The following is a 63,986-nucleotide window of genomic DNA, read 5'->3' as shown; positions in this document are numbered from 1 at the left end:
GTTGTGCAACCTTCACCATTAACTCCAGAACATTTTTATCACCCTCAAAAGAAAACTGTACCTGTTAGCAATCACTCCCCATTCCTGCGTCCCTCCAGCCCCTTGCAATCACTAATATACTTTCTGTCTCAATGGATTTGCCTATTCTGGACATTTCATATAAGTAGAATATGTGTCCTTTTGTATCTGGCTTCTGTCACTTAGCATAATGTTTTCAAGGCTCATCCATGTTGTACCATGTATCAGTACTTCATTATTTTTTACGGCTGATAATATTCTATTGTAGGTATATACCACATTTTGTTTATCCCTTCATCTGGTGATGGACATTTGGGTTGTTTCCGTGTTTTGACTATTATGACTAATGCTGCTATGAACTTTGTGCACAACTTTTTGTGTGAACATACGTTTTCAATCCTCTTGGGTATATACCTAGGAATGGAATTGGCTGGTCATGGTGACTGTATGTTTAATAGTTTGAGGAACTGCTAGACTGTTTTCCAAAGCAGCTGCATTACTTTACATTCCTATCAGCAATGTATGAGAGTTCCAATTTTTCCACATTCTCGACAACGCTTGTTATTGTCCCTTCTTTTTGATTCTAGTCATCCTAGTGGGTGTGAAGTGGTATCTCATTGTAGTTTTGATTTGCATTTCCCTGATGACCAGTGATGTTGAGCACATTTTCATGTGCTTATTGGCCATTTATGTATCTTCTCTGGAGAAATATCTATTGAGATTCTTTGCCCATTTTTTAATTGGGTTGTCTTTTTTATTGTTGAGTTGTAAGAATTCTTTATATTTTCTGGATACTAGACCCTTATCAGGGTTGCAGAGTGACTGTGGCAGGAGGTCTACCTTCTGAGGTAAATTTGTGCCCAACATATATACATTTAAAACATTTTGGAGAAATGGAAAAATATGGCTTGCTACTTTACATTGCAACAGAATGCTTTTCTTTCTTTCTTTCTTTTTTTTTTTTAACAAATAGAACTTTAGATACCCTCACAAAACCTTAGGGTTAAGGAAACAGATGTTGAAACCTCTTTTCTGATCTTACCTAAGAGTGTATTAGTACACTAGTTGCGAAATGACTAAAAACTCAAATTGGTCATGCAAGAAAGGAATTTATTGACTGAGTATGAGAAAAGTCAAATAATGGAGTGAATTCAGGGGCTCCAGAGGTGCTATCGGAACCTCTTTATTCTCTTTCAGCTACATTCCTGGATGCTGGCTCCATTTCCCAGCCAGGCTGTTTCCCTAATGGTGGTAAAAGGGTTGCTTAGCTTCAGGCTTTCCTCAGAGCACTAAGTTCAACAGAAAACAAAGCAAGCTCTCTTTCCTTGCAGTTTACAAAGGTTCCAGGGTTCACTCTGATTTGACCAATTTGGGATTGACCTTGTTCCTGAATGAGTCCCTGTGGCCAGGAGGATTCAATGCCCTGATTGGCCTGGTCTAGGGTCCCTTGTCTCCCCCTGATGCTGGGAATAGAATCACGTGGATGAGAGAAAGGAGAGGTTCCATGAAAAGGAAATCAAAGTATTTTTACTGAAAGAAGGAGGAATGGAGGCTGAGAAGCTGAAATACAAATGTCTCCCAGAAATGGAGAGGACACTGGGCTTGTGAAGCTGCCACACATGCTAAGCTTTCCCCTCTCCTGCAGAGTTGGGCTCCCCTCTTTGGTGCTCCTAACAGAGCCTTGTCTGTAACCCCCATTAGCATGCTCATCACATGGCGTTGTCATTATTTGTCTCCACGTCTGTCTCCTCAGGTTATTCTCTTCATTCATCTTTGTCTACTCAGCTGATCTCTCGAGTGTCTTCTCTTAACTTAGATCTTCGCAGATAGTAAGGGAAGGAAATAAGGTACTTACCCAAATAATGAAACATCATACTAAAGATACACTAAAAAACACAATGGGAATTCAAAGAAGGGCAAGACTGAAGGGGTCAGGAAAGCTCTTCTAGGGTCTTTTTGAGGGGCCTGAGAAATAAAGAAGTGGCAGCCAGAGGCCAAAATATTTCCTTTATTATTGATAGAGAGGCTGGGTTGGAGGATGTAGTTTTAGGTCTGTTAGCTAAGTAGGCTGCTACTACAAATCCTATAATGAGGCTGACTAACCCACCCAGTCATGCTGTCACCCAGACAGCACTAGACCAGAGAAAGCCTCCCCTCACCCTTGACCCCTGTAGAGGTAGAGCCCACCTCAGCAAGAGCAGTGGGATTCTGTACCCTGCAGGCAGCTCACACTTCCAAGAGGAAGAAGGGGTGGAGTTAGCCTATGCATGACTAGTCCTGCCACCCCACCAGAGTAGTCATCTTTTACTTTCCTGGAGGCAAAGTAAATGAAGGGGTAGAGAGAGGACCGGAATATTACCCCTAGTGGAGCTCCTTGTACATGGAAGGAAACAGGTAAAGTTTCCAAAGGTTTATGGAAGGTGGCATTTAAGATGGGTCTACCTAGGTCCTAAACAGGAGGGACTGAAGAGGCTTCAAGCCAACACTGTTCGATGCAGCTTCTTGTCACCTCCACTGTGGCCCTACCCTTGTCTCATGACTCTAATGGCTGCTCTTGCTTGCCTCCTGGACTGGGTTGCTATAATGTAGCACCTCTAGGCCCTGGTACTCGGGTCTTGACTTGCTCGTACATGGTTGTGCGTCTCTGTACCCTAAGATCCTCTCCCATCTACAGTTGGGTTGGTTCCTATGCATCTGCTACACTGCATTGAGCCAGTCCATTTCCAGGTGCAGCAGCCCCTGCCGTTGGGCTTCTTCCCATTGTGAATGGGGCCAGGCTGAAGATATGATAGTAACCTAAGCTGAGCCAGAAAAGCACTTACCGCAGGGAAAGAAAGAAGCACTAGAAGTCCTGTGCACCACTTTACTTCCTGGGCTCCAGGCCCTCCACTGTTCAGTTGGGAAAATGGGGGCAATTCTTGCCTACATGAGGAGGGAAGTCTTGCTCTGGAGGCGGGGTGTTGGTGGAGTCTGCCCGAATCTGATTTTCACCACAGATTTTGATCTGGTTCTGGGAAGAGTTGACCTGAGGTGTCTGGCCTGGCAGTTTCATGTACAGCCCCATCCTTGATGACATAACAGATGCTTTCATGACTTGTTTTTAGGTTATGAATTAGGGGGAAACTGCCTGCTATGAAGAGATTTCACACACTGATGAATAAATGGATGAATATTGTAAACGCTTTCCATTCCGCATAATAGATGAATAGAGCTTTCGGTTACATACCATTTTGAAGGGAAGAGAAGACAATTACTGCTGCCTTTTGGCCTGACAGTTGGAGCCCAGTGGTTTCATCAGACTCAAACAACTTACTTTCCAAGTACTTGGGGTAAAGGGATCAAGGCATAGGCATCAAAGCTAACCCTGATTAACTTAGAGTGGGTCCATTTAACCCTCTGGGGAATGCCTATCCGCAGGTGTAACGCCTGAGAAATGATTTCTACACATGTCGCTGCTAAGCCAATAATTCTGTGCTTCCTGACTTTCTGCCAGATCCCTAAACTGGGAGAGATGATGTCCAGTCTACGACCTGGAACCTGCAGGTCATGAGAGGGGCAGGACAGAGGGCAAGTGCATCTGCTAAGGGACATCAGAGAAGGATGGCTGGAGAGGGGAGTGTGCAGTGCCCCTAACACTTTCCCATGACCTCACTCCCAATACCAGTTCTCTGGACAGGCATACTCTACTGAGCTCAGTGACAGAGTCTGTTTCAGGTTGGGTTCCCTGGGCAGCAGACTTTGAGATGATTAGCATGTGGTATTGGGGGTACTCTCAGGTTCAACACCTACAGAGGAAGGGAAGGAAGCAGACTCGGTCAGAGGGAGAAGGTAGGGTGCAAAGTAGTCTCGACAAAGGCCTCAGCTGACCCCACCAAGAGTTCTGAAGCAGGGATGGCCTTTCGAGTTGTCTTGAGTTGGGGTGAGGGAACCAGGCCATTATACCCCAGCTTCAGATAGTCATTGGATGCATGCTGTCCCCAGAGAGGAGGATGTAACCTTGCATGAGGAAGCTCTCTTCAGTGGGGAGCAATTCCTGAAGAGGGTTGATAACTAAGGGCTGTTAGCCAGCAATACTCCCAGCAGATAGGGGCCGAAGTCCTTCAGTCATGAAGGTGGACGTGGGTGGCGTATCATGGTGTCTGCTACTCCTTATGCCACTCAGATCCACTTCTTTGTATAAGTCCTGGGAGCAGCTCTACTTTTTCTAGGGGAAACTGATGGTTACTGGGATAAACCATAGTCCTTACTACTGCAGCTGGTCTTGAGGCCCCAACTGATACTCATCATCTCCCTCCTCTGCTATCCATTTTACATTCTTAATATCCTTAGGAAGCACCTCTGCTGAGCCCCCGGTCACCATGCCCTTTTCAGGCCATGGCTGCTGCACCTATCTATTTACCATCCAAATTGAGCAAGGGTGTAACAAAGAGACACCTAGTTGGATCGTCTGGGTGCCAAACATCTTCCTTTTTGCTCCCATTGTGTAACTGTAGCCCTGGCTCTTCCTGATGATCAGGGTCAATTACTGCGCCAGGATGGTGACTTCTGCTTCTAACCTGCTGGTCCCTGGGCATGAGGAGCTCAAAGTGCCTGGTGGAAACTGTAAATTAAAGTTTAGTAGGACTTTTGCTATATCGCCTGATGGAAATGTTCCCTTTTTGGGAATCAGGATCTCAAAACCCTCAAAGCTCAGAGTTGCGGTGACTGGGATTAATGGTAAGCGGAGCCACTCCTAAGTCAACCCCTTGGTTCCATAGCACCATAATGACTGTTGACAGAGTGTATATTGTGTCCTGGAAGACGGTGCCCCATCCTTAGTTGATAGCATCTCTGTGCTGGCACCTTAGCTGTGCCCTCATAGGCCATTCCTTCTCTTTGTTCACGCTGGCATCTTATGGATGGCACAGAATGTGATAAGGCCAGTGGATCCCATGGTCATGTGCCACTGTCACACCTCCTTTGCTCTGCAGTGGGTCCTTAGGTCTGATGCGACGTTATGTGGGATCCTGTGCCAGTGGGTCACTCAGTAAACAGTGAAGACGGTGGTGCTGGCTGAAGCCCTGCAGGCAGAAAAGGCAAACTATACCCAGGATGTAGCAATTCCAGTCAAAATAAATTGCTGCCATTTCCAGGATGGAAGGTATCCAATGTAGTCAACTGGTCATCAAGTGGCTGGTTCCTCTCCTTGAAGAATACTGCCATTTTGGGGGCTCAGCATTGAAATCATTGCTGGCATTGGACATTCAGCAGTGGCAGTAGCTACAGGAGCCTTTGTGAGTGGGAGCCCATGCTGTTGGGTCCCATTCCTGCAACCATGGCTACCCCATTCACGTGCCCATTGTGCCAGTACTGAGGTGGCTGATAGCATCTGGCTGACATCAATTGGTGAGTCATTCTCTCTACTTGGTTGTTTAGTGCCTCTTTCATGGTAGATGCTCTCCAGTGGGCATCTGCACACTTCTTGCCCACTCACATAATCATTCCACATGCCTCTATCCCAGACCTCCTTGTCCTTGATCTTCTAATGTTTCTCCTCCCAGGCCCCTCATCAACTAGCCAAGCCAACTGCTAGTGCCATGAGTCCATATATATTGTAAACTTGGTTACATTTCTGTCCACACAGAGTGAATGACCAGGTGTACCACTGAGAAGATTTATCCTTTGGGAGAATTTCCCTTGCCACTGTCTTTCAAGATCACCCCAGGGTGGGGCTATAGTGCAGCCACACTTCATTTTTGGCTTGCACCCACATACCATTCTGACCTATCTGTGCATCTAATTTTGCTTTTTTTCCTCCTTTGTTAGCTGGTCATAAAGGACCCCATCTCCTATGCAGCCATAGGTGTGAGCTGAGGGAGAGCCAGTGGTGCACAAATGGTAGGTGACACGGACGTCTGTGCCACCTGCTTGTGTAGCTTACTTGTGCCCCTGGCCCTGCTCATGCCCCATTCTGGACGTACCATTTCCATCTTACTATGGATTATTGCTGGGCCTACTCAACTTTATGTTATGTTGGGTGTGGTAGAGAAGAATGGTGTAGAAGAAATTGATTTTTAAAATACATAAAGAGGAAGAATTGGTAGGCGGGTACAGACATGGAGACGGCAAGCATATTGCCATCCCTTTAAAAACAGAATCATCGTGTGAAATGAAGGAGAAAGGGATGGTATCTGGAAAGAGGAAGAGTTCAAGCCTCTTTTTTTTCAAAGCTTTTTTGAAGATGGACTTGATCGTGTTTATGTACTGAGGAGAAAGAGGCAGTGGAGATGGAAAAAAATGGCCCCATTAGAGGGGCTCAGCTGGAGTTTCTGAGAACTCATTTTGATACCCAAAACAAAACAAAAACAGAAAACAAAACAAAAAAAAAACCAAGCAGAAGTTTGGTTAAAAGTTCCCTTTTAGTCAAGGGAAGCAGCACAGGAGGAAAGTTCAATCTCCCCACCAGTTCCTCCTCCTGACCATCCTACCATCACTGAGAAAAACCTGGCTCAACAAAGTGTCAAATACTATTTTTTGTTATATACCCGTTTCTCCTTACCTGCTTTTGAAGGAAAATAAACATCAAAACCAATCCGCAGAGAAAAATCAGGCAGTCTGGATTAGATAGATCTAAATTTCAGCTCCCAGTAAAGCATAATTTTCTCTCTCTTTGGAGAAACATCTTTTATCAAGAACATCGAAAATTGCTCAGATAGCTACAGTAAGAGTAAAATTTCTAAATGCACTGCCTTGGAATGAGCACAGCTCGTTTCACATCAAGACGTCCTTCTACAATATTATTTTCTTGTTTGTCCATAAGGTACTTAAATATAAGCGTAAAAAAAGGAAACAATTTAGTGTCAAGTTTCCCTGTCGGACATCAGCAGTTTCGTTTTAACGAGGTTGGGTACACAACAGTAACTGAATGCCCTTGGAGATCATTTAGCCAGGTTGTGCATGGGTGGTGCAAAGTGGGTTTTCGGAAACCTGTTTACCTTCTCACGCTGTCACCTTGTGGTCAAAAGGAGAGGGACAGCTACTACTCGACCTAGGGCATCTGCCCCAAGTAACTCCACTCTGCTGCCTTTTACCGACAGGCCACCTGCTCACGGAGCTCTCTAGAAAGTTTCCTGGGCTTAAGGCTGTCACACTGGTCCACTCTCGGGTCGCGGGTTCGCAGAGAGAAGCCGAGGTGCCCAGACTCCGACCCTCGGGGACCCTGTAGGCGCCCGGGTTATTACAGGGCGTCTCCCGGAGAGCCAGCCGGGGAGGCCGAAGGAGGTTTTATGGCCGTTGCAGCCAAGGCCTCAGTACGGTCTCCATTCACCACAGGCGTCTACCTGTCCCGCCCCCTGCCCCAACCTGGACGCCCCCAACGCCCCGCAGAGGCAAAGCCGAGACCCCATCCCACCCCAGTCTCAAATTAGTGAACGAGGCGACGGTCCCCGCCTCTCAGAACAAGCGAGCACTGCGCCGGATTCTTAACAGGCAGCTGGCCGCGCCCCTTCGCGGGGCGGGGTCGGGCGGCCCGAAGATGGCGGCGGCGGCGGGGTCCTGCGGTCACTTTCCGCGGCGCCCTTGACTGGCTCTCGCCGCCGCTCTACCTACCCTGCTAGCGAAAGGCCCCGGAGCGCGGCGCGGAGGGGCGGTGACGAGCACTTGGCGGCGCCAATAAGCACCGAGGAGTCCGGGCCGCGCCCAATCAGGCGGCGGAGACGGGGGGCGGAGACGGGGGCAAGTTGCAGGCGGGCTGTGCATGTGGCGGACGCCGAACGCTGGGACCTCGCCTGCTGCTCGCACTGAGCCGCCCGCCTCGCTGATTCCCGCGCGCTGCACCACGGCCCCTGGCGCTGGCGTGAGGACGCCGAGGAGGCAGGGGGCCGACAGGGCCGCCCGCCCGCGGCCCGAGCCCAGGAGCGCCTCCTGCAGCGCCCGCGGCTGGTGTCACGACCGACTCTCTGCGCAAAGGGGACGCTTCCTCGGCGGTTGCTGCAAAGAGAGATGAAGGGCCTGTTGGACAGTGAGACGAGTTCGGGGCCGGCCCATTAGGCGGACCCAGAGGCCGCCCGCGCCCTCCCGGGCTCGTTCCTTTGGTGGCGTGAGGGAGGCCTCGCTCGCCTGGGGCGCGCGGCGGGCGCAGGGGGCCACGCGGGGGCGGGGCGGGGCGCGCGGCCGGCATGTTCCCGCGGAGGCCGCCGGCCGCCCTGGCCGCCTGGCTGGCGGGCGCGGGGGCGCGGGGCGGGGGCCTGCTCGCCCTGCTGGCCAATCAGTGCCGCTTCGTGACGGGCCTGCGCGTGCGGCGCGCGCAGCAGATCGCGCAGCTCTACGGCCGCCTCTACTCGGAGAGCTCCCGCCGCGTCCTCCTCGGCCGCCTCTGGCGCCGGCTGCGCGGCCGCCCGGGCCATGCTTCTGCCTTGATGGCGGCGCTCGCCGGCGTCTTCGTGTGGGACGAGGAGAGGATCCAGGAGGAGGAGTTGCAGAGGTGGGCGTGGGGCGAGCGCCTTCCTGTTCCCCGGGGTGGGGGCCGATCGGCTGGGGAGGCTGGGATGTTGGACCCTGGGGCCTGCCTTTGCGGCGGGGTCTCCCGCTTACCCGGTGGGCCTGGAAGTGGCGATGCGCTAGTTGATCCTGTTCAGCAGACCAGGTTTTTTATTGCCTCTATGTGTTATTTTGATTTGTCGGGTTAGACATAACTGGAAGTGTAGGTTAGTGTAAGAGGGAGACTTTGAATGGGGAGCATGACACTACAGAAATAACATTGTGAAAAATGAATAAGATGTTGAAGGCACGTAGGCCATTATTCAGGTAATCTGTACCACAGCCAGAAAGGTGCAAATTCAAAACGGGTTTTAAACGTGACCTACGGGTGTAGTTATGCAATTTAAAAAATTACTTCATTCCAAATGGGACTTGGTGAGAAATACCAGGGGAGCTCTCGTCATTGTGACTCCTGTGGCAGAATTGTGAGGCTGCAAGGGATTATGACCTTCTCCTTCAAACCAGTAGCCCAGACAGTTTAACCTGTAAGAATTAGGTCAGTTTTTTGCTACTTTAATTAGAACTTTGGGGGTACTTTTTCATTAGGCTCTGAAATCACGCTGTCATCATCAAAACTTATGTGTGAAAAGTGCAGTACCGTTGATTGAATTTGTTTATCTGTGGTTCTAAATCTGAGCCCTTACCAAGTAATCTCATGGGGAAACCTTGCTTTACTCCTTCTTTATATTGACCCTGTATTTTCTTTTTAACAGATATTCTTAAACTGTGCTCGCTCTCCACACAAACACGCCCTGCCCCCTAAACTCCTGAAACTGTGATTTCAGGAACCTAAGACAGTCCCCTCTCCCTGAGAAATCCCATGCAAATCTGTTTATTCTAGATATTTCTTCTGTTATTCCATATTTTTGGTTAGGTTAAAAGTAGAAATACTTCAGTGAAGTTAACACTGTGACTTATTTGGCAGTGTAGCACCCGGATGCCAGGCAGCTATTTGTGCAACACTGTGAATTGTGGGTAAATGCAAGTTTATCTTAAGAACTGGAAATAACTATTCCTAGCAGAAAAGAGGACTGTTTTATAAATGCAATTTAAAATCTTAATCACAAACAACCTTACTCACAAAAACGTGAAAATATCAAAGCATAATACGTAGTTTGCCTAGTTTCTGTTAGCATTATTTTGCTACTTGTTCATTTGTTCTAGTAAAACAATCTCAGGTGTGAGAAATAAAAGAATTTTTGGGAGGAAAACTTTTAAATCGAGAAATTATCAAGTACTAACTGTTTGAATTTTCACTCTGTTTTGGACGATGAAATACCCAGTTTCCACAGTGGGGAAGTTTGAGGGGAAAATTCCCGGCTGGATCTGTTTGGGGAAGAGGAGAAAGACCAGAAAAGGGCTTCTGGGTGCAAAAGAGAGGGAAGACATTTTGGGGGTGGGAGTAGTGTTGAATAGTGTTGAGGCCTAAGTGGTGGATGACATTTTCTGGCTTACTTCATATGTTTTTATGGACAGTATGACCTGGAGCCTGTGTTTAGTAGGTCTCCCATTTGCAGGAGCTAGAGGGGAAAACAAGATAGGAAATGAACGTGGCAAATATTTGAGTCAGTAGTCACTACCCACTGCTGGCAGAAAGAGATCAGACCAGTTGATGAACTGGCCCAATATCCATTCTGTTTCCCTCTCTTTGGGCTGTCTCTGAACCCTGGGGGCAGTTGAAACACTCTTGGTTCTAATCCAAGTCCTAGAGAGGTGTTGCTCTGGGTTAATCTGCTTGGGAATTTCAGAAGCTTAGATGAAGTCCAGTCAGAAACCCTAAGGTGCCTTTTTTGACCCTCCCCAGGGTTGTTACAGTGAAGGCCCTCATTTAACACTTCATTGTCCAGTTCATGCTTGAAATCAGTCATATGCATGAAATTTCATCAAGTTGTCCGTTTTGAGGATTTTTAAGAAAATATTTGTTATCTTGATAGGGAGACAAATAATGTGCTGTTCAACTGTATCTTGGTTGTACAGTGGTTCCATAGGTCTTTGTTCTGTTAGTTTGTCATGTATATATTTTATTGAATAAAATATTCTGAGTACAGGTTAAGTTTTTTTGCTTGGTGTTTAAGTATTTGCTTTAAAGGAGGCACTGCTGAAGTGTCATAGCTAGCTTATTAGAACATCTTAGAGTTTGTTTATTCCAGTGAGATGATTTTGGGTGCCTTCCATAGTGGAGCACAGTTGAGTGTGCCTCGGGACAAGTGCATTTCTTGTTCATGAAAGAAGAGCATGATTGTCCCATGGCCCCTAAATCACAGCCTTTGGCTCTTCTGTGCTATTTCTGTACCAACTTGTGCTGGTACAAGCGAATTCTGATTTTGCTGTCTTGGTTAAACAGTGATGGGGTGTGCGGGATATCTCTTTGAATGTATGCTTTAAAGTGGCATGTATTTTTTATGTTATTTCAGTTTCTATTCAGAATGAAAAAGAATAACCTTGCTTTATGTTCTCTTGTGCTTAAGAACATCTTAACAAATAGGATCTCATTCATCTAGCCACAGCAAGAAAATTTGAGAAAAGAAATAACTTTTGCACAAAGTGACTTTGACTCACTGATGGGACCAGGTGTAGAAATCAGGTCTTTTAATGCTTGGTCTAGTATTCTTAACCAATTGACTTCAATTAAACAATCAGACAAAATGACTTTCAGTCACTATTCTTGGTGCTAGCTGGCATTCTGTGAGCCCGGGGCAAATCTTATGGAAAAATATAGTAGTAATTTTTGATTGCTTTGGAACATTAAAAAAAAAATTACAGGAACAAAAAGAGGAAGGAAGTTAAGAAATATTAAAGGCTAGGGGAAAATGTTCTATTAACCTCCCCTCTTTTTTATAAAGTCACAGTTCATTGCTCTAGAAATTTGCGTAAATAAAGTGCCAGTCAAGTTTCATAAAGAAAATTGGCCATTTTCCCATTTCTGTCGTCCAGGGCATTCAGAATACTTGTAACTTTCATTACGCTATTAACTAGATAAATGATCAACAAAAAGTCCTTTTGGCATAAAGGAACTTTTTTTTTTCCCCACTGTCACTTGACGGTATTTTACTGATATACCCTTCTTAGATCATCGGAACTGCATCAAAGCTGACTTGAGTTTTTTGATATTGTCTTCGTTATTTTACCATTAACCAGTTGGCCAAGAATTGCAATGAGCTAGTTTGATGTCTTTTATTTCTAGCTGTGTCCCATAACAGTTGTACTTGAAAGTCTCTAACTTTGACAATAATTTGGAATTTGAGGAGAGGACTATGTGAAATGAGGCAGTTGTCTTACTGAAATTACTAAGTACAGGGATGGCTTCATTTGAATCATTTTGGAGCCTTATATCAGGCTCTACACTGAGGGCAGGACCCATAGATGAGCCAAACGTGGTTATACGTCTTATTCTGTTCTCATGGTTTTATGGCTTCAGCTTCCGTAGATCCTCAGTCCAGCCTTTCTCAGATATTGAAATAACTTTAATTTTGGAGAAAGGGATGCATTGACTGTCTTTCCTTGATCCTCTTACTAATCTGCTGGTTCTGTTACTATTTTAGGAATAATCTCCTTTGTCCTCTCCTCTCTTCTTATTACTAGTTTAAGACTTAGATAACAAGATAACAAGGTTTAGACACCCATCCCATCCAAACAAGATTTGGCACAGCAATCTAAAGAGATATATGGTGAGGTGTTTTTCCTTCCTCCACACATATGCTAGTGAGTGACTTTGGGTACCTGTGTGGTGATTATGTCTGACATGTCAGCTTTTAGAAGTTGAGACCGTTCAGAGATTCTTGAACCTGGGGACATAGCAGTCATTACATTTTCATGATGCAGTCTTGCTCCAGCATTCATATTGTGCTGTTCAAAGAATGAATGTCATCACTTCATAAGACATTTCTCTCCCCTTCTAGGGACTTAGTTTCATAATTTTAACAAGGCCACCTAGTGACTTTTAATTATATAGGAGAGGCTGATTAAGCAATGAGTCAGGAGCTCTGTACCACCTTGAGTCTTAGAAGGCCATAAAAAATATTGCCTACTAGGTAATTTTATGAGCCTCTGATGTACTTTTAATAAGACATTCCTGCCCCTCTTCATTATATGATAAGAATGACATTCAAGGGCCCGCCTGGTGGTGTAGTGGTTAACTGTGCGCACTCCGCTGAGGCTGTTTGGGGTTTGGATCTCAGGCGTGTACGGACGCACTGCTTGTCAAGCCATGCTGTGGTGGTGTCCTATATAAAGTAGAGGAAATCTTGGGCCGGCCCCGTGGCGTAGCGGTTAAGTGCGCACGCTCCACTACTGGCTTCGGATCCCGGGTGTGCACCGACGTGCCGCTTCTCCGGCCATGCTGAGGCCGCGTCCCACATACAGCAACTAGAAGGATGTGCAGCTATGACAGACAACTGTCTACTGGAGCTTTGGGGGAAAAATAAAATAAAGTAGAGGAAGATGGGTGTGGATGTTAGCCCAGGGCCAATCTTCCTCAGCAAAAAGAGGAGGATTGGCGACAGATGTTAGCTCAGGGCTAGTCTTCCTCACACACACACACACAAAAAAGTGACATTCAAGAGTGGTGCTTAATTTTTATTGAAGGATGTTTACTAGTCCTGAAAAGTGCCGTAATTGGTGCGTTGTGATGCCGGAATTGTTCTCTGAGCAAGTCTAGCTGTGGTTTTGGTTTTACTTTTTTTTTTTCAATTATTTTATTGAGGTCATATTGGCTTATAACATTGTGTAAATTTTGGGTTTACTTATTATATTTCAGTTTCTGTGTAGATTGCATTGTGTTCAGCACCAATAGTCTAATTTTTATTTATTTATTTTTCCCCAAAGCCCCAGTAGATAGTTGTATGTCACAGTTGCACATCCTTCTAGTTGCTGTATGTGGGACGCGGCCTCAGCATGGCCAGAGAAGCGGTGTGTCGGTGCGCGCCCAGGATCTGAACCCAGGCCGCCAGCAGCGGAGCGCGTGCACTTAACCGCTAAGCCAGGGACCGGCCCTCAGCACCAATAGTCTAGTTTTTATCCGTCGCCATACATGTGTGCCCCTTTACCCCTTTTGCCCTCCCCTACTCCTTCTCCTCTGGTAACCACTAATCTGTTCTCCTTTTCTGTGTGTTTGTTTATCTTCCACATATGAGTGAAATCATACGGTATTTGTCTTTGTCTGTCTGACTTATTTCGCTTAGCATAACACCCTCAAGGTCATCTATGTTGTCGAAAATGGTGTGATTTCGACTTGTTTATGGCTGAGTAGTATTCCCTTGTATATATATACCACATCTTCTTTATCCATTCATCTGTTAATGGGCACTTGGGTTGCTTCCACATCTTGGTTATTGTGAGTAATGCTGCAGTGAACATAGGGGTGCATAAATCTTTTTCAATTGCTGATTTCCTGTTCTTTGGATAAATACCCAGTAGTGGGATAGCTGGGTCATATGGTATTTCTATTTTTAATTTTTTGAGAATTCTCCATACTGTTTTGCGTAATGGCTGCACAAGTTTGCATTCCCACCAGCAGTGTATGAGAGTTCCCTTTTCTCCACGTCCTCTCCAACACTTGTTATTTCTTGTCTTATTAATTATAGCCATTCTGACGGGTGTGAGGTGATATCTCATGGTAGTTTTGATTTGCATTTCCCTAATATTTAGTGGTGTTGAATATCTTTTCGTGTGCCTGTTGGCCATCTGTATGTCTTCTTTGGAAAAATGTCTGTTCATATCCTCTGTCCATTTTTTGATTGGGTTGTTCATTTTTTTGTTGTTGAGTTGTATGAGTTCTTTATATATTTTGGAAATTAACGTCTTGTCAGATATATGATTTGCAAATATTTTCTCCCAGTTGGTGGTTTGTCTTTTCATTTTGTTCATGGTTTCTTTTGCTTTGCAGAAGCTTTTTAGTCTGATGTAGTCCCATTTGTTTGTTTTTTATTTTGTTTCCCTTGCCTGAGTAGATATGGTATTTGAAAAGATGCTGCTAAGACTGATGTCAAAGAGTGTACTGCCTATATTTTCTTCTAGGAGTTTTATGGTTTCAGGTCTTACCTTCAAGTCTTTAATCTATTTTGAGTTAATTCTTGTGTATGGTGTAAGATAATAATCAACTTTCATTCTTTTGCACGTGGCTGTCCAGTTTTCCCAACACCATTTATTGAAGAGATTTTCCTTTCTCTGTTCTATGTTCTTGGCTCCTTTATCAAAGATTAGCTGTCCATAGATGTGTGGGTTTATTTCTGGGCTTTCAGTTCTATTCCATTGATCTGTGTGTCTGTTTTTGTATCAGTAGCATGCTGTTTTGATTACTGTAACTTTGTAGTATATTTTGAAGTCAGTGAGTGTGATGCCTCCAGCTTTGTTCTTTTTCCTCAGGATTACTTTGGCTGGTTTTGCTTTTGCTTTCTCCTCTGTAAGATCTTATTGCCTATTCTGAAGTTCCTTCCCTATTTCTATACTGTTTGCAAGGCTAGCAGTCTCCTGTTTTCTAACTTTTAATTCAAATTAAAACTTTTAAAAAATGGTTAAACCTTTTTCATCAGCACAGCAGTATAAATTGTACTGGCTAGGATTCTTGGTTGCAAATAAAGAAACTGATATTGGTTAACTTAAGCCAAAAAGGAATTAATCAGAAAGGTGTTAGGTCACTCAGAGCATTAAGAAGGCCAGAGTATAGGTTGGCCAAGAGAACAGCCAAGACCTGCTACAGGAGTAATCTGCTTTGGGCAGTGTTGCTGGTTTTGTTTCCCCTAGATCAGTTGCCCTGCTGGATTCTCCACTCCCTCAAGATCACTGAGAATATAATCTCCAAAAGATCCTATGCCTTGCGTTATTTCCTCAAGATTCAGAACCTCTATCAGAAGTCTCTAACTAACCTCATTTAAATTAGGAGCTGTGCTCTAACTGCTAGGGATTGCAAGGGGGGCTGCATCCTACCTATTTTGGGATTCTCCCCAAATAGGAAAAGATTTCAGGCAGTCAGAACAACAAATGTCCCCCTATATAAATATTTTTATCTAAGCCCAAAGTTTAAAATTCAGAAAATTGGGATTTTAAAGCTAATTGAAGCCTGCAAGAAATAATGTCCTCACTTTACAGGTAAAATGACTTGCAAAGATCACACAGCTAGCTGGCAGAGCCAGACGAGAACACAGATCTCTACACTCATCATCACTTTGGATTGCTCTAAACTTTTAATCTTGTGTTCCTGGTATAACTTTGAATTTTTGGCTTTTATTCTTTTTTTATTTTTTTTTGTGAGGAAGATCTGCTCTGAGCTGACATCCATGCCAGTCCTCCTCTTTTTGCTGAGAAAGACTGGCCCTGGGCTAACATCCGTGCCCATCTTCCTCTCCTTTATATGGGACGCCGCCACAGCATGGTCTGACAAGTGGTGCATCTGTGCGCACCCGGGATCCGAACCCCGGGCCACCAGCAGCGGAGTGCACGCACTTAACTGCTATACTACGGGGCCAGCCCCTGAATTTTTGGCTTTTAATTAAGCAATGTATTAATATAATCTTTTAGTAAGAATTTGAACTATTGAGGCCTACTTCCATATTTATTTATTTACTCAGTTTATTCAATAAACATTTGTTGAGCATCTAATGTTTACCAGGCACTTGCTAGGAGCTGGAAACAAATATGAAAAAGACTGATTCTGGGCCATTAGGGAATTCACAGTTTAGTAAGGGAGGCAGATATAAAGATAGATTAGTTATAATGTAATGTGACATGTTTCTGTAGAGGAATTAAAGTAAATGTACATGGTTAACTCTGCCTAGAAGGTAACCTTGAACCCTGTGTGTTTTTTGAAGGTTGGAGAGGAGTGGAAGGGCATTTCAGACAGAGTGTATCAGTAGTTGGTGTCTTCTTCAGTCTTGAATCACAGGTGACTTGTATATGACATAGACAGCTAGCAATCTTTCTTGTCTGCTATTTGAAGGGGAAGGGGAAAATACAAGCCATGTTTAAAAAAATTATAAGAAGGTTTAAAGAATAGCATCAATGTTACAAATGCAATTATTTTTAAGGAATAAAATATAATAAATACAATTAAAAACCTCCTTTGTACCCTTTTCTAATTGAAATCACCTCTGTCCCCCAGTTTATCTCAATTGGTTATATTTCATTCCCATTTCTGTCTTGATACATATGTATACATCCCTAAATGATATATAATGACACATGGTATGATATATGGTATTGTTTTGACTATTTTAAAGCTTTATGCGGTCCTGAACAAAGTACTGACAAAGTTAGTTCATCTATAAAATCAATTTAATACACCACATTAATAAAATAAAGGTCAAAAACCACATGGTCATCTCAATAGATGCAGAAAAAGCGTTTGACAAAATCTGGCCTCCTTTCATGATAAAAAAGCATTCAGCAAACGAGGACTAGAAGGAAACTTCCTCAGCCTGATAAAGGGCACCTACAAAAAACACAGCTAACAGCATAGTTAATGGTGAAGGACTGAAAGCGTTTCCCCTAAGATCAGGAACACGACAAAGATGTCTGCTCTCACCACTTCCAATCAACAGTGTGCTGCGTGTTCTCGCCAGGGAAATTAGGCAAGACAAAGAAATGAAAGGCATCCAGATTGGAAAAGAAGTAAAACTATCTCTATTTGCAGCTGCCGTGATCTTGTATATAGAATGTTCTAAGGAATTCACAGGAACCTCTTAGAACTAATAAATGAGTTCAGCAAGGTTGCAGGATACAAGATCAAGATGCAAAAATCATATCTCTGTACAGTAGCAATGAACACTCTGAAAATAAAATTAAGAAAACAGTTCCATTTACGTAGCATCAAAAAGAACAAAATACTAAGGAATAAATTTAATAGTGCAAGACACTGAAAACTATGAAAGATAATTGAAAGAAGTTTTAAAAGACATAAATGGAAAGATTTACTGTGTTCATGGATTGGAAGACTTAACATCTTTAAGATGGCAATACACAATCCCTATCAAAATCAGAGCCCGTTATTTTCTGGAAATTGACAAGCTAATCCTGATACTTATGTGGAAACGAAAGAGACCGAGAATAGTCGAAACCATCTTGAAAAAGAAGGACAAAGTTGGAGGACTCACCCTTTCTGATTTCAAAATTTACTGCAAAGCTATAGTAATTAAGATGATAATGTATTGGCATAAGGATAGATATATAAATTGTTGGAATAAAATTGAGAGTTTAGAAATAAACCCTTATATTTATGGTCGATTGTCAACAAAGGTGCCAAGATAATTCAGTGGGGAGAGGATAGTCTTACAGAGATGACATTGGGACCACTGGAGATGCATGTGCATAATAATAAGTTTAGACTCCCTACTTCACACCGTACACAACAATTAACTCAAAATGGTCAAAGACTTAAAGGCAAGCTAAAATTAAAACTCTCAGAAGAAAGTATAGGCATAAGTCCTTATGACCTGGGATTAGGCATTGATTTCTTAGATATAACACCAAAAACATATGCAATCAAAGAAAAAATGGATTAATTGGATTTCATCAAAATTAAAAATTTTTGTGCATCAAAGGTCACTATCAAGAAAGTGGAAGGGCGAGACCGGTGGCGTAGTGGTTAAATGTGCACGCTCTGCTGCAGCAGCCCCGCGTTCGCAGGTTGGGATCCCGGGCACGCACCAACGCACTGCTTGTCAAGCCATGCTGTGGCGTGTCCCATATAAAGTAGAGGAAGATGGGCATGGATGTTAGCCCAGGGCTAGTCTTCCTCAGCAAAAAGAGGAGGATTGGCATCAGATGTTAGCTCAGGCCTAATCTTCCTCACAAAAACAAAAAAAATAGATAGTGGAGAGACAACCCACGTAATGTGAGAAAAGAGTTTTAAATTGTTTAAATAGTTTTTAATTGATAAGGGACTAGTCTCCAGAATATATAAAGACTCTTACAATTCTACAAGAAAGAGACAGCCCAATTTAAAAATAGGCCAAGATTTCAATAGCTGTTTCTCCAAAAAAGACGCACAAATGGCCAATAAGCACATGAAAATATGCTCAACGTCATGAGTCATTAGGGAAATAAACATCAAAGACCACAAGGAGATACCGCTTCACACCCACCAGGACTGCTAGAATCAGAAGGATGGACAGTAGCAAGTGTTGGCCAGGATGGGAAGCAGTTGGAACCCTCATACGTCGTCGGTGTGAATACAGAATGGTGCAGCTGCTTTGGAAAATAACTTGGCACTTCCTCAAGAAGTTGAACAGAGTTGCCATGACCTAGCTAATGCACTCCAAGGAGTCTGCCCAAGAGAACTGAAAACGTATGTCTACACAAAAACTTGTACACAAATGTTCCTAGCAACATTATTCATAATAGCCAAAAAGTAGAAGCAATCTAGATGTCCATCACCTGATGAATGGATAAACAAAATGTGATATATTTATACAGTGGAATATCATTTAGCCAGAAAAGGAATAAAGCGTGAACGAACCTTGAAAATATGCTAAGTGAAAAAAGCCAGACAGAAAAGACCATATATTGTATGATTCCATTTATATGAAATCTCCAGAATAGGCAGGTCTGCAGAGACAGAAAGTAGATTAGTGGTTGTCAGGGGCTATGAGGAGTGATAGCTGATGGGTATAGGTTTCTTTTGAGGACGGTAAAAATGTTCTGGAATTAGTGGTGATGGTTACACAACCTTGTGACTATGCTAATCAGCATTGAATTGTATACTGTAAAAGGATGCTTCTTATGGTATGTGAATTATATCTCTTTAAAAGAGAGGAGGAAAAATACATGAATACTCTTATAATGTAATAGGAAGACAATCCAATAAAAAATGGGGAAATGGGGGCCGGCCCGGTGGCTTAGCGGTTAAGTGCGCGTGTTCCGCTGCTGGCGGCTCTGGTTCGGATCCTGGGCGCGCACCAACGCACCGCTTCTCCGGCCATGCTGAGGCCGCGTCCCACATACAGCAACTAGAAGGATGTGCAACTATGACATACAACTATCCAATGGGGCTTTGGGGTAAAAAAAAAAAAAAAAAAGGGAGGATTGGCAATAGATGTTAGCTCAGAGCCGGCCTTCCTCAGCAAAAAGAGGAGGATTAGCACGGATGTTAGCCCAAGGCTGATCTCCCTCACACACACACACACAAAATGGGCAAAAGATATCAAATGACATTTCACAGTCATAAAGCTGAATAGTTAACATTTGAGGGCTAATTATGTGCCAGTTACTAAGCACTTTACATACAAATTTATTTAATTTTTACAATAAACTTTTGAGGTAGGTACTATTATTATTTCCATTTCACAGACTAAGAAATAGGCACTGATTAAGTAATTTGGTACTCTAGTTAATGAACATTGGACTGGGATTCAGACTCGGGAACTCATGTTTTTGTTCATTACACTCTGTGCTGTTTTAAACCCACACCATTCTTATATAAATGTCTTTGTGTGGACGTTTCACGTCACAGGGCTAGCTCCAACCACCTGTGCCGTGCTTGTTTTTCTCCTTTCCAGATCCATTGATGAGATGAAACGGTTGGAGGAAATGTCAAGTATGTTTCAGAGCTCTGGAGTTGAACGCCACCCTCCAGAACCGAAATCCCAAACAGAAGGGAGTGAAGATTCAGGGGGCAAAGAGCAACCTTGGGAAATGGTGATGGATAAGAAACACTTCAAACTGTGGCGGCGTCCTATTACAGGCACCCACCTTTATCAGTACAGAGGTGAGCCTGGCTTGGCTGCCTTGTTAGTGTGTCCCATGGTTGCCCAAGCTGTTCCTCATACTGTCTGAAGTGTTCTATTCTGGTTGTTTCTCAGAAAATTTGCCACGGGTTTACTATTTGTTGTTTGTCCTCTCCCAGGTGACAAGAGTCTCAGTGTCTTCTTTGCTGTACTTTGCTATAGGTTGTCTTTGTCTTACTATGCTGCCCCAATATGACTTCCAGTTTCTGAGTCTGCCTTTAAGGTCTATCAGGACTTTATAACTGAAATGCAGTTAAGAGATAGGATTAAGGGGAATGATGAGAGTGTGGCAAACATCCCTTATTCTTTCTTGTCATTCTAGTTTTCGGAACCTACACAGATGTGACACCCCGGCAGTTCTTCAACGTTCAGGTGAGTAAATTTTTCTTCCCAAATTTGTAGTCTCTAAGCCTAGAAATCCACTTACCACCATCCACATGAATAATTTCTCTGACTCAGAAGACACTGGCTTCAATACATCCATCTGTCTCTGTAGCCCTCATCTCACCTTGAATAGATCTGGGTAAATATTTAACTTGTAATTTCTTTGTTTGTCCAGTGGGGGTGAAACCATTTCTACCCTATCACAGGCTGTTGGGAAGATCAAATGGAGGAATGGATTTGAGTGCTTTAGTATATTTTATAAGGCTTTATAGTTTTTTTATCCTAAACAATTTGAGGGTAAATTATATACATGGCGCTTTATTTCAAAACCCTTCAGTGTATATTTCCTAAAACTAGACATATTCTCTTAACTAACCATGGTACCATTATCAAAGTCAGTAAATTTAACATTGCTGCAGCGCTTATATCATGTTCTGTTTGTATTCCAGTTTTATCTGTTGACCCTAAAATGCTTTATAGCATTTTCCCCTTCAGTACAGATCCAATTAGGATTTAGTAATCTGAAACATTTCCATAGTGAAGGTATTTATTTAATAAACATGAAGAGTGGCTGTCCAAAGACTGCCTTCCTCCTTTGGGGGAAATGTATGAAAAGGGGAGGTGGGATCACCCAGAGGTATACAAAAAATTTTTTTCCTTCCTGGATTTTTCATTTGTTTTGCTGGACTTTTAGTAACGAGTTTGATGATTATAACACTACCACTAGTAATATGCAAGTGCACACTTTCTCCTAAGCACTGAATTTTGTCAATTTATATTGAATTTTTGTTGATTTGGGTGTGTATAATATGTGTCTTACTCTGAAATTCCTTAGTTACCTGTGATGCTAGAAGTTAAAATATGCTACTTGCATTTCTTTGTGTAAGGTGTCTGCTCATACTTTTGGACTTTTTGTCTGTTTAAAACTTTATCTAGAGGGCCAGCCCTGGTGGCCTAGTGTTATCTAGAGGGCCAGCCCTGGTGGCCTAGTGTTAAGTTCAGCGCGCTCTGCTTCAGCAGCCCAGATTCACTTCCTGGGCGGGGACCTACACCACTCATCTGTCAGTGGCCATGCTGTGGTGGGGACTCACATACAAAAAGAGGAAGATTGGCGACAGATGTTAGCTCAGGGCGAATCTTCCTCAGCAAAAAAGAACCAAAAAAACATCTTTTTAGAATTGTTTCACTGTTACACATTTATATTACTATCTATTATATTTTCCCCAGACATGTCTGTTATGGTATTTTTTCTCACACTTTTCTTTGGTTTGTCTTTTTCTTGTTAAGATTCACTTTCAAGGTAATGGTATTGGCCTAAAGAAGGGATTTTAAAAGACTCATCTGTAGTAAACAGCCATGTCTTTCATACTTTGGCACTTTTGTTTTTGGTGAGGAAGATTGGCCCTGAGCTAACATCTGTTGCCAATCTTTCTCTTTTTGCTTGAGGAAGATTGGCCCTGGGCTAACATCTGTGCCAGTCTTCCTCTTATTTTGTATGTGGGACACAGCCACAGCATGGCTTGATAAGCGGTGTGTAGGTCTGTGCCCCCAGATACAAACCAGAGAACCCCGGACCACCAAAGCAGAGCACGTGACCTTAACCACTATGCCACTAGGCCGGCCCCTGACACTGTCTTTTAGGTCAGATCACTGTTTCAGAATAAAGTCCTCGGGGGCTGGCCCCGTGGCTTAGCGGTTAAGTGCACGAGCTCCGCTGCTGGTGGCCCGGGTTCGGATCCCGGGCGCGCACCGACGCACCGCTTCTCCGGCCATGCTGAGGCCGCGTCCCACGTACAGCAACTAGAAGGATGTGCAGCTATGACAGACAACTATCTACTGGGGCTTTGGGGGAAAAAATAAATAAATAAATAAAATTATTGAAGAATAAAGTCCTCAGGTCGGAGGCCCAAGCATCTGGAGAGGCCTCTGCAGCTTTGTTTTGCATCTCCTGGGTCTTCATGGTCTTTTCTCTTTCTGCAGCTGGATACAGAGTATAGAAAAAAGTGGGATGCCCTGGTAATCAAGCTGGAAGTGATTGAGAGGGATGTGGTTAGTGGTTCTGAGGTTCTTCACTGGGTAACCCATTTTCCTGTGAGTATTTTTACTTCTGGTTTTACTTTTGTCACGTCCATGTGAGGCAGAACACTAATCCTGCCCCTTCTTTTCTTTAGTATCCAATGTACTCACGGGATTATGTTTATGTTCGGCGGTATAGTGTGGATCAGGAAAACAATGTGATGGTGTTGGTATCACGGTACGTATGGTTACCTGTGGCCCCTGCTGAGTTCCTTTAGCTGTGTCCTTCATTCATTTTTGTCTGTGGTGGGAGTTTGCATGTTCTCAGTGCCCTTATGCATGAGGCCAGGGCCCAATCCATGCCAGCTAGAACATGGCTGGGCTGTGACTGATGACTATCTAGGAAGAGTGAATGGATATAAACTTTTCATTAAGCTGTTTTTTCAGTTCATTAATGTTGATAATTTAAAAAAAAAAAAAAAGTGCTCTCTTCATCACAAAGTGATATCAAGAATCACCAAGGGAACTCACTTTGTTTTTAGAACTTTGTATTCATTCATCTTAGTGACTCCTCTGTTTTATTTAAAAAATTAGAGCCAGCTTTTTAGATTTTCCTCTTCAGTTTAGCTCCTGTGCTGTTTTATACATAGACATTACTAAGAGTTTCTTTAACTTTTCTCCTTACCAGTGCTGTGGAGCACCCTAGTGTGCCAGAGTCCCCGGAATTTGTAAGGGTCAGATCATATGAATCCCAAATGGTTATCCGGCCCCACAAATCATTTGATGAGGTGAGTTTTACATCATCCAAGAGGTGATGTATAGTGGCTTTGGAATTTTCTCAAGGAATGCCTTTTATCTGAACTGGGGAAGGCGTGGGTTGCTGTAGGGCAGTGGTTCTCAAACTTGGTGTGCATCAGAAGCCGCTGGAGCCTGTTAAAATATAGTGGTGAGGTATGGCCCAAGAATTTGCATTTTTAAGAAGTTCCCAGGTGAGGCTGATGCTGCTGGGAACCATACTTTGGGACCGCCTGCTCTAGGGTGATGTACCTGGAAGATCCTCCAAGACAAAGTAGTGATGACCTTTCGGTTTCCGTTTATCTGAGAGACAAGTTGTGAGAAGGTGGTAGCCCCTGACGCATCAGCCTGTCGTTAGTGGCATTCTTTAGGAACTAGAGCAAGTACCTTTTCCATCAAAATTTCACCACAGTGGACAGAACACTTAAAACCTTTCTGGACTTTTGTTTCCTTGTCTACAAAATGAGAGGCTTTGACTAATGCTCTCTGCCTTCTTTAAAATTCTATGACCTTTCTTGGGGAGGAATATTTTCTTCGAGTGTACATAGTGATTCCAGTGATTGCTGTTTTTAGCTCTATTTCACTTTATGATGGCTTTGTTTCTCCGCATCACTTTTGTTTGTTTTAGAGCTGTATGAACTGTGTTCTTTAGTGTGGTTTTGTCGTTGTCATCATACCACCTGAAGCAAGACTAACTATGACAGAAAAGTGGTGGTTCACCTCAGTCAGTGTGGTGGTTGACTCTTTTTTACTAGATGATTTGTGTGTTTACTTCTGTGCTATTTTTAGAGCAGTATTTTTCTTCTTTTTTTTTTTTTTTGAGGAAGATTGGCCCCGAGCTAACATCTGTTGCCAATCTTCCTCCTTTTTTCCTGTTTCTCCCTAAAGCTCCAGTAGATAGTTGTATGTCATAGTTGTATATCCTAGTTGCTCTCTGTGGGACGCTGCCTCAGCATGGCTTGATGAGCAGTGCGTAGTTCCGCACCCAGGATCCAAACCGGTGAACCCCAGGCCGCTGAGGCGGAGCATGCTAACGTAACCACTACGCTGCCAGGCCGGCCCCTAGAGCAGTATATTTCAAACCATGGGTTACTACCAATTAGTGGAAGACAAAATTTATTTAGTGCATTATGACCAACTTAAAAAAAAGAAAAAGAGTAAATAGAACAGAATAGAAACTGTCTGAATATAAGTGTATTTCATGAGACTTTTATTTAGTTTACGTAAGTATGTATGAATGTGTGTGTGTGAGAGAGAGAGAAAGAACTGGGTTGCAATGTAAAAAGGGTTATTTACAAACTAAACGTGTAATTAAAAATGTTTAAAAGTCCTTGCTGTAGAATATAGGAAGGAAGAAGTAAAGCCGCTGTTGATGGTTAGTTACCCTTAGGGAGGGGAGGGAGCCTGGGCGAGGCTGGGGACACAAGTGTGGGAGGCAGACTTAATGCCTCACTCTTTTCTTTTAGGTTGCTGTTGAAATTTAAACCTTGTCTGTGTATTTCCTATTTGAAAAAAAGGTGACTTGAGTTTCAGCATTGCTGCCTTTAAAAACCGTGACCATGAAACAGCCAAGGCTTAGTTTAGCACCTAGCAGAGTGTGTTGGGTTTAGTAGGCACCCAATAAATAATTCCTTTCAGCTGGGTTGGGTAGGGGACTGATACAAATTATCTATCTAGTTCTTTTAGTATATTTGCGGCAAGCTCTTAGGAGAAAGGTAAGACTTGAGTTGGTTCTTGTAAAAAGGCAGACTGTGGATAGAGGAAAACAGGAAGGGGACTGGAGGTAGAAGACTTTTCAGCCAAAGACAAAGATGGAAATGGGAGTGAGTCACGGATGTGTTCAGAGACTCACTGCCTGGAAAGGAAGGTAGAGGTTAGGGATGAGTGTAAATTACATCGACCATGTACAGAGGGTACTTGAAAACCAGGCAGCTGAGTTTGGGTTTGCCAGGTGGAAAGTAGATCTTTGAGTCACGGTATGGTTTTTGTTTGTTTTACTTCTTTCTTTCTTTCTTTTTTTTTTTTTAATTTTATTTATTTATTTATTTTCCCCCAAAGCCCCAGTAGATAGTTGTATGTCATAGCTGCACATCCTTCTAGTTACTGTATATGGGACGCGGCCTCAGCATGGCCGGAGAAGCGGTGCGTCAGTGCGCATCCGGGATCCGAACCTGGGCTGCCAGCAGCGGAGCGCGCGCACTTAACCGCTAAGCCACGGGGCTGGCCCTGTTTTACTTCTTATTATGGAGAATTTGAAATGTATATAAGAGATAAAGAAGTAGAGAATAGTATAATGAACGCTGTGTATCCATCCCCAGCTCATGGCTGAACTTGTTTTCTCTGTAGCCTTTCTCACTCCCCTGATTATTTTGAAGCTGATTTTAGCTTTGCTATAGAAGAACCAGTAGAAGAATTCTTCTATAGATATTTTAGTATTTATCTCAAGAGGAAAGGACATTTTTGAAAATATAACCTCAATATTATAATAATCCCTAATATCAAATATCTGGTCACTGTTCAGATTTTCCTGATTGTCCATGAATTTTTTTTTGTAGTTGGTTTATTTGAATCAGGATCCAAATAAGATTTAGACATTGAAATTTATTCCTACTGTCTCTTGAGTTCTGTTGAAATCAATAAGTTCCCCCTCTTTTTATTTTTTCCTAGAGTCATATTTGTTGAAGAAACAAGGCTCTTTATCCTGGATCTTGCTGATTGTATCCCCATAGTGTGTCCACAGTGTCATTTAACATGTTCCTCTGTGCCCTGTATTTCCTGCATATTGGTAGTTAGATCTAGAGGCTTGAACAGATTCAGGTTGTTTGTTTTGGGCAAGATGACTTGATTAGAAGGCAAGTAATGTGTGATTGTTCCTTTGTGAATTGAGAAGTGATTGATGATTATTGCTCAGATCCATTATTTCATTATGGGTTACAAAATGCTGATTTTGTAATTCCTTCATTTATTTCCATTTGTTAGTTGAAATACTTTAGGGAAAATTTTCCTCATCAACTATTTGGTTTCCTGTAGTTTACGTTTGAAAGGGAAATAAGAGAAATGCTTGATTCATTTCCTTTATTTCCTAGTTTTCAAAATAATGAATTGGTTCTTTCAACTAGGGATCCTCCAAAGGTAAAGGTTTTGTTTTTATTTTTATTTTTTAAGGGACTACCATTAGAAACTCAAAGATTTAAACGTTTGGTTAGCTTTACTCCATTACAGTTATTCTTATTGATTCTCAGGTTGTCCCATTTTTGGCCATTAGGAGCCTCATCTTACTGGCTTGAGTCCTTTTGACTTGACCTCAGGAGCTCTCTTGTTTTCTGGTGTTACAGGATGTTCCACGTTCATCTTGTATGGTTTTTGTTCTAAACCTGGAACTTCTCCTTTCTTCAGGGAGGTGTGGTTCCTTTTAAGGAAATGTCGTGTAAATGCCACAGTTTGGCTTCTAGGAGTACTTAATAGCTACTGGCTTGCTTGTTGCTTTTAGGCCCTTTCACAATATAGAACTAAGTAATAAGTTTTGTTTGTTTATTTTAAAGATAAATCCTAGGTGCATATTAATACTTTTAATTCAAATTCGGGGTTGTAGAGTTTTTAGTTATGTTCTGTGTCTTATATCTGTCATCCTTTTCTGTGCTGAAGAACTCACTTCTCACATCCCCCAACATAACTGTTCATTTGCTTTTGCGAAATACACACACACCAGCCTCAGAATAATACCAACAGGATCACCAATAAGTGATGACTAAAAATTGGTATGACTTTTTGTCCTTAGGATATGTGCACTGTGTACAAAATATTGAGTTTTAAAGTCACTTGAAATAAGTCCTCTGTTTGTGGTTTTTCGTACCAGCTAAGCTCAGTTAGGTTCCTTATTTTCCACTTTACTTTTGATTTTTACTTATTTATTTATTTATTTATTTTTTTTTAAAGATTTTTATTTATTCAGTTTTTTCCCCCCAAAGCCCCAGTAGATAGTTGTATGTCATAGGTTCACATCCTTCTAGTTGCTGTACGTGGGACTCGGCCTCGCGTTGGACGGAGAAGTGGTGCCTCGGGGCGCTCCCGGGATCCGAAACCGGGCCGCCAGCATCAGAGCGCGCACTTAACCGCTAAGCCACGGAGCCGGCCCAACTTTTGATTTTTAGATACTGCTTTTATATTTAATTTTGTTTTATTAAATTATGAAAAACTTTATGTTTCCAAAGTCAAATCTGAAAAATAAATATTTGGAGTAATTTAGCTTATATCCCTTTATCTTCTATCCAGTTCCTTCTTCCTTTAGGTAACCATTGTTTTCAGTCTGGACTTTCTTTTTTTTCATATAAGCAGTAGTGGATGAGAACCCAGGTCTCGACTTCCCAGTCTAAATGTCTTATGGGAAGAATAGTCTTTTACATGTATTAACTCATTCAATCATATAACCAACCTTTGTGGTGGGTATTGTTACTACTCCTATTAGAAAGGCTTTACCTCTCCTTCCTCTTTACTTCTGTGATATTCAGTCTATATCTCTGTCTGGCACCTATTTATCCTGGAGCATAATTGGTTCAGGCCTCTCCTAGGATCAGGACACCTGTAAATCTCCTAATCCCCTGTCCTTCACCGTATCAGGCAATGAGAGGGCTGAGCCAGAAAGAGTGGGTGCATGGGCCCTTCACTCAGAATTCTGGGTTCATCTTGGCTCTAGCTGAGATGTGGGTGACCTTGGGCAAAGTTACTCAATCCCTGTGCTCGGTTTGCTCATCTGTAAAATGGGGGATAATAGTACCTACATTATAGGATTATTGTGAGGAGTTGAAGCAGTTCCTGGCACATAGTTAAGTGCTGTATAAATGTTTGCTGTTATTATTAGTAGTGGTAGAGTTAATATCATTTTGGTAAAGATTAAGATCTTTAGACATTGAGCGTGTGTGTTGGGGTCCTCAAGACCACCCCACATCAGAACATTCACTAGAAGGAGTCACAGGACTCAGCATTTAGTTGTACTCATGGCTAAGATTTTCTACAGTGATGTAGTAAGGATACACAGCTGGATCATAAGGGAAAAGACAAAGGTGGAGTCTGGAGGAATCCATGTGCAGGCTTCCTCATCCTTTCTCCCTCCCGTGAGGGGTCGCACAGAGCTCATTCTTCTCCCAGCAAAAAAAATGCAATAACGTGTGTGATGTTTCTGCCCAGGGGAGCACGAAGATTTTTACTGGGGGCTGGTCACATAGGCACCCTCTGCCTCGCACATACCAAAATTCCACATCCTCAGAAGGAAAGCAGGTGTTCAGCATAAAACACACTGTTTGCACAAACAGAGGGACACAGGGAGCCACCCTTAGTGGTTAACTGTTGACTGGGATACTCCGGGAGCCGAGTTCCCAGACACCAGCCAAGGGCTGACCTTGCAAGCAGGCTTTTCTGCACATAGCAGCCTCTCAGGTCTTCAATGTTAGCTCTTTTCTGCTCAGGGTAAAAAAATGGCGCTCTCTGCCCCAGAATCAGATCATGGTTATTCTGGGGTACTGGATATAGAGGCTGTGGTGGGTAATTCAAGTCCCTTCATCTTTGCTGTTTTTCTTTTCCAGAATGGCTTTGACTACTTGTTGACATACAGTGACAATCCCCAGACTGTGTTTCCTCGTTACTGCGTTAGTTGGATGGTTTCCAGTGGTGAGTGGGCACTTGTGTATAGGGCCTGAAACCTGAGTTGAACATTTTGTTTTTCTCTAGCTTCTTAATGGCAGCAAGAAGATTAGTACTTGTCTCACTGGAGCCCTATTGAGGAAATTAAACATCCTTCCAAGTTCTTTCTTGAATACTCTGAGAAGATATCGAAGCCTCTGGCTGGGGTTTGGAGGGATGAGAATTATGGAGTCCCAGAAAGGAACTTGTGCCCAAAAAGGAGTTTTAAGAAGGACATTTGCTTAATGCCTTAAATATGGACTGTGTACATTAATGCATTAAAAAAAATTTCTTCTTAGATAGTGTTGGAGGCCAGAAAATGTGGTTCTAGGACAGTTGCCTGGAGAAAGGGGCCACCACCTGTCTTAACAAAGGCTATACAATACGCTGTAACTACGCCTTTCCCTTCCAGTTTCTTGCCTTAAAAATCATCCTCGTGTGATTTACTTTCTTCTAATTCTCCATAGGCAGCTTCTTACACCTCAGGGGGAGAATGGAGAGGGCATTAGGTGTTTCTGTTTGACATTTGTCTAAATAAAATTGGCAGATATTTAGGCTATGCTGATAAGTGATATTTTAATCACCTAAGAGAGCCTTGTGGGACTTGATGTAGCCTGATCAGTACCACTTTTCAGAGAATCTCAGGTCATGGGTTGTTTACATGCCCTATACATTTTGGGAGGCAACTGTCACTCACAGGTTGTTAGTCAGGCTCTGATCTCTATAAGGAGGAATTGGATCCCTGCCATGAAAGAAATAGGGCCTTCTGATTTTGAGCCTCCTGCTAGTTTGTATGTCAGCCTACCCAGATTTCCCTCTCTCCCAACAGGCATGCCAGATTTCCTGGAGAAGCTGCACATGGCCACTCTAAAAGCCAAGAACATGGAGATCAAAGTAAAGGACTATATGTCGTCTAAGCCTCTGGAAATGAGTAGTGAAGCCAAGGCCACCACCCCATCTTCTGAGCGGAAGAACGAGAGTAGTTGTGGCCCTGCCCGGATCGAGTACGCTTGAAGGGCTTTGGGATAGAAGGGACAACTTGCTTCTAGCCCTGTCTTGGTCCCTTATCACTCTGCTACAGAACGGGAACATGTATTAGAAGGCGTCTGCTGTAACCACCAGTGCAAGATAATTCAGTAACTGGTGTCCGAATTCATTCAGAGCCCTTATCGCTCTTTATCAAAACAGAGAGAAGAAAGAGGCATCCATGGGGGCGTTGTCATATTCTCAGGCCAAGCATTTTGAAATTCAGTATTTGACTGAGTTAATCTGGAACATACGTCTCACCTCAGGCCAGAAGGAGATGACTTCTTTTTGCTTCCTCTGAGTCGTTTCCTCTGCCAGCATTCCAGTTCCCACCATCGGTTCTGCAGCCCTTTGGATTCCCTTCAGTTCTGAAGGTCCGGCTGGAAAGTGCAGTGGGCTGGTTGAGTCTTCAATGAGGGTCATTGGGAGTGTTCTTGGTAACAGTCCTAGTGTTAGAGGGATGTGAACTGTTGCTTGGCAGTGTAAGTGCCTTGTCCTCACCTTCTATCTTTAGGACATAAAGTTTGTACCAAGAAATTTCTCTCTTTGCCTCCCAGATACCACCCCATTGACTCACTCTCCCCAAAGCAGTTTCCTTTGAATTGGCCAGTTCTTCTGCATTCATGTACTATATTAATTTGGATCATCGCCTCCTTCCTTAGCACATTTACCAAGAACGCTGGGAAACGAATCCTTTTAGACAGTAGCTTCCTGTATCATTGGTGTTTTGATAGGGTCAGTGGAAATGCTCAAAACATCACACTTTAGGGTTTTTTTTTTTTAACCTTTGTGTCAAAAAGTAGGAATTAGGGGAGTTGAATAGGATTTCTCCATAGTCCCACTGTGTAGAAAAGCACCATTTTGATTCAGGCATTATTCTCCACACTTCAGGTTTGACTGGATGCTGAGGGCTTGTCCATCTTGGAAGGCTAAAGGCAGAGGAATGTGGGTGGGCCACTCCTTCGGACCGCTCAGAGGTGTAGACAAGCTGTGTGACCGAATAGATGTAATCTTGCCCCAAGTACTAATATAATGGAGATTGGTTTATGTCTCCCTCTTGTTCCTCTGAAAAGTTTTTCCTTCTCTCTTCAGAGCTAAAATAAAAGCAGCCACACTGTTTGGATAAAGTCACCATCAGATGGTATCAGTTTGGCCTAGCCGATTTTGCTTATGGTCATGCTGCCATCTGACGGGAGAATAGGGATCAAGTTTTAAATTCTCCTCCCTTCCCTTTTTTCCTAGAATTTAAATGGCTGGGTTTTTCCTTTTTTTCCTGCCTGCTACTTTTTTGTGTTGTTGAAAAAGGGATCTAAATCTGAGACTCACTTAAGCACCTGGCCTTTTCGTTGCCTGTTAAATTTTGTGCCAAGGAAGTAACTGTCCCCGTGTTGCGTGTCTTGTCTTCTCTGAGTCGTTGGCAGAGCAGAGTTGCACTGCACAGGCCCAGCTTCTTTCCATTGCTCATTTCTCCCTTCTCATCCCCAGGACCTGACAGAAGCCAGGGAAGAGTCCCTGGGTTGTGTCTGATCTCAGGGCCTGTGATTGTTGGGATGTGGATGGGTGTGGGCAAGAGTGTGGGTGAGTACACAGGTGTTAAGGAGCTGTGTGTTGCTCACGGTCTCATTTTTGGCAATTTGACTCTGCACTTGGGGTTGGTCTGTGTAGTTACTTATGTCATTGTAATGATTTCACTCCCAACTGTGACATTTTTATCAAATGTGTGAATAAATACATAAAGATTGGTACAAGAGAGTGTTTGTCTTTGGACAGATGGTGGGGAAATCTTGCATATTGGGCTTATCATTTCTTCCTGATCATAACGTTGTAAAGAAGAGTGTTTTCTACCCATGGAGCTGGCACGTGGCAGTAGGAGGGCTTGGGCTTTCTTAGTAGTGCTGACACACCGCTAACCACCTCGTGGAAGCTTGGAGCACTTTCCAGGCGACCAGTTTGGCAATGAAAGCAAACCGCCTATTCCACTACCTTGACTTGATCTACTAACTCATGTCCTTGGCTTTTATAGAAGGATCAACTTGGAGGAAACAGTGTTAGAGCTTTAGTAAAAGCTGATAGTAAAACTTGGGAGGCAGTGAGGAGAGGAGGGAGCTGGAGCAAGCCCGGGTCGAGAGTTGTGGAGGGGCAGTTCAGCACCCTGGTTGGAGAGCTAGGGCTGTGAGCTCAACCCACTTGGCATGGTTGGAAGTAGGGTCACACTTAGAGGCAGTTCTGCTAGAATGCAAATTTGTCTCAAGGTGATTGACATGTTAGGGACACTTGGAGCGTAATGTGAATTTTGAGTTTCTGTATGATTTTGCCTGTGGGAACAGGTGAACACAAATAACACACCCAAACTGTCACCACTCTTCCGAATTGCTCTGAGCTAATCACTGGGAAGACATCTCTACTTGTAGACTGCTTGTTAGAGGTTGTGTGCTTACGGGTGCACATATATCTGTATCATCTCAAAGCGGGAGAGTTGGTCGTCCTGGCCTCCGCCCTGCTGCAGAAGCCCCTGCACAGCATCCCTGACGTGGTTCTCCAGGCTCTGCGTGAACACTTCCGCTGAGAAGCAACCGACTTCTTACTGAGAGCAGCATTTCTGTCATTGGACAGCTCTGACTTTCAGGAAGTTCTTTACGTCGAGACTAAATGTGCCTCATGGCAACGTCTACCTTTGGTCAAGCCCTATCCTTGGAGCGACACAGGGAAAAACACTTCCATGGGGTAGCACTTCACGTTCTTGAAGACAGAACTCGTGACCCTAAGCTTTTCCTAGGCACTGTGTTACTAGCAGCTTCGAAAATCCTCTAGCTTTTTATTTTGAGAATTTTCAGATATATTGAAAAGTTGAAAGAGTGATAATAAAACCTTGTATACCCTTCCCCTACATTTGCTGGTTGTTAACAACTTGCTGTAGTGTGTTCTTTATCTTTTTCTCTGTATATACACTTTGCTATGGACTGAACTGTGTTCCCCTAAAATTAGGATGCTGAAGCCCTAACCCCCATGTGATGGTATTTGGAGGTGGGGCCTTTGGGAGGTGATTAGGTTTAGATGAGAGTGGCGCCCCATGATGGGGTTAGTATCCTTATAGGACAAGACACCAGAGGCTGGCTTGTTTTCCCTCTCCCCCACGTGAGGACACTGAAGGCAGCCGTAGGCAAGCCAGGAGAGAGCTCTCACCAGGAACAGAATTGGCTGGCATCTTCATCTTGGACTTGTAGCCTCCAGAACTGAGACATTCTGTTGTTTAAGCCACCCAGTCTATGGTATTTTGTTATGGCAACCCGAGTGGAATAATACACTTTTTCATGACCATTTGAAAGTAAGTCGCAAATATGATGTTTTACCCCTAAACACTTGATACGGTCTTTTATACTAAGGATGTTCTGTGTAACTACACTACCATTAGTACACAGATAAATAATGTTATATATTTAATCTAATTTAGTAATTCAGTCCATATTAAAATTTCCCCAGTTGCCCCCCAGATCCAGGATCCAATTAAGTGTGTGTTGCATTTGTGTCTTGAGTCGATAGCAGCTAAGTAGCCGAGTCAACAGTAGCCGGCTCTTCGTTTGTAATGTAGCTCCATGGGTGCCTCAGATCGGGGAGTGTAGTGCGCTGATTCTCAAACTCACCTGCACCTGGGAGCTTTGAGAACTGCCGCACTTGGGCCCTACCGCAGAACAGTTACATCAGAATTGCCAGGGGTGAAAATGTTGAACGTGAAAGCAATCAAAAGGATACAAGATAGGCAGCAATCTCCTTTGGTCTGCATGCTACTAATACAAGCTAAGGTGTCGTTAATTTGTCACCACTCTTGTCACACTGTTGGCTTGTGTTGGGCTTGGAATCAGTATGGCCACCGTTACTGAGTGCTTGCTGGGCTGGGCGCTGCTTCGTGCTTTCATGCAGGATCTCACCTAATCCTACAACAGCCCTGTGAGTATGTAGCTATCGCTGTTTTATAGGTGGAAGTGGCCTCAGAGGTTAAGTAATTTTCTTGCTCAAGGTCACAGGAAGTGACGGAGCCAGGACGCAGACCTAATTTTGACCTCTCCAAAGACTCCTCTAGGGGCGTGGCTTCAAGCTCATATTAGTTCCTCGTAAATGCTGTCATGCTAGATTCCTTCCCAGGGCAGTTGACTTATTGTGGAACCTGGATCATAGGCTTTCTTTTTACCCATCCTTGTAAATTTTATGTGGTTAAACCTCCCCATCCCCCTAGTCCCGTCATCCAATTGCCAGTTGTTGGGGCTCTTTCTGTGAGTATCAGAAGCATAAATATACTTTCCTGAAAACTTCAGGAAACCACTACCGTGACACGGGTTAAACAATGGGATGGGGTGGTGTTCTTGGGGACATCTTGAGGTAGCATTTTCTAAAAATGTTTAATTACAAAGTAACCAGTCTCCGTACCCAGCATGGTAGGACAGGAGTCTGGAAATTCTTTTCAAAATGAAAATACTCTTCATAAAATTTGAGAACTCTGATTTCTAACGAATAAAGTGGAAAGCGTCTAAAAAATTAAACTAGGTGCCGGCCCCGTGGTGTAGTGGTTAAGTTCGGCGCGCTCGGCTTCAGTGGCCCAGGTTCACGGGTTTGGAACCCCTGCTGCAGACCTACGCCACTCTTCAGCCATGCTGTGGCGGCAACCCACATAAAAGTGGAGGAAGATTGGGACAGACGTTAGCCCAGGGCTAGTCTTCCTCAGCAAAAAAAGAAAAAAAAAAGTGTGTGAATGGAAGTGATCTTAATGTAAGATGTGCTTGTTCCTACAAACCTCAGTGGGTACTTGATAGAGCATCATTCCAAAAGAACCCCCAGGCCACACACGGTCACGATTGCTTTAATAACCTCATCGTCGATTTTGGTCCACAAATGCACTTTAGAAGATGTTCAAATAGATAACTTATAAATGACCTAACTTTATCATCTACTGTTAAGGAGCCTGACCACACCTAAAAAGATAGGGTGAATGTTGGAAAGTAGTAATATTTTGTGGTTAATGCATTTTATCATATCTTAAAACTGGTGTGTCTGTGAGTTAGGATTATGTTCAGCCTGGAGGGCCAGAAACCCGCAATATGGCTGAAACAAGACTAACGATGTTCCCTTGTGAATGGACCCAGTCCAGGGCTAGTATGATAGCTCCACAGTCCTCCCCGACAGGCTCCTGCTCTCTTGCCCTGCCTTCATCACACATGGGTGGAATCATGGTTACATCAGAATCTCTGCGGGTGAGACCCAAGCACTGTGTTATATTTCTGGATATACGATTGTCAGTGCTCTTCCTAAAATGTGGAGCCCAGGGCTAGACCTAACTCTGTTCTGTGGCAGGTGAGCACCACGAGGACAGGGAATGTGTCTGTTCGCTGCCTGCCGAGTCCTCAGTGCCCTGGTGGGGCCTGCTCCACCTCTAGCCATCATGTCTGTTCTGCCAGTGGGAAGGAAGCAAAAGGGGAAAAGGGAATGTCCCTCCCCTTGAGGACATTTCCCAGAATGGTCACCATTTCTGCTTACGGCTCAGTGACCAGAACTTAGTCAAAAGACCACATTCAGCTGCTGAGAAATAGTCTGTACTTTGAGCAGCCGTGAGCGCAGTTAAAATTCAGAGGTAATTTTGCTGAGGAAGAAAGAGAGAATGGAAATAGGGGACAACTGGCAGGCTTTGCCAAATTATAGCTAAAACATACTCACCTACAACTTCAAATGCATCACTTCGAAGGCTCTGCGTTCAGTTAAAAAGGCAAAAATGCCAGTAGATATTTTAGTTTTCTAGGGCTGCTGTAACCAAGTACTGCAAACTGAGTGGCTTGAGGGACAGAAATGTGTTGTCTCACAGTTCTGGAGGCTAGAAGTCTGAGATCAAGGTGTCAGCAGGGTTGGTTCCTTCTGAGGACTATGAGGGAGAAGCTGTTCCACGCCTGTCTCCTAGCTCCTGGAGATTGGTGGCAATCTTTCACACTCCTCGGCTTGGAGATGCATCGTTCCGATCTCTGCCTTCATGTTCACCTGGCATTCTCCTTGTGTGCAGGTGTCTATGTCCAAATTTCCCCCTTCTGTAAGGACACCAGTCGTATAGGATTAGAGCCCACTCTATTCCAGTGTAACCTCTCTTCACCTAACTAATTACATTTGCAGTGGCGCTATTTCCAAGGAGGTCACATTCTATGGTCCTGGGGGTCAGGACTTCAACATATGAATTTTGAGGCGACACAATTCAAACCATAACAAGAGGAGATCACAGAGAACTCGATTTGAAAAAGACTTTTCAAAAGAAATGGCCCCTTGTGGAGTCCAGAAAGACTTTCCTGCCTGGCCGCAGTCACCTGTCCTGTAGCTCCAGTGTGCCAGCAGCAGGGGGCAGGGCTGCGCTGCCTAATAGGAGCCTCTTCTCCTCAGGCTGCCCTTGGCTGCTGGAAGGATTTTACAGCTCATAAAACTGCCACTTCAATGTGGTTATTTGGGCACCACTGCCTCTTCCTCAAAGCCTTAAGTGGCATCAAGACCTATGAATAAACGAGAGAGGAAATGGGTCAGACGACCACAACCTGTGTGGGAGTATATAGTAGGTTGGTGGGAAGAGGAGGCTGAGGGCAAGTGGGAGATTGACAGGCTTCCAGCCGGGTGACCAGGGTGTGTGCGTGGGAGAGAGAGCAGAGAGCGAGAGGTGGAGATAAGGAGGTGGGCCGTCTCCTCCACATCCAGCCAGGACTGGTAGGCCAAGTGGAGGACCCAGCTGTTTGATGTTCCAATCCTCCTGTTATAATTCCTGCATATCCTCTTGTAATTCTTTTCTTGTTTGCTGTGTTTCTGTGCCTAGGAAAGAAGGCATGATGTGATGATATTCAGCAAGGAATTATTGAAGGCCCACTATGTGCCTGATGACTTTCAAAAGAATTACGAAGCAGCTGGGGAGACGACACTGAAGTAGACAGAATTAAACAGCTCAGCACTGAGGACCAACGGAGTGTCAGTTCTGTGTGGTGAGGATAGGGCAGGCTGGTGTGAAGTGGGACTCTCCATTCACGAGACCAACAGTCTGGAACATATTTAAGCCAGTGTCATGCTGATTCATCACTGAGAACATTCTTTTTTAAAAAATTTATTTTATCGAGGTCACATTGGTTTATAACATTATATAAATTTCAGGTGTACATCATTATATTTCAACCTCTGTATAGACTGCATCGTGTTCACCACCAAAAATCTAGTTTCCATCCATCACCAAACAAATGTGCCCCTTTACCCCTTTTACCCTCCCCTGTCCCCTCTCCCTCTGTTCTCCATATCTACGTGTGTGTTTGTTTATCTTCCACATATTCGTGAAGTCGTACAGTAATTGTCTTTGTCTGACTTATTTCACTTAGATAATACCCTCAAGGTCCATCCATGTTGTCACAAATGGCACGATTTCATTTTTTTTTTTATTGCCAAGTAGTAGTCCATTGTATATATATACCACATCTTCTTGATCCGCTCATCCCTTGATGGGCGCTTTGGTTGCCTCCACGTCTTGGCTATTGTGACTAATGCTGTGGTGAACATAGGGGTGCAACTATCTTTTCCAATAAGTGTTTTCATGTTCTTTGGATAAATACCCAGAAGTAGAATAGCTGGATCATATGGTATGTCTATTTTTAATTTTTTTTTCCTCCCCAAAACCCCAGTACATATTTGTATATTCTGGTTGTAAGTCTCTCTAGTTCTTCTTCTATGTGAGCTGCTGCCACAGCATGGCAACTGACAGATGAGTGGTGTGGCTCCGCGCCTGGAAACTGGACCTGGGCCGCTGAAGCAGAGTGCGCTGAACTTGAACCACTAGGCCACCAGGGCTGGCTCTATTTTTAATTTTTTGAGGAATCTCCATACAGTTTTCCATAGTGGTTGCACCAGTTTGAATTCCCACCAGCAGTGTACGAGGGTTCCCTTTTCTCCACATCCTCTCCAACACTTATTTCTTATCTTTTTAATAATAGCCATTTTGACAGGTGTGAGGTGATATCTCATTGTAGTTTTGATTTGCATTTCCCTGATGATTAGTGATGTTGAACATCTTTGCATGTGCCTGTTGGCCATCTGTATATCTTCTCTGGAAAAATATGCAGATTCTCTGCCTATGTTTTGCTCTGGTTGTTCATCTTTTTGTTGTTTATTTGTATGCGTTCTGTATATATTTTGGATATTAACCCCTTATTGCATATATGATTTGCAAATATTTTCTCCCTGTTGGTGGGTTGTCTTTTTGTTTTGTTGATGGTTTCCTTTGCCAGGCAGACGCTTTTTAGTTTGATATAGGAGAACGTTCTTGATACTCTTGTGGATTTTGCCTTCGTATTCTTTTGTTTTCCAAAGTAATAATTATGTGATTAAAAATGTAATGCATTTATTTTATACATAAACATATAAATAAAAGTTATCTGTAATCCTTACAAGCCGGAGAATCAGTTATCTTTTTTCTATACTTATGTCTGTATATAACATTTTTCTTTTTTTTTTTCTTTTTGTAGTTTTGTCTGAGCATCTGTGCACATGGTTTAAAAAGTCAAACAGTTCTTATAAGGTTTGTTGTGAAACCCTCTTCCCTACCATTTCCCTTCCCAGGGACAGCCAGTTTCACCGCTTACAGGGGATTAGACTGATATTTTCCTCCAGGTCTCTAAATAATGTGCTTGTATTACCACAACTTGACTTTTCGTCTTAGGCATTATCTGAAAATTCTTCTCTTCCTTCCTTCTCCTCCACCCCTCCCATCCTCTCATCCTCCCAAGGTAGTTATATCGAATTTTAGTTAGAGAATTACTTAGCATTTATGTTGTTATGAGTATGGAAATGTTTTTCAGGGACAAAGCAAGACTCCACGACGACTTCTTTCTCGCACCCCTTTTTATTTTCCTAGAGTGAGTACTTGGTTTTTCATTTGCTTCGTTTTCTGCGTTCTTATCACAAATTTAACCCCACCTCTGTGCCGGTTGTGGTCTCTTGATCTTCAGCTGCATCAGGAGTTGACAGTTTCTCCTCCCTGAGGAGGTCTGGGCCGATGTTGCTGTGCTGGGTGCCCTCCTGGCGCCTGAGATCTCCCTTCTCCTCCTGCCTGGGATTCCTTCCATGTCCATCCTGTGTTCTCTGGCCCCATTCTTCCTCTGTCTTGGTTTATTTCCTCTTCAATTGTCAGAGGAGAAAGGGTACATGGGAGGTAAAAATTTTCAGATTCTCACATGTTGGATAATTCAGCCAAGTAGAGAAAACCAGTTGGAAATAGTTTTCCCTTAGAATTTGGGCGAAATCTGAAGATGTTTTGATTCTTGATCTTTTATCTGTGATGTATAGCCTCCCCCATCCTCTAGCCCCCAAGCTTGTGAGATCTTCTCTTTGTTTCTGGTATTCTGTCTGAGTTGTTTTTATCTCTTGTGCTATCATTGGGCCCTCATGTGTAAATTCATGTCTTTCAGTTCGGAAGAATTTTCTTGAATTATTTCACTTTCCCTCTTCTCTCTTTTGGCCCTCATGTCACGCATATGTTCAATCACCTGAACTTGTCCTCTCATATTCTTATCTTTTTTCTCCTATTTTTCAATCGTTTGTCTTCTTGCTCTATTTTCTGGAAGTTTCTCTCATCTTTATCTTCCAACACTGATACCGAGTTTTTAATTTCTGCTTTCTTATTTTTATTACCCAAGAGATCTGTTTTCTGAATGTTCCCTTTTTGTGGTAACTGTCCTTGTTTTATGGGTACAGTATCTTCCCCTTCTAAGGATGTTAGTGATTTTTTTTTTTTTTTTGGTGAGGAAGATTAGCCCTGAGCTAACATCCGTTGCCAATCCTCCTCTATTTGCTGAGGAAGATTGGCCCTGGGCTAATGTCTGTGCCCATCTTCCTCTACTTTATATAGGATGCCGCCACAGCATTGCTTGACAAGCGGGGTGTCGGTCTGCACCGGGGATCCGAACCTGCCAACCCAGGCTGCGGAAGTGGAGCACGTGAACTTAACCACTACACCACCAGCCAGCCCGAGGATGTTAGTGATCTTTGTTAATGTTTTCTTTTTCCTGCATCATTTGTTTTTTTTTTTTTTTAATTTAATTTATTTATTTTCCCCCAAAGCCCCAGTAGATAGTTGTATGTCATAGCTGCACATCCTTCTAGTTGCTGTATGTGGGACGCGGCCCCAGCATGGCCGGAGAAGCGGTGCGTCGGTGCGCGCCCGGGATCCGAACCCGGGCCGCCAGCAGCGGAGCGCGCGCACTTAACCGCTAAGCCATGGGGCCAGCCCTCCTGCATCATTTGTTTCGTCCAAGTTGCTTTTTCCTATTAGGTCCCTCTCCTGCATGATGGGAGCTTTCCTTGGATGGCTGAAAGCCATTGGTTCTTAGTTCATATTAAGAAGCTTGGACTGGGGGCTCTGAGCACGTCTGTGTCGGCGGCTGGCTATGAACTTAGCTGTAGGGTGGGCTGGCAGCGCATTACACAGACCTTCAGCTGGTTCTGATTCTAGCCCCTCTCTTCACCCCGTGTGGTGCCCCACTTCTCCTGAGCCTTTTGGGGATTCTCTTATGTAAATTGGATTGGCTATTGTCCCCACTGCTGGTTAGGAATTCAATTTTTTGTTTCCCCTAAGCCATTTACGATTTTCTGCATCTGTTGTCCAGTCTCCAAAACATTTTTCCTGTTGTTCCTCTCCTTTCTCCTTGATTGTGTGGGGTTTGCCTTAAATTTTGCTTCCTTTTCTGTTGTTGAAGTGGGATTTCAAGAGGGAGCACAAGTAAACGTGTTTCTTCAATCTGACATATTTACCTGGGTCTGTTCTTGTTTGTTTCTTTATGTAGTTTTATTCCCCTGACTTTACTGAAGTATGATCAACATACAGTTAGCTGCATGTATTTAAAATGCACAATCGAATCAATTTTACCAAGTGTATACACCTGTGACACCATCATCACAATTAAGGTAATGAAGATTTTATCCTCCACAAGTTTCCTTGTGCCCCTTTGTGATTCTCCCCCAGCCCCGTCCCCAGGCAAGCACTGATCTGCTTTCGGTCTCCATAAAATAGTCTACATTTTCTAGGATTTTATATCAATGGAATCATACAGTATGTGCTATTTTTTTCTATGGCGTCTTTCATTCAGCATGATTCTGAGATTCGTCCATGTTGCATTTATCAATAGTTCATTCCTTTATATTGCTACGTATGACAGACACATGCCACATAACAACACGTTTCAGTCAATGACAGACCATATATATGACGGTGGTCCCATAAGATTATAACGAGCTGAAAAATTTCTATCACCTAGTGACGTTGTAGCTGTCATAATGTCATAGTGCAACACATTACTCCCGTTTTTGTGGTGATGCTGGTGTAAACAAACCTACTGCGCTGCCAGCCGTATAAAAGTACAGCACATACAAACATGTATGGTACATAATACTTGATAACAATAATAAATGACTACATTACTGGCTTATGTATTTAATTTTTTATTTATTTATTTATTTTCCCCCAAAGCCCCAGTAGGTAGTTGTACATCATAGTTTAACATCCTTCTAGTTGCTGTATGTGGGACGCGGCCTCAGCATGGCGGGAGAAGCAGTGCCTCGGTGCGCGCCCGGGATCCGAACCCAGACCGCCAGCAGCGGAGCGCGCGCACTTAACCGCTAAGCCACGGGGCCGGCCCCTGGCTTATGTATTTAATATACTATACTTTTTGTCGTTATTTTAGAGTGTACTCTTTCTACTTACAAAAAAAGTTTTCTGTAAGACAGTATGTCATGTTACACTGGTAGCCGCCTCACATCTCGTGTTTACCGTGTCTCTTGATTGCATCATTTTCTCTTGTGCTTGATTTAATCTCATGTTGTTTTGTTTATCATGGCTCCTAAGTATACAAAATCCATTGATAATGATGCCAGTAAGAGGCCACGTCAAGTGATTGACCTGGAAATGAAATTAAAAGTGATTAAAGACTACAAAGGTGGAAAATCAGTGATGGTTATTGCTCACCGGTCAGGCATGTCCCGTTCCACCACAGCTACGATCTTGAAGAACAAGAACAAAGTGATGGAAGCTGTTAGAGGATGTGCTTCATTGAAGGCAGCGAGACTAAAAAAAATTCAAGAAGGGCCTATATCAGACATGGAGAAACTTCTAACAACCTGGATTGAAGACCAGACACAGAAGCGTATTCCTCTCAGCACCATGACGATCACTGCCAAATCAAAAAGTTTGTTTGTGATGTTGAAAGAAAAGATGGGACCCAACTACAATGTTGAACTTACTGCTAGCTCTGGGTGGTTTAAACAATTCAAGAATCATTCTTCATTACATAATGTGAAAGTGAGTGGTGAGTCTGCTGATGTGAAGGCAGCTGAAGAATTTTTGGAAACTCTAGATAAGCTGGTTGTGGAGGAAAATTACTTGCCAAAGCAAATGTTTGATATGGATAGAAACTTCCTATTCTGGAAATGGATGCCTGAAAGGACTTTCATCCATAAGGAGTCCAAGTCAATGCCAGGTTTTAAGGATTTTAAGGACAGGATAACAGTTTTGCTTGGGGGCAGTGTTACAGGCTACAAATTGAAAACCTTTGTGATCTGGCACAGTGAGAGCTCCCGGGCCTTCAAGCATATCAGTAAGCACACACTGCCAGAGTGCTACAGGAGCAGTAAGAAGTCATGGATGACCCGCCATCTCTTCCAAGATGCCCTCCTGAATTGCTATGCCAGCGAAATGGAGAAGTACTGTTTGGAGAATAGCATACCTTTCAAGATTTTGCTTATTGTTGATAATGCTCCCAGACATCCTCCTTTTATTGGTGATCTTTATCCCAATATCAAAGAGGTGATTCTCCTCCAAACCCCACCTCTTTGATCCAACCAATGGATCAAGGAGCTATAGAGGCTTTTAAGGCCTACTACCTGAGGAGGACCTTTGCCCAGACTATTGCTGCAACTGAGGAAGACACCGATGCAATTCTGGGAGGATTACAACATCTATGACTGCATCAAGAACCTTGCTTGGGCTGGGAGTGATGTCACCAAGGAGTGTATCAATGGCATCTGGAAGAAGACACTCAAGAAGTTTGTCCATGACTTCAAAGGATTTGCCAAGGATGAGGAGGTTGCAAAAGTCAACAAGACTGTGGTTAAGATGGCAAACAGCTTTAATCTGGGTGTGGATGAGGATGACATTGAGGAGCTCCTAGAGGTGGTTCCTGAGAAATTGACTATGAGGAGTGTGGAATACATAGCTGAAGAAGAGGCAAGAGAAAAGTAAACTGCAGGAGAAGAAAAAGAAGAACCCCCAAGAAAATTTACAGTGAAAGGTTTAGCAAAAGTTTTGCAGACCTCAAGAAGCTCCTTAAAAAGTTTGAAAACATAGACCCCAACACTGAAAGGTTTTCATTCATAGAGAGGAATGTACATGGTACATTATCTGCTTACAAGTAACTCTATGATGAAAAAAAGAACAAATCAAGCCAACCACCATGGACATACTTCTTTTTTATTTTTTGCTGAGGAAGATTCGCCCTGAGCTAACATCGTGCCAATCTTCCTCAATTTTTTTTTTTTTTTTTAGTATGTGGGCTGCCAGCACAGCATGGCCACTAACAGAGCAGTGTAGGCCCGCGCCTGGGAACTGAACCCCAGGCCGCTGAAGTGGAGCATGCTGAACTTAACCACTAGGCCACCAGGGCTGGCCCTACAACTGACATATTTCTGAAAAGAGTGACACCTCCTCTAGAAGAACCTCAGGCAGGTCCTTCAGAAGGTTCTCAGAAGAAGGCGTTATTATCATAGGAGATGACAGCTCTATGAGTGTTACCGCCACTGAAGACATTCCAGTGGGACAAGATGTGGAGGTCAAAGACAGTGATATTGATGATCCTGACCCTGTATAGGCCTAGGCTAATGTGTGTGTTTGTGTCTTAGTTTTTTTTTTTTTTTGAGGAAGATTGGCCCTGCGCTAACATCTGTTGCCAATCTTCCTCTTTTTCTCTTTTTTCTCCCCAAAGCCCCAGTACATAGTTGTGTGTCCTAGTTGTAGAGTTGTAGCTCTTCTATATGGGACGCAGCCTCAGCATGGCTTGATGAGGGGCGAGTAGGTCTGCGCCCAGGATCTGAACTGATGAACCCCGGGCCACGGAAGCGGAGCGCTGGAACTTAACCGCTACACCACTGGGCCGGCCCCTGTGTCTTAGTTTTTAAGAAAAAAGTTTAAAAAATAAAAATAAAAAATTTTTAAAATAAGAAAAAACCTTACAGAATGAGGATATAAACAAAGAAAATACTTTGGTACAACTGCACAATGCGTGTTTTAAACTGTTATTACAAAAGAGTCAGAAAGTTAAAGAAGAATTTTAAAGTTTATAGAGTAAAAAAGTTACAGTAACCTAAGGTTAATTTACTATTGAATAAAAACTTTTAAAATAAATTTAGTGTGACCTAAGTGTACAGTATTTATGAAGTCTACAGTGGTGTACAGTAATGTCCTAGGCCTTCAATACTCACTCACTCACTCACCCAGAGCAACTTCTAGTCCTGCAAGCTCCATTCAGGGTAAGTGCCCTACACAGGTGTACCATTTTTTAATGTTTTATACTGTATTTTTACTATACTTTTTCTATGTTTAGATACACAAATACTTCCCATTGTGTTACAATTGCCTACAGTATTCAGTATAGTAACATGCTGTACAGGTTTGTAGCCGAGGAGCAAGACGCTAGACCATAGAGCACAGGTGTTCAGTAGGCTAGACCATCTAGGTTTGTGTAAGTACACTCTGTGATATTCACATGACAGAGTCACCTAAGGATGCATGTCTCAGAACGTAACCCCATTGTTAATCGACGCATGACTGTATTCCATTGAATGGATGTACCACAGTTTGTTTATTCATTCACCTGTTGAGGGATATATGGATTATTTCCAGTTTTTGACTATTACAAGTGAAGCTGCTATAAACATTTATGTACAAGTCGTTGTGTGAATATGTTTTCGAGGTTTTTTTTCTTACGTAAATACCCAGGAGTGGAGTGGCTGAGTCATAAGGTAGGTGTATGTTTAAATATTTTTAAGTAACTGCCAAACTTTTTTCCGAGTTGTTGTAACATTTTATATTGCCACTAGCACTATATGTGAGTTCCACTTTCTCCATCTCCTTGCCAAGACTTGTTATGGCCAGTCTTCTCATTATACTTTTAATTTGCATTTCCCTGATGACGAACAATGTTGAGCATCTTTTTATGTGCTTATTGGCATTTATAAATCTATGAAGTGTCATTTGAAATCTTTTGCTCATTTTTCATTGGGTTGTTTGTCTTACATTGTAAGAGTTTTTACAATGTAAGAGTTTTTCTCTCTTCTTTTAAAAAATTGAGTTATAATTCACATACCAAAAACTCACCCTATTAAAGAGTACAATTCAGTGGTTTTTAGCATATTCTCAAAATTGTGCAACCGTCACCACTAATTCCAAACATTTTCATTACCCCTCCCCCCTAAATCCCCAGAGCCATTAGCAAACACTCCCCTACCCTCCTCCCCCTAGCCCCTGGCAACCATTAATCTACTTTCTGTCTCTATGGAACATTTGATATAAGTGAAATCATACCATATGTGGTTGTTTGTGACTGGCTTTTTTCACTTAGCATAATGTTTTCAACGTTCATCCATGCTATAAAATGAATCAGTCCTTCATTCCTTTTTATGACTGAATAATATTCCACCATATGGATATACCACATTTTGTTTATCAGTTGCTGGACATTTGAGATTTTTCCACTTTTTGGCTGTTATGAATAATGCCATTATGAACATTCATGTACAAGTTTTTGTATGGGCATATGTTTACAATTCTCTTGAGTATATACCTAGGAGTGGAATTGCTGGGTCATGTGGTAACTCTATGTTTAACCTTTTGAGGAACTGCCAGACTGTTTTCCAAAGCAGCTGCACCGTTGACATTCACACTGGCAACTTATGAGGGTTCCAATTTCTGCACATCTTCAACAACACTTGTTATTGTTTTTTCACTCTAGCCATCTCAGTGGGTGTGAAGTGGTATTTCATTGTGGTTATGAGTTGTATTTCCTGCATGACTAATGATGAACATCTTTTCATGTGCATATTGGCCATTTGTCTGGCTTCTTTTTTTTGTGTGGAAGATTGGCCCTGTGCTAACATCTGTTGCCAATCTTCCTCTTTTTCTTTTTTCTCCCCAAAGCCCCCATACGTAGTTGTATATCATAGTTGTAGAGTTGTAGCTCTTCTGTGTGGGAAGCCGCCTCAGCATGGCTTGATAAGCTGCACATAGATCCGCGCCCGGGATCTGAACCTGAGAACCCCAGGCTGCCAAAGCGAAGCACTTAACTTAACCACTACACCACCAGGCCAGCGCCAACAAGTTTATAATTTTGATGAAGCCTAATTTATCAATTTTTTTTCTTTTATGTTTTGTGCTTTTGTGTTTTAAGAAACCTTTGCCTAACTCAAGGATGTAAAGATTTTCTCCTATGTTTTCTTCTAGACATTTTATAGTTTTAGGTTTTACATTTAGGTTTGTGATTTGTTCAAGTTAATTTTTATATGTGGTGTGAGGTAAGAGTCATCTTTGACATTAAAGATATTTCCAATTATTCCCTGTTCTATATTTTACATATATATCCACACTGCATGTTATTTTATACTTCATATGAGGCAGGATGGGAATGCCATTCCCCTCCTTCTTTTAGTTTTTTTTCCTCCTCACTCTATCCCATCCTATCCCACATCCCCTTAGCGGGAAAGTTTTTCTGGTTTTTGTTTTTTCTTACTTTAAGAGTAAAGATACAGAGAGATTTTGCTAATGTGAAGTACACTTTTTTCTTTCTTTTTTTTTTTTTTTGTGAGGAAGATCAGCCCTGAGCTAACATTCATGCCAATCCTCCTCTTTTTGCTGAGGAAGACTGGCCCTGAGCTAACATCTATTGCCAATCCTCCTCCTTTTTTTTTTTTCCCCCTTTTTCTCCCCAAAGCCCCAGTAGATAATTGCATGTCATAGTTGCACATCCTTCTAGTTGCTGTATGTGGGATGTCGCCTCAGCATGGCCGGACAGCCAGTGCGTCGGTGCGCACCTGGGATCTGAACCCGGGATGCCAGTAGTGGAGTGCATGCACTTAACCACTAAGCCACAGGGCCAGCCCCTGGAGTACACTTTTTTTTTTTTTTATTTTTTTTTTTATTTTTTTTTAAAGATTTTATTTATTCATTTTTTCCCCCCAAAGCCCCAGTAGATAGCTGTATGTCATAGGTTCACATCCTTCTAGTTGCTGCACGTGGGACTCGGCCTCGCGTTGGACGGAGAAGCGGTGCCCTGGGGCGCGCCCGGGATCCGAACCCGGGCCGCCAGCATCAGAGCGCGCGCACTTAACCGCTAAGCCACGGAGCCGGCCCGGAGTACACTTTTTTGACTCAATACTGCCATGTTGCTTTCCCTACATCCTTGTCAACACTTGATATTATCTGACTTTGATTTTTTATTTTTATTTATTTTTTGCCAATCTGGATGGTGTCAATGGATATCTCATAGTTTTCTTTTGACTTCTCTAATTGCTAGAGAGTTTATGTATTTCTCCACACACTTGTTAATCATTCAGATTTCCCTTATATGAATTGCCTATTATGGCTATATTATTATTATTATTATTATTATTTTTTTTTTTTTTTAAAGATTTTATTTATTCATTTTTTCCCCCCAAAGCCCCAGTAGATAGTTGTATGTCGTAGGTTCACATCCTTCTAGTTGCTGTACGCGGGACTCGGCCTCGGGTTGGACGGAGATGTGGTGCCTCGGGGCGCGCCCGGGATCCGAACCCGGGCTGCCAGCATCAGAGCGCACGCACTTAACCGCTAAGCCACGGAGCCGGCCCATGGCTATATTATTGATATTTTTCTTTAATTCCTCTATTTTTCTTCTTGATTTGCAAAAATTCCTTGTATATGCTAAATTAGAATTCCTTAATAGTTTGTTTTATTTATGAAATGAAATATAATATACATACAATAACTATTGTGAGTTTTAGACATTGTGAACATTTTCTCCCAATCTATCACCCATATTTTTTTTTTTAAAATTTTTTGTTTATTGCAGACACCCATATGTTAACTCTGTTATTGAACAGAGATCTTTTTTTCTTATGTGGTTGAATCTATCATGTTTTCAACTATAACGTTGTAAAATCTTCACTCCCTCAAGGTAAAAAAGATGTCCTCCTACATGCTCATCTCTTAGCTTTATAGTTTTACCTTTTACATTTAGATATTTATTCTATTTTTTTAAAATAAATAAATAGATATAAAATATATATTTTATATCTATTTTTAAATATCAAGCTATCTAAATTTATGTATCTAAATTTATATAAATATAAAATTTATAAATATAAATTTATAAATTTTTTTTTTTTTTTTTGTGAGGAGGATCAGCCCTGAGCTAACATCCAATGCCAATCTTCCTCTTTTTCTGCTGAGGAAGACTGGCCCTGGGCTAACATCTTCCTCTGCTTTATATGGGATGCCGCCACAGCATGGCTTGACAAGTGGTGTCTGTGCGCACCCGGGATCTGAACTGGCGAACCCCGGGCCACTGCAGCGGAGCACGCACACTAAACCGCTTGCACCACCGGGCCGGCCCCTAAATTATTTTTATAAAAAAAATAGATAGATATTGATTCTGCTAGGTAAATGTTGTGAGGTAGGGATCCAACCTTGTTTTTTCCATCCCGGTTTTCCAGCTCTATGTACTAAACATAGCTGGCACAGCAGCTAGGTGCCCAAGGAGCAGAGAGGGGCATGAGGATCAGGGCCTTCTGAGTGTGAGGGGCAGAGACTGACCCATTGGTGGTTTTCTGCCACAGCATTTAGTTGTCAGGGCCAAGAGGTGGACTGAGACAATGTCAGGGTTTTTTCCAGGTGTCAGGGTTGGAAGGGCAAGGAGGGAAGGGAGTTCAGGACTCCACAGGGGCGGGAATAGACATGATAAACTGTGAAGTGCTGTGGACAGGAGCAAGGGTCTTTATTCCTGTGGGTAGGTGCCTGAGACATGGGAACATGCTTAGGTTACAATGAATGAAAATAGGACCAGGAAGCCGAGTGTGTGGGCAGTAACACCACTCCCGAAAGTGACAGGAGCGATTTCCTCCTTTCCTCCACTCCCTCCACCCTTCTTGGAGTCGGCACAGATCAGGGTGGACTGATGGCGGCAGAGGCTCTTAGAACAACGGCAGAGTTAGGCCCAGCGGCAGCCACCCTTCCACATGGGAAAGGTTGGGTTTCCTGAAGGTGCTGGCCCTCAGGCCAGATAGGTGAGACCCCTCACTGCCCAGGATCCACAGGAGGGGGTGAACAGGCTGCACGTGAGTAACTGTCTGAAGGCCGAGGAGAAGCTCGCGAGTGGGTGGTGGCAGGTGGCAGGAAGCAGAGGGATTTAACAGACCTAGACGTGAGGTGGAAGTTGGGGGGCCGGGGAGCAGGGCCACAGGGACTGGATTTGTCCCGTTGGAAGGAAATGTGGCGCTCTCCAGCTGAGGCAGGCTGGCTGTGCTGGTCGGGATAGCGGGCTTGTGCTGCACAACAGTCCCCATGCCGACCACTAACGCGGTACCGAGGGTTCAGGGCTTGCTGACAGACCTCCCTCAGGTAGCTGCACCACCTGGAGGTCTTCTCCACCAACAAGGCAGAGGAAGAGAGGGAGCCTGGAGAACCCCACTGGGCTTTTTAGCGCCTCAGCCCGGAAGTGACACTTCATTGGCTGGAATGAATCTCATGGCTCTGCCCGAGTGCAGGAGGGCTGAGAAGGGCAGGCCTCCGTGCACCTGGCAGGGAGGTCTGGAGACCGGCCAGCACCAGTCATGTCCACTGCAGGATGTGCAGTGCTGTGTCCCCTAGTCATGACTGGCCTCCTAGGCCAGCCTGGGCTTCCAGCCCCACTCCTGGACTTGCCCTGAAAGGGGAGATGTTGCTGAGAGGGGAGACTGCAGGGGCCCAGGGAGGGCTGCCCTCCACTGAAGGGCTGGTGGGACCAGCTGGCAAGGAGGAAGGGGAGGGGAGGGAGGAGGGGCCCTCCGTGCTGCCTGAGGCGGGGCTCCCTGGCCGCCTTGCAAGCTGACCACAGGCCTTGTTCTCACTGATGGCTTCCCTTCCTGCCCCTTCTCACTGGGGGGAAGCGACTCTAAAAACTAACTGACCCCTGGGTTACGGGCAACACTTTACTGTCTTCTCCCTTGTTTTCTGTTTGTTCCAAGTGTTCCATCATGTGGGTAGATTTCTGGGACAACCAAGGAAAACAACAGATGTTGTGTGATAAATGTGTGCAGGGTGGGTGTGGTGGACGAGGCTCCTGTCCCCCGGGAGATAGGACTTGGGGTCCCTTCGCCCTGACTTGGGGTCTCAAGGGCCTGCCTGGCCCTGGCTGGGGGTGCCGTTGCTGCTGGCTTTCACCTGTGAGGCCACCTCCTTGCGTTCCCATGTGGTAGCCGAGGAAAGTGGGGCTCAAGTCGCTTAAGGGCCTTGCCCAAGGTCATGAGGCATGTTGGTGGGAGAACCAGGCTTGGAGCCTGGCCTCCTGGCCCCGACCTGACCCTCACCCTCACTCCTTCCCCTCCACGTTGGTGCTGGCCTGAGATGAGCCTGCCCGGCGAGACCATGTTTGACACATTAAGACCGTCTGTTCAGGAGAGCAGAACCAAGTGTAAATTCCTTCAACCCCCAGGAGTTGAAAACAAGAGGCCTGTGCCCCCAGAGCAACCAGGAAAGGCGATGTGAAAACCCAGGAGGCGGGGGTGGGGGCCCAGGGCCTGGGGCCCAGGGTGTCAGAGGGTGGAAACAGGATGTGAGCAGAGAGGGGGCCGTGAGAAGCAAGGTGGCTCCCAGCGAAGGCGCCACCTGGTACGGCGTGTTCTGAGCCACGGAAAAAGACCCTGGGCTGCGTGGGAGTCGTCACATCCTGCTCCCCGGCAGGCCTCCCCCGGCCCTGCCTGGCCCCCAGCCAAGGCAGAATCTGACCCTTGGGCTGGGGGGTGGGGGAGAGAAGGACAGGAAGGCTGCCTTTGGAGAGATGGGGATTAAATCTTAGCCAGGGCTCCCAGCTCCCCCAAGGAGGCTTTGTACCCAGGGGCAAAACTGAAAATGGAGGAAGAACAGGGCAGATAGCTCCGCCGACACGGATGGAGGACCTGCTCCGCCAGGCCTGCGCCAGAAGCAGGGAAAGTGAAACTGCCAGGGCCCACTCCCCGACTTCAGGGAGGCCCAAGAGGTGGGAGGGTCTTGTGATGGGGGCAGAGGCGAGCCTGGGCCCTCGGAGGCCCTGGGAGAGGCCCTTGATTCAGTTTGAGGATCTCGGAAGGCTTCCTGGAGGAAGTGAGGCCTAAGGGGAGTCTCAAAGAATGGGCAGGTGAGGGGTGAGTAAAGATTTCAGGCAGGGTCAGGCAGCCCAGGGCGCTGAAGGGACACCTGGCCTAAGGCGTGCGGGTCAGGGTCACTGGGGACCTCTTTTCGCCCACCTGGTCAGAGCCTACCCCCTTGGCCCGCTCAGGGCCTGCACTCTCCCCTCTGGCCTGGCCTCTCTCCAGCATTAACACCCGGCACCCTTTTCCTTGTCAGAGCAGCCGCCTCACTCCACATCCCCCTAGCATACCTCAGGGCCCCTTCCCCTCTCAGTCCAATGTGGAAGACTCCCCTGAACTCACTTCCTCGGCCTGACTGCGGCCTGACTGGGCCTGACTGCGTGTCGCCCCCGAAGCTCCCGCCCCCAAGTCACCATCGACCTCCCGGATGGTGCAACGCTTTTCCTTGGTTTGTAACCAGACTTTTTCTCCCAGAGCGTTTTCAGACATATTTATGTTTATATAGAATATAGAGCTTTCTCTTTTTTGTAGAAATGGTGTCATACTATATGACCTTATTTTGCAACTCACTTTTTTCACGTTGTCCTGGAGCTCGTGTGTTGATTTACCTCACTATTCTCTCACAGATGCTTGGTAGAACTATAAAATTTGTGTATTCCATTTCCCCCCCAATACAGACAATGCTGCATTGGAAATCCTGGTACAATTCTCTCTTTCCAGAGTGATGCCCAGAAGAGGGGGTTGTGGGGTCAAAGGGCATGTGCTTTCCACATTTGGATAGGTGCTGCCGAACTGCCCTCTAAGAAAAAACATGCCAACTTACACTCCCCCAACAAGGGCGCGAGATTGCTCATTTAACTCCCTCCCAGGACTGAATGTTGCTGACCCGACGGGCGAGTGACGCTGTTGCCTTATTTCAGTGGGTAGAGAGGAGTTTCGAGTGTTTACTGGACATTTGTACCTCTTGGCCTGTGAATTCAAGGTTGCTATAGTTGCCTCTTCTTCTATTGTGTTCCTTGACTTGTTTTTATTCATTTTCGAAGGGCCTCACATCTTTACTTGCCTTCCCCACACTGTCTTTCCTCCTTCCCGGTTTTATGTCTTTTTCTGTCACTGCCATCTGACACACTGTATCTTTATTTCTTTATTGCCTGTCCCCCCCGTCCCCATTAGAACGTAAGTACCAGGAGGGCAGGGTTTTGTCATTTGTTCATTCTTATGTTTCCAGCACCCAGGACAGTGCCTGGCACATAGTAGGCACCCCTGCTTAATTGTTCTATGAATGAATGAGTGAGTGAATAATAACCTTTTATCTGTTATTTGTTTTTCACATATTTGCTCCATGTCTGTCACTTGCCCTTTACCTTTGTTTATGGTGAGTGTGATCATACAGAAAATTTTAATTTATGTGAGGTCAAATCTATTAGTCTTTCACGCATGCCTTTTGTGTTCTGCAATTTGCTTACAACATTTTTTTTTTCTTCCTGGGAAAGATTCGCCCTGAGCCAACATCTGTTGCCAGTCCTCTTCTCTCTCTCTCTTTTTTCCTCTCCAAAGCCCCAGGACATAGTGATATATTCCAGTTGTAAGTCCTCCCAGTTCCTCCGTGCAAGCTGCTGCCGCAGCATGGCTACTCACAGACGAGTGGTGTGGCTCCGCGCCTGGGAACCGAACCCCCGCCACCGAAGTGGAGTGCGCCGAACTTGAACCCTAGGCCATTAGGGCTGGCTCTGTTTATGGCCTTTTTTACTGAAAAGTTATAAACATTTTCTGGTATATGTTTTCCCTAATACTTGTATATTTTGATCTTATTTTAAGTGATATATTCCACGTGGAATATATTTTTGTGAATGATATGAGATATGGATCAAAAATTTTAAAAAAATGGATAGCCAGCTGTGCTATTGCTGTACACTGAAGAGTCCCATCTTTGCCCCGTTGGTCTGAAATGCCACCTTTATCACTAACCGGACTTTTGGACTTTCTAATTGGTTCCTTGATCCGTTTGTCTATTACAATGCCAGATCCACACTTTTAAAATCACTAAACTTTTGTAGTTTGTTTATTTATTTCTTATGAGGAAGATCAGCCCTGAGCTAACATCCATCACCAATCCTCCTCTTTTTGCTGAGGAAGATTGGCCCTAGGCTAACATCTGTGCCCATCTTCCTCTACTTTATATGGGACGCCGCCACAGCATCCCTCTTTGTTCTTAATTTTCAAACATTTCTTTGCCATTTTTGTACACTTTCTCTGTCAGATGAATATGAAAGCTATCTTGTCAGGTCCCATTAAAACATCTTGTGGTTTTGATTGAGTTGTGATACATTTACAGATCAAGTCACATAGGACCTGTCTTTTTTTTTTTTTTTTTTTTTTTGCTGAGGAAGATTGGCTCTGAGCTAACATCCGTGCCCATCTTCGTCTATTTTATATGTGGGATGCCTGCCACAGCATGGCTTCATGAGCGGTGTGTCGGTCCGTGCCCTGGGTTTGAACCTGCGAACCCTAGGCCACCGAAGCACAGCATGCGAACTTAACCGCTATGCCACTGGGCTGACCCCACGACCTGACATCTTTATGTCAAGTATTGCTGTTACTGGGCAGGACAGTTCTCTGTACACTTAGCTTTATCATGTCCTTCAGCCAAATTTTTATAGTTGTCTTCATATAGGTCCTACACATTCCTCTTAGGCTTATGTCTTGTTATCTTACAGTTTTTTTTTTTTTTTTTGGTGAGGAAGATTAACCCTGAGCTAACCTCTGTTGCCAATCCTTCTCTTTTTGCTGAGGAAGACTGGCCCTGAGCTAACATCTGTGCCCGTCCTCCTCCACTTTATATGTGGGATGTCTGCCACAGCATGGCTTGATAAGCAGTGCGTAGGTCCGTGCCCAGGATCCAAACCTGCAAACCCTGGGCTGCCCAAGCAGAGTGCGTGAACTTAACCACTATGCCACCTGGCCAGCCCTGGTATCTTACAGTTTTTGTTAATGTTTTGAATGGCAACATTCTATTATAATTTCTCATGGGTTCTTTCAGTGTGGAAAAAAGCAATGATGGCTGTGGCTGTGCGATGGTCTCTTATCTGGTTACCTTCCCGATGGTCCCTTTTTAGTTCTAATATTTGTCAGGTGATTCTCTTAGATTTTTCTAACAGGCAGTCATATTTTCTACAAATAACGCTGGTTTATGCTCTAGTCCTCCATCTCTTTCTCGTCCCATTGAAAGCCCGGGACTCGCACAACATGGCCCAGCAGCCATTCTAGTGGGCTCCCTTGTCTTCCTCCTCCCTCAAGGAGCTGATCCTGGAGTTTCACTATTAAGTTGACGTTTGCTAGAGTTAAGAAGGCTTTTATTTTTCTACTTCTAGTGTTTTTCTAAGAATTCTGCTTTTCTATTGTCTTGAGTGAGTGTTCATGGTATCAGTTTTTGAAAAGCTAGCTTGGCTCGGTAGAGACTGGGATTTCAGCTGGGCACACGGCTGCCCAGGGTAACGAAAGCCTTCCTGGCAGTTAGGTGTGACCAGGTGACTAGGTTCTGGCCATTGGGGTCTAAGCAGCTGACCACAACATCCTGGAAGTGAGCTTAAAGTTCTGAAGCGGGCAGGAGGAGAGGGAGGGGCATCCTAGGAGGCCGCCCCACTCTCCATCCCTCATGAGTCTGTAGTTCCCTAATTATTCACATTATTTACACAGGGACAGCCCTTCATAGTTTCCAAAATGCCTTCCCGGATGGCGGCTCATTCAATTCCCACAACAGCTGGGCGAGGCAGCAAGGCTCTGCCCCCGTCCCCAGGAGGCAGCTGGGGCTGGGGTGACGTGACTCACCGCCCCGCCCACCCGCCGCCCCAGCGAGGGGCTGCCCAGCATGGCTCTCGGGGAAGGGGAAGGGGAAGGGGCCCCATCGTCGGTAGGCGAGCAACTTCTGTTTCCCTTAGCTGACTGGGGCTGTGGGGCCTCTCCCCGACTGGAACCTGTCGCCCCCGCTGGACCCAGTCTGAGGGAGCTGCCCCAGCCCCCTGCAGGGTGGGGGTGCAGGGTGGGCCCCACTTGGCCTCACCTCAGGGCTTCCAGGCTGCTGGACACTGCCTTGCCCGGTGCCCCCCAGACTCATGCGGCCACCCCACTGCTCTGGACCCTCCAGCAGCGGTTCCCTCTGTGGCCAGGCTGCGAGTACACCTCTCCTCCGGCCCTGGGGGCTCCTGATGGGGAGGAGGGAGATCGCGGAGGATGGAGATCATGGAGGACAAGCGGGTACTCTGTGACCTGCTCCCTCCCCCCGCAAGAACCATGGCTGCCAGCTGTCCACAGCCCCATTGCCTAGCTAGGCTCTGACAGGGGCCACCACAGGGGCCACCTCTGTGGTTGGGCAATGGGGCCCCTTGTAGGAGCCCCCACAGGACTGTGGTTGGCCCAGGGACAGGAGAGCTCGCAAAGGGGTGGAGGGAAGGGAGTGCTGCTCTGGGCAGCCTGAACCACACCTGTCCTCCACCTCGCCACCCCCTGCCCTGGACTTGGCCTTGAAGGACTCACTTCCTCTCTCTGGACCTCGGTTTCCTCATCTGTAAAGTAGAGCTGATGAAAATCCCTGGGGTGAGGCCTGGGTGAGAGAAAGCAGAGACAGGAAGGCAGGACGCACGAGAGCGCATTGCACTTGCCCCCTTGACTCTGGTCCTATGCCTGGCACCGAGAGACAGAGCAGCAGAGCGGGATCTGAGAGGGGCAGGCGGGCAGGCGGCAGCCAACTGCACAGAGACTCCAGTAGAGCAGCAAGCCCCTGAGGACTCAGCAGTGCTGTGGTGCTCCCAAGAGAGAGTGGATGCTCCACTGGGGCTACCTGGGAGTAGCCTCCTCTGGGAGGCTTCCTGGAGGCGGAGGTGAAGTGGGCTCATCTCTCAGCCAAGGTGGAGGGGGTTCCACAGCCCTGGAAGATGGGGTCTGGCCCATCTCATTTGTGACCACATGTGAGGTCGCCTGCCCCAGGTCCTGGGCAGACGACTTCTCTGTTCTGCTCCCATTGGATGGGTGAGGGGGTGACTGCTGACTCCAACCCCAATCAGAGGCTGCCAGGGGGCACAGAGGAAGACAGCCCAGCAGGCCTGCTGCCCATCCTTGGGCACCTCTCCCGCAGGGTGTGGGTGAGGGTTCGGGGCCCAGGTGCACTTTGGAGTTGTTTACTGTTGCTTGAGAGGCAGGACCGATGTACAGAGCACAGGGACCTCCCAGGGAAAGGAAGGGCTGGCTTCCCAGCTCAACCTTGAGCACACTAAGGAAAATCTCTGAGCCTCAGTATTTTCATCAGCAAAATGGGGAGAATAAATAACTCCTGTCTCTTAAAGTGACATAAAACTGATGAGCGATGTGATGGAATGTAGCTAGCAATGGTAGGTCCGCAATAAGTGTGAGTTTGAAAACATTGCCAAGTGGTTCTTGCTTTCAGCCAGAATGAGGCAACGCCCAGAAGCCTGGGGCTGCCGGACCAGACCGAGAAGGCCCTCGGGGTCTCGAGTGGGGCAGCAGAAGGCAGGCCCTGGGCTCTTTATCCAGGGCTGGTCTGGCCTCCAGGACCTGGGGAACATGGGACAGCTTTTGAGTAGCTCCCTGGCTGGGCCCATTAGCAATGGGACATTCTGGGCTGGAGTCTGAGGTCTGGGCAGAGGGGCCTGGGGTGGAGAAGGGTGCAGGGAGGTGAAATTCTGGTGCATGGGGAAGCCACCAAACATCGTGTTCTATCTGGTGAGCATCCTGTGCTGGAAGGAACTGTCTAGGTCATGTTTGCCATCCCCTTGCCTCAAGGAGGGCTTCAGTCCCCAGGCTCAGGGGCACCTTCCCTATGGAGGGCAGGGGAAGTTCTTTTGCATTCTGACCTCGGCCCCTCAGAGTGCTGGTTTCCTCTCACCCCTCCACCTTCATGAACAAATGCCTCAGGCTGAAGGTTGGCCTGAATGGGGCCAACCTGGGGCTGGACTTTGCCCTGCTGCCCAGGGAGCCGTGGCTGAGCTCCTCCTCTGGCCCGGCTGGCCCACCTCCCTCTGCCCCAGGCTGGAGAGCAGCTGAGCTGGGCCTGGAATGGGTGCGGGGCCACAGAGCAGGACGGAGGAGGCCCGGAGACTGTGGGCCCAAGGAGAAATCAGCCGGGGCTGGGCTAGGGCACGGGGCAGGTTTCCGGGAAGGTGGCTTCAGCGATCCATGATGAGCCCTCAAGGCCAGGCCCACGCGTGGGTACTGGGTGGTCACCGTGTGTGGTCTTGGAGCAGGGAGAGGTGGGCTCCGCACTCTGGCCAGGCACTGCCATCAGAGGCCCAACCCTTCATGTCCACACGAGGAGGCTGCAGTCCTGGGGGGGCTAGTCCAAGGTGACCCACTGAGACCGGGGCAGGGAGTGCCAGCACCCGGGGCTCTGCCTCGGCTCACTGCTCCATCCACCTCCCTGGGCCTCCTCCGGCTGAGACGGATATTTAGCAAAAAGGGCTGAGGGTGGGAGGCAGCCTGAAGAGGGGGAGGAGAAAGGGGCTGAAGGAGGAGGGGAGAGGCCGGTGAGGAAGAGGAGGAGAGGAGAGGGGCCTGAGAGAAAAAAGTGAGACAAGTGAAGGGAGGGGGAGAGAAGGAAAGCGCAGGTGACCTCCCAACTGCAGGCTTTTCTGGCTGCTGCACAGAAGCCTCCCCAGGGCACCACCCTCCTGCCCTTCTGTGGGTCCTCATATGGGGTCTGTGCCCTCGTGTCCCGCCCTCACCCTCAGCACCCAGGCCAGCGGTGGGGAGGCTCCAGCCGCCTGGGTTTCTGGCCTAATGACTGTTGTCTTGGGGGCTGCACCCCGGGCCCCACGGCCTTGTTCTGGCCTCCTGCCCTCCCTCCCCCGGGCCCACTGCTGAGTGAACTTGCAGCCCCAGCCAGCCAGCCTCATGATGGCAGGAACACCGGGCATCTGGGCATGCCCGGCCCCTGCAGGTCCCAGGCAGCTGGGCCTCAGTCACTACTGCCCCCGCCTGGCCAAACCTCCAGGGCCTTTCCTGTCCCAGACTAAATCTGAGGCCTGCCCTTGCCCCTGGGGAAACTGAGGCAGGCACTTCTTGCCCAGGCCCTGCTGTGCATGAGTCAGGCTGGGGACAGGGCCAGCAGCTACCCCCGGATAGGAGCAGGGACAGCAGGGATAACCTCTCCAGGCTGGGGTGCTCGAGGAGGGCCTGCCGAGAACATGGCATGCCCGGCCCCTCGGGCAGCTCTGGCCGGGCCACCCTCTCCCTGGAGCAGGGGTTCCTGACTTGGGGCAGTGCACGGGCTCTAAGGGATTGTGTCAGTGGGGATGACAGCAAAGCTCAGGTCACAGTGAAGTGTCCCTGGGGCACCCAGCACAGTGCCTGACGCCCAGGGGAGCCCTTACCACCGTATTTGCAAAATCGAAGGCTAATACGGGCCATCTTGTTCAGCCCTGAGGTCTCCTGGAGGTCTCCCAAGGTGACTCCCCCTCTACAGAACAGCACTGATGAGGGGGGCTCACACCTTGCAAGGTGTGTGTGAGGTGTGTGTGTAAGTGTGTGCGAGGCTCCAGAGGGCTGAGGCCAGGCCCTGAGAAATGGCCCTGCTTGGACCGCCCCCCGGCAGCCCAAGAGCCAACTTCCTTCTGGAGCAGCGCAGACAGGGCGGGGCGGCCACGCAGCGAAGGGGAAGTCACACCTGAGCTGTCTGAGAGATGGACTTGGGGGCCTGTGTCCAGGCTGGGCGGTGTTCTGTGTTAAACTGGGGTGGGGCGCCGGTGGGCAGAGGCAAGTGTCAGGGCTGGTGGTCAGCCGTGAAGGTTTGTGGGCTGCATGGGGGCAGGTGGGGCATGTGAGACAGTGCAGCGGGCTCCGGAGCCAGAGCTGGGCCACAGGTCAGTGGACTGGCCCCTGGGGCCACTGGGGCGGGACTGCTCACGGAGGGGCTTCTGTGGGCGTCCTGGAGCTGGGGAGGGCACATCCCAGGGGGCGTGTTCAAGTGTCCACAGGAGGTGGGAGGTGCTTGCATTTGATCATGTGTGATGGTGTGTGATACTGTGTGTACGGGGACACGTGTGTGAGTATATGGGCCTGTGTGCACGTGCACACGCGTGGCCCTCTCTGGATGTCCAGGGGCAACTCTATGAGCAGTGATGGCTTCAGCTTTTTTGGCAGCTGACATCTTCAAGGGCAGCATAATCCGATTGGGGGTCCTAATCCTCCGTAATCCTCTGCACTTCCTCTCTGGGATCCACCCTCAAGCCATCTGTGCTGCTAAACCCCAGTTTCAGCCCCCGGGGCCACTCCTCAATGCCCCATCTCCTCCAGCCCCCCACCTCCTCTCCGGCTGAGGCGCAGGCAACCTCCCTTCTCTGCCCTTTTCCCTCACGCGTGCGAGGAAGTGCGCCTCTTCCAGGTTGTAAAACTGAGTCCTGGGGTGGGGTGAGCACACGCAGCAGCTGGCATCCCTCCGCTGGCTCCTGAGTCCCCTGTCTTGGGGAGCAGGCGGCCAGGCAGGGCTTGGGGTCAGGAAGGAGCGAGGAAGGCTCGGGCCTCATCCTTCCTTAGTCAGCCGTCCACGCCTCTGCTCAGCCCAAACCCGGGAGCCCTCCTCTACTGCTCTGTCCGCAATTCCTGTCAGCTCTGCCCCCACCTGATCCTGGATCCCTCTCCATTTTCACTGCCACCAGGGTCCAGTCACCATCCCCTGACCTCTCCCTGCAGCCACTCCTGCTCCCACAATCCATTCTCCACCCACAGCCGGAGGCAGGGGCCGCTCTGATGTCAATCAGACAGTTTGCTCCTTAATCAAGACCCTCCAGGGATTCCCACTGTCCTTTTAATCAAATCAGATTGACGTGGCCCTGCCACTTCCGGGACTCCATCTCTCCACTCGCCGGCTCTCTGCCCACCTGCAAGCTTGTTCCCCCTCAGGACCTCTGTCCTTGCCGTCCTGCCTCTTGGACTGTTCTTCCCTACCTCTTCCTGGCCCCCGCTTCTCGTGCCTCAAGTTACAGCTCCAAGGCCGCCTCCTCCCAGAGGCCTCCCCTGCTCCATGTCATTCCCCTCTGGGGCGGCTGCACCTGTCTGACATCACCTCAGTGTTTAATTTACTCGTGTAGTCTCTGACTCCCCACTGGAAGGTCAGCCCCACGAGGGCAGGAACCCTATCTGTCTTGTTCGAGGTGCATCCCCAGCACCCAGAACAGAGCCCGGCCTCAGTAAATACCTGTGAGTGAACGGGTGCTGGGACAGGAGGGACGCCTGTGGCACAGGCACACCCCGGGCCTCTGAGCTGTGAGTGGCAGAGTTTGCCCTTGAACCCAGGACATCCAGCTCCCCGTGAAAGTTATAACGGGGCTCTTCCATTCACAGGCTGGCTGGTTTACTCTCTGGAACCATCCTCTGCTCTGGGGACTTGAGGGCACCTCCTTCTGTCCTAGAGCCAGGCAGGCAAGGTGGGGGTGAGGGGCCCCCAGGGATCCATCCTGACCCTGACCTCTGTCCAAAATCGTGGATTTTCAGCTTCCTATGTAATCTATGTCCTGTTTCAGGGCTAGCTGGGGGCACAGAGACTCAAGGTTACAGCTGAGCTGAGACCCAGCACTGAAGCCCTCAAAACAGCAAGGTCCTGCAGGATCGCGGCCCGTGTGGCCAGAGCCCAGCCGAGAGGCAGGAGGGCTTCGGGTGGGGTGGGAGGCGGTGGGAAGAGCCTGGGCGGGTGGGGTGGGGACCCGGATCCCTGGGGCAGGAGGGACATAAAATTGTGAGTTCAAGCTCTGGCTCCACCATCTACTGACCATGACAGTTTGGGTAAGGCCTCTCAGTGCCCTGGTTCCCCCATTTTGTATTTGGGGTACCAATCATTCCCATCTCTTAGGGCTTTCTGAGGTGGGATGATTAAATGGGATGATTCCTGTAAAGGTCTTAGAACGGGCCAAGGACTCAATCAGTGTTAACTCTTGTACTTGTCTTTCTAAAGAAAGGTGGGAACTGGCAGGGGGTCTGTGCTGGTGAAAGGGGTAGGGCGGGACAGAAGTGGGCCACGCAGACCCTGCCCAGCGGCAGGGCAAGCTAGTGGCTAAAACCCAGGTTCCAATATCAATTCCCCCATTTACAGGCTGTGTGGCCTCGGTTCAGCTGTCTGGCCCCTCCAGGTTTCCCTCTCTGCAAATCGAGGGTAATGAGGCCGCCCTCCAAGCCCTGAAAAAGCTTAGATGCGGGAATGCCCAGGAGGCACCTAGTACAGTGCTAGTAATCGTTATTGTTTAATGACAGCACAGAGAGGTTAAATCACACAGCCAGGAAGCAGCCAGCCGTATTTGAGCCAAGGCCATATGGCTCCAGAGCCCCCACGGCTCACTGATGCACACCATTGCTGCCATTGCCCCACTGCTGCTGGTGTTACTGGTCCTCAGGCGAGGGACCCAGCCTGGTCTTTGATGGTGGTAAGGGTGCCGGGGGTGACGAGGCGGGAAGGAGCAGTCTCCGGGCCTCGAAGTCCCCTTGCTGCCCCTCACACCGTACCCAGCTCTGGCTTCGGGGGAGCCCCGGGAGTCCTCTTGTGACAGAGCCACGCGCCCTGTGACCGCAGTGCGGTCACATTTCTGAGAATTCCTTGCCTCTTGCTCAACTGTTACCACTTGTGACAGAGCTCTTTTTTAGCAACCTCTTCTTCCCTCCTCCGCTACCTGGGCCTAAGCCAGGGGCGCCTCTGGGCGACAGGGTGGGAATAGGACCCATTTCACTGCTGCGACGGCCGTGGGTTGGGGGCCAAGGGAAGAGACGGGGCGGGGGGGGGTCTCCTCCAGCTCCAAGCCCAGGCACATCCAGGGGTGCAGCCAAACCCAGGTCCCCTTGATGGACACACCCACAGAGCAGGAAGGGACCGTGACCATGACCAGAGAGGCCGGCTCTGGCCTGGGCAATGGGATTGGCTTCCCCAGATTCCCTTCCTCAGGTCCAGGGCCTCCTCTCCCCTCCGCACTCACGCTCCTCTCTTGATGAGAGACCACGGCAGGAGGGAGAACCAGACCCCATGGAACCGCATGCAGCCACAGCTGGAGGGGCGAGGGGAGCCTCTCCTGCCTGCATCACACTTTTTAACATCTTTGGAGACCACTCAACTCAGTTTTCACAAACCTAAAATTGATTTTAAAAGGAAATGGTATCATTCTCCGGGTGGATAACTAGTATCACTTGCCATAAATACAACATTATCACAAAAATAAATATTAGTGGAACAATGAGGTCAGCCTCCGGGCAGTGGTGTGTGAGCTATTGCTGTATCCCCCGCACCCAGCACAGTACCTGGCACACAACAGGTCCTCAAAACATAGTTTTTGAATGAGGGGCTGAGTAAATGAATAAACGTAGAGAGACTGCGAGACCTGGATACGGATGCTTGGGGAAACTGCTGAGCCTTTGTTAAAATGGGGAAAAGCAAATATTTGAGGCATGTGAAAGCCATACCAGCCCCAAACAGAGACCACCTTCTTGATGTATTCACTATGCCCAGGAGAGCTTCCCCAGCGGGGCTGCCTGAGTGACGTGACGCACGCATGTGGGGACAGACACCACCCCCTCAGCCACGTGTGGGCCCACTTCTGAGCCAGCCTCGATGAGGGCTGGATGCCCAAGGTGAATCCCCCCGCCCCCCCACTGTGCTGGACAGGGTCCTCTTCTGGGGGCATGGAGTCACCATCCTTGTCTGGCAGGAGCCTGTGGGGGTGGCTACCGCGCCTTGTCGGTAGAGGCCGGCACAGGAAACCTGACGTCACCCTGACTCACTCCCCAGCCGGGGCTGGGGGTGGCTGTCACTCGTCACTCTCACCTTCATACCTGCCTGGCCTAAGGATCATAGCCACACCATTCATTTCTTCCTCCTCCCCCCAGGGCATCTGCTTGGGGTGTGGGTTTGGAAGGAGGAAGGAAAACACAACGAAAGCCAGCATCATCACAGAGTTTGGAGATTCGAGATTGTGGAAGGGAAACCACTGTGCATGGGGGCTGGGTGGACATGCTGGTGGGGCAGGGAAAGACCGGGAATCCCAAAGGCGGAGGGCGAGTGACACAGCCGTCAAAACAGATGGTTACAAACAAGAATAACACAGAATCATCATTTGTTCCAGTTGGGTATTTTAATTAAAAAAAAATGTGAGCCCCAAACCTACTCTATAGTGTCTGCTCTATAACAGCCAGGCCAGGAAAACAGAAAACCGAAGACCTCGGGATGTGGCACACTCCCGCACCCACCTTACCACCTAGTGATGGGAGTGGGGTCCTCCCTCCCGGACCAGCAGGCTGTGGGGGCATTCCGTCTAACTGAGCCCCCTCCTCACACCGTCCTCCCACCATGAACCCAGAGGCCTGCGTTGTCTCTGCCGGGAGAGGGATGGTCTTTGAGGAGGTGGCAAGGGGGAGGAGACATCCCAGCCATGACTCATGGCGGGGTGGGGGGGGGGATCTTTA

At 46.1% G+C, this 63,986-nt stretch overlaps 1 protein-coding gene across 1 annotated transcript; it reads left to right on the top strand.

Annotated features, from left to right (window-relative positions):
- The first annotated feature begins 7,749 nt into the window (after positions 1–7,749).
- STARD7 (StAR related lipid transfer domain containing 7) lies at positions 7,750–31,897 on the top strand. Its single transcript, XM_004435813.3, has 8 exons — positions 7,750–8,479; positions 20,025–20,233; positions 20,575–20,624; positions 22,617–22,727; positions 22,808–22,890; positions 23,341–23,440; positions 29,027–29,111; positions 29,953–31,897. The coding sequence occupies exons 1-8, from the start codon at positions 8,175–8,177 to the stop codon at positions 30,135–30,137; spliced, it is 1,128 nt and encodes a 375-aa protein (XP_004435870.2). The 5' UTR covers positions 7,750–8,174; the 3' UTR covers positions 30,138–31,897.
- Positions 31,898–63,986: the final 32,089 nt, after the last annotated feature.

This window comes from Ceratotherium simum, chromosome 40, assembly GCF_057802395.1.
Source record: "Ceratotherium simum simum isolate JZ-2026a chromosome 40, ASM5780239v1, whole genome shotgun sequence".
Taxonomy (NCBI): domain Eukaryota; kingdom Metazoa; phylum Chordata; class Mammalia; order Perissodactyla; family Rhinocerotidae; genus Ceratotherium; species Ceratotherium simum.
Note: the sequence above shows the minus strand (reverse complement) of the source record. Positions and strands in the feature narration are given on the sequence as shown.

Excerpts from the sequence above, each read along its gene's own strand:
- STARD7 (XM_004435813.3), top strand. The coding sequence starts at position 8,175 with ATGTTCCCGCGGAGGCCGCCGGCCGCCCTGGCCGCCTGGCTGGCGGGC. Across the intron at positions 22,891-23,340 it reads GTGATGGTGTTGGTATCACG|TGCTGTGGAGCACCCTAGTG; the intron begins GTACGTATGGTT and ends TCTCCTTACCAG. Across the intron at positions 23,441-29,026 it reads CCCACAAATCATTTGATGAG|AATGGCTTTGACTACTTGTT; the intron begins GTGAGTTTTACA and ends TTTCTTTTCCAG.